This window comes from Miniopterus schreibersii (assembly GCF_964146895.1).
Source record: "Miniopterus schreibersii genome assembly, chromosome: 6".
Taxonomy (NCBI): domain Eukaryota; kingdom Metazoa; phylum Chordata; class Mammalia; order Chiroptera; family Miniopteridae; genus Miniopterus; species Miniopterus schreibersii.
In genome coordinates, this window is record NC_138107.1 from 36,191,920 (window position 1) to 36,264,008 (window position 72,089).

The window sequence follows — 72,089 nt, forward strand, 5'->3', positions numbered from 1 at the left end:
ATGCTCTCAAGTCCGTTCATGTTGTTGCAAATGGCAAGATTACCTCATTTTTTATGGCTGAATAATATTCTGTTATAGATACACATATGTGTGCGTACACACACACACTCACACACACACACACAGCTGCTTTATCCATTCATCTGTTGATGGACACTTAGGTTGTTTCCATGTCCAGGCTATTGTAAATAATGCTGCTATGAATGTAGGGGGCAGATATCTTTTCAAGTTAGTGTTTTCTTTTCTTTTGGATATATTCCGAGAAGTAGAATTGCTGGATCATATGGTAGTTCTACTTTTAATTTTTGGAGAAGCCTCCATACTCTTTTCCATAGTTCTGTAGCAGTTTATATTCCCACCAACAGTGAACAAGGCTTCCCTTTTCTCTACCTCCATGCTGGCATTTATCTCTTGTCTTTTTTATGACTGCCATTCTAACAGCATGAGGTGGTACCTCATTGTGGTTTCAATTTGCATTTCCCTAAACATTAATGATGTTGAACATCTTCTCGTGGATCTGTTGGCCATTCATATATCTTCTTTAGGAAAATGTCTATTTAGGTCCTTTGCCCGTTTTTAATTAGATTACTTGGAGGGTGAGTGATTTTTTGTTCTATATATATTTTGGATATTAAGCCCTAATTAGATAAACGGTTTGCAAATATTTTCTCCCACTTCATAGGTTGTCTTTTCACTTTGTTGATTTGGTGAGAAACCTCCCCATAGTCTTATGGAGATTCCATTGTATGTAACCTCTCTCTTTTCTCTTCTGCTTTTAAAATTCTTGACTTTTGGCAATTCTTCATTACAATGTGTTTCAGTGTACTCCTCCTATTCAGGTTCAGTCTGTATTTGGAGTCCTTTGAGCCTCTTGGATTTGGATGTCTGCTTCTGTCCCCAGGTTCAGGAAGTTTTCAACCATTATTGCTTTAAATATACTTCCTGTTCCTTTCTTTTTATTTTCCTTCCAGAATTCCCATAATGCAAATATCATTTCATTTAATTGTGCCCCATAAGTTCCTTAGACTTTCTTCACTTTTTTTCTTTCTTTTTTCTTTTTTCTCCTCTGACTGGATAATTTCATATTTGCTAACTTCCAGGTCGCCTATTCTTTCTTCTGCATGGTTAAGTCTGGTTTTAAAGCTTTCTATTCAACCTTTCTGTTCACTTATTATATTTTTAGCTCTAGGATTTTTACTCTTTTTTTTTTTTAGTGGTTTTTATTTCTTCATTGAACCCATTTCATTCATGAATTGTTTTACTAATTTTGTTTAGTTTTCTGTCTGTGCTCTTATCGTTCACTAAACTTCTTTAAGAGGATTATTCTGAATTCTTTGTCTGACAGTTCATTGATCTACATTTTTTTAGGATGAGTCATGACCTGGTTTGCTGTGATCCTTGCTTCCTTGCATTGGTACCTACACATTTAAGAGTGGTCTCCTTTTCCAGACTTTGCAGGTTTGCTTTAGCAGAGACAGTTCTTCAGCAGTCAAGTCAGTTTGGGTTTTTGGATGTGTGTGCCGGTAACATCCTTGAGCAGGTGGAGCCTGCTAATAGGGTCTATTTTGGGATGAGGCAACTGATTGAGCTCTGAGTTGGGGAGGTAGATGGTGTGCCACTGGCTGAGAAAAGCCGGGTAGGACTGTTGGCTTAGTCGTCTGCACAAGTGAGGCTGTAGGATGGGTTGCCTGGATTCTCTCATCAGGCTTACTCGATGGTAAGGACTGGGTTCTATACTCAGCAGTAGGTATGGCTATGAAATAGCTCTCCTGTCCTGATGGGGCTGCAAGATGGGACCCAGGGCCTTCGTGGCTCACTGTTTGGGGACTTGAATCAGACAGGAGTGTGCACAGAATATCCTGTTTTGGTGAGGCCACTGGTTTCGCTCTGCAGAGAGGGAAAGCCATGTGCTGTGTTCTTTGTTCAAGTGCCACAGTAAGCAGGGCTGTTGGATGGGCTACATAGATTCCTGTGTGCTCTGGTAGGGTTCCCTGGTCGGGCAGGCTGAGGCTATATTCAGCATAAGTGGGGGCTATGTGTTAGTTTTCCTCCCCCAGGCTCATTGGGAGAAGCAATTCCAAGGCCACTTGGAGAGGCAGTGTGGCCAGCACGTAGCCATTCCTCTTACCCTTCAAATGCAGTCTCTCTCGGTCTCTGTGCTGCAGGTGGGTGCTTCAGCCTCAATCCTGTGCCCTAAGGTCCTTTCAGTGGTCTCTTGTCCATGAATAGTTGGTAATTGTTCTCTTGTGAAGAGGAGCAAAGTCAGAAACAACCCGTGTCTCCATCTTGGTGTGGTCACTCATTTCTTGTCTGCTATTCCTAAACAGCTTGTTTTTATTTTTAAATTTCCCCATTCTCTGGGTTATATTTTCACTTTCTTTTAAAAAAAAAAATGATTTTAGAGAAGGAGAGGAAGGGAGGGGGATAGAGAGAGAAAGAGAGCAATTTGTTGTTCCACTTATTTATCCTTCATTGGTTGCTTGTTGTATGTGCCCTGACCAGGGACTGAACCCACAGCCTTAGCGTGTCTGGACAACACTCTAACCAACTGAGCTACCTGGCCAGGGCCTAATTTGTGAAGAGTTTAATCTGTTTTCCACATTAGTATAAAAGTGACTGTTTCAAATGAAAATCTTATGTCATTTAAAAATCCTCTTTGACTTCTGAATTGCATTATACATAATAAAAGCTCCATAAACTCTTGTTAATGAATGAATAAATGGACGATTAAATGATGGGCAGTGAGTAGATTCAGACACAGTTATTTTGAGACTTACTAGCCATAAAACAATTGTTATAAGAAATGCCAATCAGTTAAAGTCATTTGCTAGCCCTTAACCACCAAAACAACTGTCCGTATCACACCAAACTATTATAAAGTTGTTTTCCTTGTTCATTTTTATATTTTATTTTATTAAATCAACCAGAGACAATGATCATACTTTATATGAAATTTTGGAATTGTTTACACCAATAGATAATAATCATAGAAACCACAATAAAATTCCTACAGTGCTACAGATACAATGGCAGATGTGTTTCTTAGTAGTAATTTAGAATTAAGGATTCTTTCGGCTCCAAATCCATATACATTGCACAACACAAAGGAATGCTCTCCCTAAAATAAAAGTGACTAATTCTCAACCACTAAATTGTTATTCAAAACACATTCTTCGTAAGTGTACCTAAACACATTTCTGTAAAGTTAAAAAGCATCCAGAGATATATAGCATTCATCATGCTATAAATGCGAATGCAATCCTGACCTGTATTTTTATGAAATAGTAAAAATACTACTTGGGCAATCTGAGTTTTGCAGTTAATCAAGAGAATTGTATCTTTAAGAGAATATCCTAGCAACTTCTCTGCAGCTAAGGAAAGACCCAATGACAATATACACCAGTTTAATTATGCTGCTGGTCTCCAACAAACTTTGCAATTAATCAAAAGACAGAGACAAAAATTAAGCCACAGCTGAACATGAGAACTGCTTGTGAAGGAGCTTAAGGGAAGAATTTTGTAACTAAACAAGAACTTTTACTCTGGAACATGTTTGTCAATAAGCAGAGTAACAATGAAACTGGTAAAGGTATGATTGCTGTGGAGGTGTCAGAACCACTATATTAATTACTCTAAGAGATGGCTAGTCCCAGGGCCAAAATTACATTGGGATAATCACAGCTTTATAGATAAAAATTAAAAACTTGCAATCCCGCTACACTTTCAGTGGCTCATCCAAATGTACATTTTCCAGTGGCAATGTATTGTATGGGATCTAAGTCCTGGAGAAATATGATTTTCCTGAGTACACATTTGGAAGTATAGCTAATTTCATCGCCATCACTGTCTCCAACCATTTCTCCTATCCCAAACGACCACCACTATTTTACATGGCCCAATACTTGGCCCCATCTTTATCTTGAACAGATTATATTGAACAGATTACATAGAACAGGTCTGTCCTATTTGAGGTGGAGATTTTTGGTAATATACTCATAAATTAAGTAAGCCAGAGAAAGACAGACGGAGACTTTGTATAGCAAACAACATCCAGACTCATGAAAACATGAGCTACTTTGTTGATAAACACTTTTTCTGGATGTACATAGGAATTCTTGTTTTGCCTTCACAGATGCTAAGGAGTGGACACATGAGAAATTTGAATACTTAGTTCTAACTTTCTTTTATCTCACTTATTCCCTGTATATAGGCTTATCTCTTTTAGATAATTTTAATATTTCTTAAACCTCTCAAACAGAAGCTACTTGCCTGGACCATTAAGTACATGGACACAAACACACATTCTCACACATTGTCTCAAACTTTGGAAAAGCTTAACTTTAAAACAAATTTTTTATTAAATTTTTTGAGGTGACGCCGGTTAATCAAATTATATAGGTTTCACATGTACAGTTCTGTAATAAATACATCATCTATATATTGCATTGTGTATTTACCACCCAAAGTCAGATCTCCTCCCGTCACCATATATTTGACCCCCTTTACCCGTTATTACCTCCCCCACCCACCCCCGTTAGCCACTATATTGTTGTTTGTGTCTATGAGTTTTTGTCTTGTTTGTTCATTTGTTGCTTTCAGTTTCATATCCCACAGTGAGTGAAATCATATGGTTCTTCACGCTTTCTGTCTGCCTTATTTTGCTTCGCATGATATCCTCAGGGTCCATCCATGGTGTTGCAAGTGACAGTGTTTCATCTTTTCTTATGGCTGAGTAGTGTGCCACTGGGCACACGCACCTCACCTTCTTTATCCAGGCCTCCATCGAAGGACACTTCGGTTGTTCCCATGTCTTGGCCACTGTGAATAATGTAAAATCATTGGTGACTGTGGGGTGGGGTGGAGGGGATGCTAGAGGTAGAAGGGGACATAGCGGGGCATAGAGGTGGTGATGGAAAAAATAAAATAATTTAGAAGAAGGAGAGAGAAGACGACTACAGGAAAGAAGAAGACCACTGCAATTTGAAAATGAACTCACAGCATAAATAGGTATAATTGGTGGCAATAAAAAAAGGGAGGGAGTAAATGTCTGAAGGTACACAAGGGAAAGCTTAACTTTTCGGTTTAAGAAGCTTACTGCTATAGTAAAATGCACGCTCACAAAAAACAGCAAATTCAAAACACACTGATTCGTTTTCCTTCAAGAAGTGCTGCAGGGCCGTGTTTTAAAGGTTGGGGATTATGGGTGTGATGAAGGAGTGCCACATGATCTACCCAATTCTTTTGGTGCTGGTTAAAATCTTCTGACATATTAACAGAAAACTGACGGTTACAGACTAAGTTATAGCCATTAAAAAGGCAGTGTTTTTTTCCTGGTGCAGGCAGTGTGCAGCGTGGGGGAGCCCACACGTGACACCTGCAGCTGCGAGCCCAAGCCCCTAGGCGCTGGATTTGAATTCGCAAAACCCCACAGATAGCCATTTCCGTCTATAAAAGAATGTCCCTCTCACCACACCTACCAGTGTTGTCTTAGAGCAGCCGTTCTCAAATTTGAGTAGCACTAGGATCTGGAGGGCTTTGTAAAACAGGCTCCTACCCCAGAAGTTCTGATTCAGGCGGCCTGGAGTGAAGCCTGAAAACTGGCATTTCTAACAAATTCTCACGGGGCTCTTGGGGGGGGGGGGGAGGCACACTTTGAGAACTGCTGCCTAAAGTATAAAGCAAATGTGTCTATTTATTGCCCAGGGAAATTCTATTATTTTCTGCCTAGGACCAAGGAGCGTGTAGTTATTATAAAACTAGACTTCGGAGTTATGGGCCCCATTGATTCTGGCCCCCAGTGATAATGTTTGAGGATTTTCCTGCCTATGTTCTCTGGTTCTATTGATTCTATTTCTCTACTGAAAAATATTTTAGATAAGAACTTAGAGATTTGTGCTGATTATTTGAAGGAGCACCTCTGTAAGTGCTTACGAGAGTAAGTATTACAAGATGTCACTGATATTAGAAGCAAATAATGAAGCTAAATTTAAGATTGGGGGGAAGTTCTTATAAAAGAAAAAAGACTTTAATAAACCTTTGTTTCTAGGTATACCCCAATATTTTCAGTTTCTGTGATCGCCTATGTAGGGTGAATCAGATTCTTTTTATCAGGTTAAAAAAAAATCTGAAATCTAGAATGTCCTGTTACAGATTGTGTTAAAAGAGTACCTAACCAGGATCAGCATCAACTGGTTCAGGAATTTGGAAATTTGATATTCAGGTCAGTTGGAGAGAGAAGAAAGGCAGCCGCCTCCGGCCATGCTATTCAGGGCTCCCCCAGCTCCCCCGGCAGGGAGGCTTCATCCTGAATTCTAATGCGCTGCCTGCAGACCACAGCGGCAGCTCCCGATCTCTATCTGTTACTCCATGGAAACGGCCGCTGAAGCAAAACTATGTGTACAAACTGCTTCTCCCACAGGCTGCTTGTCCGCAGAAGCAGCAAAGGGCCGCCTATGGGAGACTGTAACCTCTGCAGGACCTATCAAGACAAAAGCCATTTCAAAGATGGCAGCTTATAGTGTAAAAATAACACGTTTTGCTTTTAAATTTCCATACTGACCAGCTTCTGTTGTTAAAAAGGTTTGGGGTGTCAATACAGAAATAAAAGAAAATGCTGAATAGGTAATGCTCTCTACGTACATGCCTCACTATTTTTACTTACTCTCTTCTCTCAAGAATACTTCGTCTCGATTAATACTCCTGATGACCTTGTAAAATACGACTAGCCTCATTTCACATTTGTGGAAACTTATGAAATGTTAAATTATTTGCCCAAAGTTGTAACTAGCAAGTGGCAAACTCCAACACAAACTTCCAACCAAAAGCCAGTGTTCTTTTGCCCTACTCTGGTTACCCATTTTTATTTTTGTTTTGTTCTGGATTGAATTAGACTATGTACATTTATATGGATATATAATTTACAAATGAAGCATTTGGTATGGAAAAATATGTATCTGGATGTCTAAGCCTTTGCTATGAACTCTAAGTTTAAAAGTCTTATATATTCATCTTACCTACTGCTGAAATTACCCTATAGTAACAAAATGAACTTCATAGTGCAATCCCGTGGTTTAATCGTACCTTATTACAGAAATGACTTGTTTTTGGACTAAGGTATGTTGAGTAAGTAACTAATGCTTATTCCATTAAGAGCTTTTCAATTTTTTTCCACAGAGCCATTAATTTAAAATACTTTAATTGGAAAATACAATAAGTATGTTTTTTTGTATGTCCAAATTTTCTTCATCAGGAAAAATGCCACAGAAAACCTGATAAGTCAATGAAGGGGGGTAACCTATCACATATTACAATGTATTACCCTCAACTGTAAAATGAGAGTAATAATAAATATCTACTTTAGAAAAAACACAAGAATTAAATGGGCGAAAGTACATACATAAAAACACCAACTGCCATGCCTGGCATTCAACAAATATCACTTCTCTCCACCTTTTCTTGATTACCTTTCCAAAAGATCAAAAATGATAATTTGAGCACTTATGGTTCTAAGTGTTTTTTCATATATCAACTCATTTAATGTATGCAACCACCATGAGGTAGGTACTATCATTAGCCCCATCTTATAGATGGGGAAAGGAGGTACAGAGAGGTTTTGTGACTTATCCAAAAATTCACATACACATTGTGAAAGAGTTGGGATACAAACTGCTACATTATGCAACCAGAAACTCCTGTGTTTTCTGGATTTCGTCACTTTTTGGTGCGAGGCTGTTAACTCTCACCTCCCCTTATGTCACTGAACAGTCTTCAGAAACTTTCAAAAGTTTAGGTTTTCTACTCTTCTGTAGATCAGGACACAAGCTCATCAATTTTACTGCACAGTTAATGCTAAATAAAGTAAGGGAAGTTCTGAGTGCATACCTAAGAGGCACAATATAGCACAGATGTTTTAGGATAGTTAATTTGGAGGTATAGAAGGGGTTTTCCCTTGTATTTTGTGCAAATTATAGTGTATTATGTATACATACCTATTATCTATTTTCTCTTTTTAAAATTATTTTATTTTTTATTTTTAGTATTTATTGTTTTAAATTACAGTTGACATTCAATGTCATATTAGTTTCAGGTGTACAGCATAGTGGTTAGACATTTATATAACTTATGAAGTGATGACCCCAATAAGTCTAGTACCCATCTGATACCTTACAGAGTTATTACAATATCATTGACTATATTCCCATGCTATACTTTAAGCCCCCATGACTTTTTAAACCAGCAGTTTGTATATCTTAATCCCTTCACCTTTTTTACCCAGCCACCCAACCCCCTCCCATCTGGCAACCAGTTTGTTCTCTGTATCTATGAGTGTGTTTCTGTTTGTTTGTTTATTTTTTTAGATCCCACATATAACTGAAAACGTATGGTATTTGTCTTTCTCTGTCTGACTTATTTCGCTTAGCATAATACCCCCTAGGTCCATTCATGTTGTCACAAATGGCAAAATTTCATTCTTTATTATGACTGAGTAATATTCCATTGTATACATGCGCCACATCTTCTTTATTCATTCCTCTATTAATGGACACTGAGGTTGCATCCATATCTTGACTATTGTAACTAATGCTGCAATGAACATAGGGGTATATATATCTTTTTAAATTAGTGTTTTGGATTTCTTTGGATAAATACCCAGAAGTGGAATTGCTGGGTCATATGGTAGTTCTATTTTTTAAAAATTTAGGAATTTCCATATTGTTTTCTATAGTGGCTGCATCAATTTACAATCCCACCAAAGGTGTACTAGGATCCCCTTTTCTCCACATCCTCAACAACACTTGTTTGTTGATTTATTGATGATAGCCGTTCTGACAGGTGTGAGGTGATATCTCATCGTGGTTTTAATTTGAATTTTCCCGATGATTAGTGATGTTGAGCATTTTTTCATGTCAATTGGTCATCCACATGTCTTCTTTGAAGAAATGTCTCCAGGTCCTCTGCCCACTTTTTAAATGGAATTGTTTGTTTTTTGGTGTTAAGTTGTATGAGTTCCTTATATATTTTGGATATCAACCCCTTATTGGATGTACCATTGGTGAATATCTTCTCCCTTTCTGTAGGTTATCTTTTCATTTTGTTGATTGTTTCCTTTCCTGTGCAAAACCTTTTAAATTTGATGTTGTCTCACTTGTTTATTTTTGTTTTTGTTTCCCACGCCTAAGGAGACATAGCCAAAAAAACATTGCTAAGAACAATGTCAAAGAGTTTTCTACCTATATTTTCTTCTAAGATTTTATGGTTTGGGGTATTACATTTAAATCATCAATCAATTTTGAATTTATTTTTGTATATGATGCAAGAAAGTGGTCTGGTTTCATTTTTTGCATGTATCTGTTCACTTTTCCCAGCACCATTTATTGAAGAGATTGTCTTTGCCCCATTGTATATTCTTGCCTTCTTTGTCATAGATTGACCATATAGGCCTGGGTTTATTTCTGGGCTCTCTGTTCTGCTCCCTTGCTCTATATGTCTGTTTTAATATCAGTACCATGCTGTTTTGATTACTATAGTCTTGTAGTATAGTTTGATATCAGGTAGCATAATACCTCCAACTGTGTTCTTCTTTTTTAGGATTCTTCTGGTTATTTGGGGTCTTCTGTAGTTTCATATAAATTTTAGGATTATTTGTTCTAGTCCTGTGAAAAATACCAGGTATTTTTATAGGGATTGCTTGAATATGTAGATTACTTTTGGCAATGATGATATTTTAATGATGTGAACTCTGCTTCTCCATGAGTCTTCCATCTATTTGTATCTGCTTCAGTTTCTTTCTTCAGTGTCTTATACTTTTCCCAGTACAGGTCTTTTAACTCCTTGGTTAAATTTATTCCTAGGCATTTTATTCTTTTTGATGCAACTGTTAATGGGATTGTTTTCTTAGTTTCCCTTTCTGATAGTTTATTATTGGTGTGTAAAAATGCAACTGATTTCTGGATACTTATTTTGTATCCTGCTACTTTACTGAATTCATTTATCTGTTCTAGTTTTTTGGTGGAATCTTTAGGGTTCTCTATATAGAGTATCATGTCATCAGCAAATAATGACAGTTTTACTTTTTCCTTTCCAATTTGGAAGCCTTTCATTTCTTTTCTTGTTGGATTGCTGTGGCTAAGACTTCCAAACCTATGTTGAATAAGGGTGGTGAAAGTGGACATCTTTGTCTTATTCCTGATATTGAAGAAAAAACTTTCAGCTTTTCACTTTGTATGATGTTACCTGTGGGGTTTGTCATATATGCCTTCATTATTGTGAGGTATGTTCCCTCTATTCCACTTTGCTGAGAGTATTTTTTTAATCATAAAAGAGTTTTGGATTTCGTCAAATATTTTTTTTGCATCTATTGGTATGATCACATGATTTTTAAGCTTCATTTTCTTTATGTGGTGTATCAAGCTAATTGATTTGCAGATACTGAACCAACCTGAAATCCTTGGAATAAATCCCAATTGACCGTGGTGTATGATCTTTTAAATTTATTGGTGAATTTGGTTTGCTAATATTTTGAAAATATTTGCATATATGTTCATCAGGAATATTGTCACATACTTTTCTTTTTTTGTAGTGTCTTTGTTTGGTTTGGTAGTAGGGTGATGCTGACCTTATAAAGTACACATGGGAGCCTTCTCTCCTCTTCATTCTTTTTACCAGTTTGAGAAGCATAGGTATTAATCTTTCAATGTTTGGTAAAATTCACCTGTGAAGCCATATAATCCAGGCTTTTGTTTGTTAGAAGTATTTTGATTACTGATTTGATTTTGCTAGTACTTATTGGTCTGTTTGGATTATCTGTTTCTTTCTGATTCAGCCTTGGAAAATCGTATGTTTCTAAGAATTTTTCCATTTTTTCCAGGTTTTCCAATTTTGGGCATATAATTGCTTTTTATTATTTCCTTATAATCTTTTGCATTTCTGTGGTGTCAGCTGTCACTTCTTTTTCATTTCTGATTTTATTTATTCATATTTTTTAATCTTTTCTACTTAAAGAAGTCCCTTTAACATTTCTTGTAACACTAGCTTAGTGGTCATGAACTCCTTTATCTTTTTCTTGTCTGGGAAACTCTCTCCTTCGATTCTAAATGATAGAATTGCTGGGTAGAGTAATCTTGGTTGTATGTCTTTGCTTTTCACCACTTTGAATAATTCATGCCACTTCCTTCTGCCTGCAAATTCTTTCTGTTGAAAAATCTGCTGATAGTCTTATGGGAGCTCCTGTGTATATAACTAACTGCTTTTCTCTTGCTACTTTTAATATTCTTTTTGTCTTTAACCTTTGACATTTTAATTATGGTATGTCCTGGTGTGGGCCTCTTTGGGTTGTTCTTGTTTGGGACTTCACTTCCTGGACTTGTATGTCTGTTTCTTTCACCAGGTTAGAGAAGTTTTCAGTCATTATTTTTTAAAATGTTTTCAATCCTTTGTTCTGTCTCTTCTTCTTCTGGCACCACTCTGATATGTTGGTATGCTTGATGTTGTCGTAGAGGCCCCCTTAAACTATTCTCATTTTTTCAGTTCTTCTCTCTTTTTGCTGTTCAATTGGGTATTTTCTTCTACACTGTCTTCCAGATTGCTGATTCGAGCCTCTGTTTCTCTAATCTGCAGTTGATTCCCTCTGCTGTGTTCATTTCAGTTATGTTCTTCAGTTCTGACGGGTTCTTTTTTACAGTTTCTATCTCTTTGTCAAGGTTCTCACTGAATTCATCTATTCTTTTCCTAAGTTCATTATAAGCATCCATATAACCAGTGTTTTTAACTTTGTCTGGTAGATTGCTGTCTCTGTTTCCTTTAGTTCTTCTCCTTGAGTTTTGTCCTGTTCTTTTATTTGGGACATTACTTTGTCTCCTCGTTTTGGCTGCCACCCTGTGTTTGATTCTATGTATTAGGTAGATATGCTACATCTTCATCTTGGCAAAGTGGCTTTAACTAGTAGGTGTCCTGTGAGGCTCAGTGGTACAATCTCCTTGTTCACTTAAACCAGGTGATTCAGGAATATCCCTCAGGTGGGTTGTGTCCTCCTGCTCTAGTTGAGCCTTGACTGCTGTTGGCACATCAGTGGGTGGGATTGACCCTCAGGCTGAGTGGATGGGACTACAGCAGACAAGCTGTTGTGTGGGAGCTTACCCCACAAAGCAGGGCTCAGTTTAGTGGGGCTATGGTGCCAGTGCAGTCTGCCCTTTGAATATGTCATTTGTGGAGTTGGGTAGTGTGGTCTGCTGTGATCTAAAGCCATCCACTGGGTGTGTTGGTTCTGAAGGCTCTTGAGAGGGGCTTTGGTGCAGGCCAAGGTCAGCTGCCATTTGTTCCTGACTTGAGACTGCCTCGTAGGAGCTACAAAGTTATCTGGTTGGTTGCCTCTTGGGCTTGGCTTGGAGGCACTTGTGAGAAGCTATGTTGCAAACTGAAGCCAGCAGCCACTAGTGCCATGTGTAGGGCCTTTGGTAGGCAGCACAATGTGACTTAAGGCCAGCTGCCTTTTGTGTTGGATTGGTGGCTGCTTAGTTGAAGCTGTGTACCTGGGCAACACTAGCTGCAGCTAATGCCAGGCTTCAGGCCACCTGATGGGACTTACAGTGGCAGTTAAAGCTGGTTGCCCCTTGTGCCAGTCTTGGGGCTGTTTAGCAAGAGGTACAGAGCACATGTCATGGTCAGCTGCTGTTTGTTTAGGGTTTGTGAACCTTTGATTTTAGGAAAGTCTACAGCATGAGTCAAAGCAGGCTACTCGTGTGGAAAAGCTGCTGGAAGTGTTTTGGTAGGGCGTGTAAGTTGAGTAGGGTAGTATTAGTTAATGGAGAGCTCAGATTTGGCACCCACCTGCACCTCCTGGTTAGGTGGGGGGAAGGCTCAAAAAAGCAGCAATGGCATCTGCCAGCACCTCTGTCCCAAGACAGCCACCCTGACCCCTGCCCTTTGGGCCCTCACCGTGAAACCAGTCAATTCAATTCCTCCCTATATGTCCCTGCTGTTCAAGCTGCTCCCCCACATTGGAGCCCAGAGCCAGTGAGGCTGTGAGTAAATCTGTATGCAGGCCCTCAAGAGGGATGCCTGGGACCCCAGCAGCCCTTCCTTTCACTTGGATGCAATCCTTACAGGTTTTCACAGCCAGATGTTATGAGGACTCCTCTTCACAGCACTGGTGCCTTGGGCTGGGGTGGTGGGTGTGGCGCTGGGAACTCTTGCTCCTCAGGGAGTACCTCTGGAGATATTCCTCCTGTTTCTTAATTACCACCCCATGGGTATGGAACCTGACCATTTTGTATCTCTGCCCCTCCTATTATTCGAGTTGTGGCTTCTTTAAAACCTTAGTTATAGGACTTCAGTTAGTCTTCAGGTGGTTCTCAATGATGGTTATTGCATAATTTAGCTGTGTCGTGGGAGGAGGCAGGATAGCATTTACCTACTCCATCATCTTGACCAGAAGTCTGCCTATGCTTTATTTTCAAAATTATGTCCTAAAAGAAACGAGTAATTAGCTATAATAGCTGATGTTTACTGAATGCTTATATCAGACACCCAGACAAACATTAAACTAAGTTTTTCATTTACGACCATTAACAGCTGAGGAACCCAAAGTCACTCAGGGAAGGCAGGTGGACAGGGATGGCTCACCACGTTTTGCATCTACTCTGAGGGCAGAGGACAGGTCTTACTCTCCTGGCATCTACCACAGTGCACCCAGGAAGCACTCATAATGAGTGGATACATGCTTTTTACTAAAAGGAGAGCACTTTCAAATGATATATAATAGGGGACATCCTTGTGAAAGGAGCATTTATTGTGTAGAAAGGAAAAAGCTTTAAAGGCAGATCCCTTCTTGATAATTTATGGTACCTTCTTTGATCCTAAAAAATCCATATTGTTACCCTAATACAAATTTACCATCCCCTTTTCATGAGGCAGATATTCAACTAACACCCAATGAGGGATACCATCTCATATCTGAATATGAGATGGAGAAAAGAAGTTAAAAAACCCAGTAAGTCAGCCATATATTAAGTTTATGATTCATTTAATTCTCCTTACCCCCACCTTTTTTATATTATGAGCAATATATGTCATTATGATAGCTGTTAAGGGTGAAAAGATTAAAACTATAATTATCTGATAAGATTAGCAATAGTGTCTAACCCGATTTAGGGCAAATTCAGCTAAAAATACTGGACAGAGAAAAAAAAAGATGAATAATAAAATAAAAATTAACCGTTTCCATTATATATTTCCTAATTCAAACAAAGAGTCACAGTGTGTTTTTAACTTTTATTAGTAAACATTCTGAGTACAAATAACAACTTAACTTGACATTTAGAAAAAAATGATTTACTCTCTAAGGTTTGCTCATTAAGAAAAACCTGTTCTGTACATTTTAATCTCCAATTTTAATGCTTTACACCATAATGCTTCTAAGTCTATGACTTAATTTTAGGTTTAAATTTAATAATTCTGTCTTGTTGCATCTGGTTAAAGAGCCTAGAAAACATCAGGCTGAGAAAAGTAAGAGAGTAATTAAAATGACCTGAATATAAAACTTCACCAAAAGGCTTTTTAAAAACCTTATAAGACAAAACAACCTAAATATGAGAATACTTTTGGCAGAAAAACTAGCAACTATGAACAAAATTAACATTACATAATATTTTACCAAGAACTGCATTACAATATTGCGGTTTACATATATTAGAATGATCTGTAATACTAAATTCTTATTTGTATCAGATATAAAAAATCTATTAAAATATTAAAAAATATAATTTAGCACTTTTGGGAGATTCAATTCCCAATAAATTCAATGCCCAGGAACACAATTTAAAAGATAGCTGGTACATCTTTTAATTAGAGACCTAACCAGGTAAGTCTTGTCAAATAGTTATGAAATTATATTCAATAATAAGCATTTTATAAGAACCCAAAAGAGTAACACTTGTGACCTCATCAGTATGTGTGCTTGCCATTAGAAATCATATTGAGGGGAAAAATAAAAACAAAACCAGCTCACTTTAGAATAAGTGCCAACCTACATTTTTTTATTCTTCCCCTGATACACTATTTCTACCACTCTCTATTTAAACAGTTAACAGAAAACTCTCCTTGGTTGGTACTGTATTACTGCTACTTAAAGACCAATCATATCCAGCATAATCCAAGGTCATAAAGTCCTTTGCAGAAAAAGTGAGCTACAAAGAGCAGAAAACTAATGCAAATGCATTTCAACAGAAAAATATCCACCCTACACTGCAAGGGAGAAACCCCATTTCTAAAATACCTTTAACCAAGTTTGCTTTAAAATTAGTCCTGTAAGTACAATAGTCCTACACTATCATTGTCTTTTTAGTTTGACAGTAAGTTCAAATCTTAATAGTATATATTAAAATTTCCAAGTTACGTTACTTTGGAAACAAAATTAAACTGAAAATCTTTCTATGTTGGAAGATTCTCAAAGTATAAAAGAACAAGGAGAGGAATTACTGATTACACTGGGAGCCGTGTCAGAAGAATTATCCATGTAAACAAATAAGTGTCTTCTGAATTCAACCAGTATGTTAGCACAGTTGTAGGTAATTTAATGAGACTTGTAATTAAGAAATGAGTAGCACTTAACTCTGGTTCCTTCCAAAGGATAGGAAATCCCAATGTGGTGACTGCTTCCACTTAAAAGTAGCTCAGCCTTGCCCTGTAAGGAAGGGACCTCCACCCTGACCCATTGAAGATCTGGTTCAAAGTAGCACCCATCTGGAGTTACACTTCCCAACACAGAGTTTCTCACCCTTAATTTACGTTCAGTAATCAGCAGGAAGGCTATTTGGGTCATATCCTCATTGAGCTAAGTACAAATAAATAAATAGGGATTAAAAACAGAAAGTGAACTCCACTGGAGTGAAACCTCCCATAGAGCTGATTTAAGAGGTAAAACCTATGTGTAAATAAAGTAACACTAAGTAAGATATATCTCTATTTTTGGTTTCACTCAACAGAGCCTCCTTCATTCTTGGCAAACTAGCTACGTGGTGTGATATACTCTCCCTATTTTTATTTTTACTGTATTTTTCTATTAAAATCATTCTTTAATAAGGACTTTTCAATATTAAAAAGTCTACATGTTGATAATATATACTGTATTAAAATATAATATTTACAATTGGAAAAAAATATATACTCTAGTCAGTCATCTCAGTCCTACATCCTCAATTTCATCTTCTACAGAATCAACTGCTTGTCCTGTGGCTTTTTGGTTTGCCTTTTTTAATCTGTGTCTGCTTGGATTAAAACTTCTTCCTTCACTGAGGAAAAAGTCATCGTCTTCACGTTGTCTACCCCTGCTGCTTCTGTCCCCAGGGCGAACATTTAAAGGGTCAAAGTCTCCTTTGTTGGCAGCCAGAGAATTCTGGCGACTGCTTTTAGAGGAAATGGTGCTACTGGCACCAAATAGCTGTTCCATCAGATTAGCTTTTTTCTCTTTTCTTGTAGTTAAATCTGCATCGTCTTTGCTAAATTTCTCTATACCGTTTCTTTGGAAATCCAAAAGGCAACTTTTTTGGCTAAGTGGACTTGACTTCCTTGAATTTTTTGCAAATGAAGGCACGTAGCTGCCAAATACAAGCTCATTTGGAGAGACTGGGCTTCTGCTACTCCCTGGATTCTGACCATCTCCTTTTGAAGTTGAAAGACTGATGTCTTGCAAGTGATGCCCATTAACTAATCTCTCTGAGGATTCAGAGAACATGTATGTTTTGGGGCTTCTCTTTGGGGAGCGCAGTTTAGATTCCAAATTAGGGAGCAACGGCAGAGGAGGACATTTGAGATTCTGAGAATCTTGTTCTCTGCTGATTTCATTCAGTTTAGCAAGTAGCAGTTCTCTCTTCAGTCTTTCTTCTTCCTCTTCTGCCAATATATCAATATTTTGAATTTGGTACATTTCTACTTGGTATCTTCCAGTTTCCAATGCTGGCTTTTCTTCTCTCTCCAGCATAGATGTCTTTACTTTTTGCTTTTTTGCAGGTTCTTCTCTTTCCCATTCTGTATGAAATCAAATTTTAACATTGAAATTTGTAACAGTCAATATTTTTAAACAGGAAACCAACTCTCATCTTTTACAAAACAGCAGTCTTTATTTAATTTGGGTATTACCAGTATAGTGAAAATGGACACCATAAACTTCATTTCTGTACTTGATATTCTGGGATTTAAAAAGAATATACTTAATGTATATTGCACTTAAGATTCACATTTAAAGAAAAATTTTGTTCTTCAATTTAGAGGTAGGGAAGAGGGTCTCTTTTTTTTTTTTACTGAACTGCACACTGAATGGAAGGTAACAGGAAAAACACTTATTTTAAATTTAAAAGTAAACTGAACCTCTGGATGTCATACAGACATATCACTTACTTAGTATTCTGATGGAAGATGCACTAACCTGAATCTAATTAAGAGAAAGCTTCAGATAAACTACAAATGAGGAACATTCTATTTTTTAAAAAATGGGTCTATATTCATCAGTAATATCAATCTCACAAAGTATTTTTTATAAAGCTAAGAAAATGCTATAAAGGACAATACTATGTCAGCTTACAAAACTAATATAGACAGCAGACTAGACAAATGGGTTGTATCAAAGTCAAATTTACTGAGGTTGAAAACTATACTGTCCTTATTTTGGAGAAATGTACCCGAAAGTATTTTAGGGTATATGCATGAAGTATACAACTTAAACATTTCTTTGGCTATTATTGCTGCTTTGCTATAATTCTGAAATTATTTCCAAATAAAAAAAATATTAACATATGTAAGAACACTATGCATTTGGTAATTTTAGTAAATGGCATACATTCTCAGTGATGTCAGAGATCATTCCATATCAACTCCAATAAAAATATCAGTTGAAAAGTTACAGTCTATTCCTTTTCCTGGTACCTAGACAGAATTGAACATAACACCTTAATTTTCTATTCTACAGTTTAACATGCAAAAGCATCTCCCTTTGTGGATTAGCCGATAGTGATGTAAATATAGCTTCTATGCAACTGTTATATTGTTACTTAAATTAGTGAATGTACTTGTGTGTGTGTGGGGGGGGTGTATTTAAAACAATTAGTCATGATTTTATGTTCCATTAACTTTAAGGGGGAAAAGGATTTCTCTGTAAGTAGCTACTATATAACTAATAAAATACAGTCAAAGTATTAGTCTCACCTATACCTTTAAGACATTTTTTCCAGATGAAAATGAATTTATTCCTGAATTTCCATGTGAGTTGGTTCACTAAACTTCCACACTAATGGTTGAACATGTTAAAGATTTACTTTACATTTTAAAACCAAAGAAAAATTATAGGAATAGATTCAGGACCTTACAATTCATTGATTTTAATGCTTGGGCTCATCTACATACTAGAGATTCAAGGTCAAGCCAATAAAGAGGGCTGTACTTCAGTTATATCTTAATCTTTAGTTAATACACGAAGAATTTTTCCCCTCGTCTGAATTTTCTGAGCTAACTTGGTCCTTTTTCCCTAACCCCAAAGAGCTACTGAAATAGTTTTCATTTTTTCTTTCCTTAGTAACTTCATTCAAATGTCTGTGGTTCCTGAAAGAACGTCCTCTACCACTGCATCAGTCTTTTCTCGCTCTGAATATCCAATTCACTCTTCAGCTGGAAGGTATTAGGGGGTGTGGACTCATCACTTGCTTAAACTCTTACCATCATCTTCCAGCTTCTCAGTCTCTTGTTTTATAACATGGATTCCATGAGCTTTAACAAAATTTTCTTCTCTTTCCACAACTGGGGTTAGAATCCCTGCTTCTTCATGCTCATCTCTCCCATGAGATTTCAGGTCCTAGTACACATTAAAAAAAAAGCAAGTTGACATGAAAAAAAAGGAGTTACTTAAATATTGTAGATCTCTCATTAAGTTAAGCATGATACCAACTGAGAAATTAAAGCAAATTTTCAAATAATAGATCAGTAAGTCAGAAGTTAATGCCCTTTGAAAGATGTTCAAAAGCACACAGGTTTATTTCTTACTTTAGTTAAAATTTTAAAGAAGCATTTATAAGCTATATCAAAACCATATAATAGAAGTAAAGTCAATATCCTGGCTTTGTACATTTCACAACACAATCTGATTAATTCCATTAACCAGAAAGGCTATTAACCAACTATAAAGGCCAATTGAGATGATGTTGAACTATAATACAGGAAGAGACAATTACACTCAATATTTCAAGTTCATATAAGAATTTGAGTCTCACCTATACCATTAGGCCCAAAGCCTTCAATTAATTTTGTAATATTTAAATCAAAAATATAAACTTAAATTCCTAGTTTCTTATGGTCCCTTTCACGTGTGTAATTTTTCTTAATAAAAGTAAAATATTATTAGTAGACTTGTATAATAGAACACTGTCCCCTAGTATCCATTTCCCCCTTTTTCCTTTTAGTTAGAAATACCTTGAGTTTTAGCAGACCATAGGCTGCTTAACTGGAGACAACATTGACTAGCCTCCCTTACAGCTAGACAGGACCAGCAGGGTATGGGTGGAAATACATATACAACTTCTGATATTTATAAAAGCAAAAGCTGCTTGCCCTTCACTTTCTCATAGGGGTGGTGAGCCAGTTCCAAGCATAGAGAAGAGGACTATGCTTTTGCGTGTTTTTATTTTATTTTAACCATTTAAAAATAAATAAATATATCTTTATTGATTTCAGAGAGAGGAAGGGAGAGGATGAGACAGAGCTAGCTAGAAACATAGATGATGAGAGTGTCATCATTGATGGGCTGCCTCCTGCATGCCCCCGACTAAGGATTGAGGCTGCGACCCGGGCATGTGCCCTGACCAGGAATCAAACCTCGATCTCCTGGATCATAGGTTGATGCTCAACTGCTGAGCCACGCCAGCTGGACAAGAGGACTATACAGTGGTCCCTCAGTTTTCTAATGTAATCCATTCCAGAAGACCGAGTTCTGAAACGTTCAAAAACCGAGGGATCAACAGCCGACAGCTAGGCCTCGGGATCTTGCCCTCAGTGGGAGCTGTGTGGCACATTGGACTCCCGAGGTACCATTTCCTTCCGGTTTATGGCGTTCCTAAACCGAAACGTTTGTCCACAGAGATGTTCGAAAACCGAGGTGCCACTGTACCCTTTAAGATGGAAGAGCAGTAAGACAGAGGATGACTACCATGGAATAAAGCTGTCTACTTATTCTGGACTACCTACTGACCAGAAAAAGAAACTAATATTTTGTGTGAGCCACTGTATTCTGGGTCTCTTTCTAAAAGCAGCTTGACCTGTTCTTTACATAGCTCCCATTTGCTGAGGGCCCTTTAAAGTGGCAGGATCAGTATTAAGAACTTCATAAATTTCAAACTTCATGATTAGTTATTACCACACCCCTAAAAGGTAATGCACTCCCATTTTATACATTAGGAAATTGAAACTCCAAGAAGTCACACAACTAAAATGTCAGAACCACAATTTAACTGAAAAGCAGTGTTAATTCTAAGGCTATATTCTCTTCACTATATCAAGCTGCTGTTCCTCCTGCTGAAACATATATTATCTTAAAGTTAAGAATTACTCTGCTATTCCATATTTTATCCTTTAAAAAAGAAAAATTATCATGATCTCTAATCTCAATTATAGTGCAAATGTAGGAAGAAACACAGCAGATACAGCTAACTTGTCTAAATTGTAAAAAACATAAAAAGCCAGAATACACACAGGAACCAAATCAGTCCATCCTTTCTGTTTTGTACAAGAAGAGATCTTAGAGTCATGGGGAAACTTACAAGGCACAAAAATATAGGATTATTAAAATATGATGGTTCTCTGGTATATATTTCCTTTGGATTTTAAACTGAACACTGAAGAGAAAAACCTCTTACAGAAAAGGACCTTCCAGTATTCAGAACATAACTTAAATGAAGGTCCAACATACACACACACACACACACAGAATGCCACTAATTTGGATTCCACCACAATTACTTTGCTTGGCTTTCATCTAACTTGTAAAATGCTCTTACATAGAAGGTCCCCCAAATTAAATGTAGTCAAATTCTAAGAAGTCATTTGAAAGCTACTACACTTTGCTTTTAAATATAAAAGCAAGGAGGATTTTTAGAGACCACTGTGGTACACACAAGGTAAGAAACTTAGAAAGTAAATTTTTCTTCCCTTCTACCTCCTACACAGAAGGTAAATCTACCTCCCTGAAGCATGTGAAAGACGCAACGTGAACTAAGAGTCAATTCAAAGGAATTTAATAAAAATATACAGATGTTATCTGTCTCTCTGAAAGGCTAGTTGCATAGTTACAGATGTAGTATTAGCGTCACTGCTGAAATTTTAAAATGTTTGCTACTGTGTTGCAGGAATAACTTCACACGTAGAGTTTGGCACCTGATCATATTGCTAAACTCACCAAAGACAGACGTTCAGGCTCCCATTTGTTTTCATAACACATAACTGTTTGTGGTGTAATAGGAAATTCTTCTATGTTGAAGTCTTCACTGGTTTGTACTCCTTTTGTACACTGGTATGTATTATCAGTCTGGCAAGCAGCTATCATGAAAATTATAAAAGAGTTTTTCTAATTGTATTAAACATTGCTAAGATATATGGAATTCAGCTGGTATATATATTTATTATCTAAATGAGATAATGCATATTTTGCTCAGCTCCATGAGTACTCACATTAATATTTCTGTTTCTAGGATTTACTGGCAATTACGTTATAATCTGAGGACAATTCTGACAGGTAAATCCTATTAAGCTTCTACAAAGTTTATGCTTTTAATTTTTTTGTAACTTACAGAAGAGGGAAATTATACTTTTGTTTTTTTAAAAAAAAGATATTGTACAACAATACCAAAGTGAGTATTTATGAGTGAAATAAAATAGCTGGACTTAGCTTTAAAATACTCTGGGAAGAAAGTAAAAAAAATAGATAAAATAAAATTAGTAAAATGTACAACTGTTAAAGCTAGGTGACATATAAACAAAGGTTCTAGGTAGGTTCATTACAGTATAATATAGTATCTAGTTTGGGGTATGCTTATAAAGCAAAACTTTTTATAAATTATGTCAAATATAACTTGTGAACTCAAGAAAAACTTGAGAAAGTTGAAAAACTATTTAATATTAAATATTAAGTTAGTCAGTAGCTTAAAGGAAACAAATTTATTTCAATGAAGTTCTTTCCCCTTTGCCTTCCTTCTATTTCAGAATTTATTTTGCTATTAGTAATAGCTGCCACGTGTTTCCAACAACAATAGCTACTATACCATTTTTTCTTGATGTATGTTCTTTTTCTTTCTTTGGAGAAGACTTTGGTAGACGATTAGAATATATGTTTTTTATATCCAGTTCTCTCTCCTTTTCCTGAAAACAAACCCAATAATTAAGGACACAGAGTCTCAAACAAAACAAAAATCACCACCTTGTCAATTGGTACTTTACTTAACAAACTCGAATACCTAGTTCAGTTTCCCTTTTTAAGAATGTCTCTAGGGCATTTAGGTTAGGGTAGAACAATGATTCTCCCTACAAAGTTCAATATATAGGGTGTCCCAAAAAATGTATACACACACTTTGAATAATGATAAAGGCAATGTTTATTAAAATACACTTCATTTTCAAAATTGAGCTATCAGCTGTTAAAGTGTGTATACATTTTGGGAGGACACTCTGTATAATGGCAGTCAAAAAAATGAGAGAAAATAAGGCAAAATTCATTTTCTACCTACTCCTACCTGATAGAGCTAGTATTTCCTAAACTGTCTTCCAGGCTTAGCAACAGAGACAAAGAATTTAGTTAGCATCTCTCAAATGTGACTTATAAATTATTAATGAGTTAAAAATTAGAGCTTTTTTAAAAAAACAACAACACTCTTGACACAGGTGTTTTGGGACTATAGCCTTCTCTCATAATTTGATTAACAAAGTAAAAATTCTATACAAGGTAATATATAAACATTAAATTTTGCACAAAATTTCAACCCATCAATGAGCTCAGGAAAGAATTAAAAGAACACCTGTTTTAACAAAATTAACTAATTTGAATGCTTCCTATAGACACTGAAAATTAAGAGCATTATTTAAAATAACTTAAAAAATAATCAAGCATGTGGTTACCTGAGGAAGAACACTGGATTATTCAACCATGTGAGAGAAAAACACTATTTCCAATAACTTTCATCCAGGATTTTATAACTTATTTCAGTTATATCATTCCTATTAGTGTATTCAATGTTTCATTTTTAACATGTGTTATAGTGATGATATTAACAAACTTTTTCTTTATATGTGCAAAAGATGATATTGGAATTTCATAAATGATATTGTACCATTTACAAATATGAAAAGTAACAGTGTTGTAAAATATTGAGTTTTCATCTGATAGTATAGAGAGAAATAAAGTGTTTACCTTTAATTTGTAATACAGTTGTTGTATCTCCTTTTGAAGCACTTTATTTTCATCATGAGCATCATATGCCCTTTTCCTTTCAGCAAGCAACTGTCGTTGGAAGCTGTTATTACTCAGTTCAAGGTTTTTTGATAGTTCCTATGATATGTGTACAAATAAACAAAAATAATTCAACTGTAAAACACTGCACTTAGCATCAAAGTGACTTTTTTTTCCTAGTACTGTACAAGACATACAAACCAAGCTGGGATTAGTATTCGTAAACAAAATAAACTGTGAAACAGGCTGACCAACAATTTAATACTCAGCTATTAATTTCTTAAGCATTTGTCTGACACGTACATGAACAGTCATTTAAGTTAGGAGCAAAAGACAGCTAAAGGATGTGACGAGAAACATGGGCTTTTGAGAATCATTGTTTGGGCAAATAGATATGAAACAGCACTATTCAAGGTGCAGAGATTACCTTATAAAATATTTCTAAATAAAAACAATAGACATTTCCATGGCCTTCAACATGTTCCATGAAATTTATGAAAGAATTTATGTTAAAATATTTTCTTTTAGGTAATGTCAGCATCGTGGTGGCTTGAGTCATTCCTTTTTTTCTCCCCTTTGACTTAAAACTAATGGGACATTCATAATGGAACAAAAGCACCTCTCTGCACAGCACACCAAGATACTCAAGAGATTTGTCCGCCTGTACATCCAAAAATGGGTGGACTGGGTCTCAGAAAAGGCTGCAGAGGAGGTAAAGGGAGAAGGCAGTGAGTGGAAGGTCTACCCTGCTGTGCATGCTGCAGGAACCCATTGCTCTATCTGAGAAGAGACCACAGTCACTTTGTGGAGGAAACAGAAAGGGAAGAAGGCAGACAGAGATGAAGGAATAGGTTTCCTTCTGGATGCTCCAGGATACTGGCAAAAGATCCACCCACAGACCATCCCCCTACCTGGGCACACCAAAACCACACACCTCCCCTCTAGCTTTTTTTTAAAATAAAAGAAAGCCTCCTAATTACGACCTGTTGAACTGTTAGAATCAAAGTGATCAAAGGTGTTCACTACATCAAATGCAGCAGCAGAGAGACTTTTCATCAGATACAATGAAAAATTATGGTAACAATATCACAAAAGGAAAATGACAATTTTCTAGCAACCAAACCCCCAAATATGGAAAACTGTGATCTCACTGATAAAGAATCCAAAATAATTGTTATGAAGAAATCCAATGATTTCAGGATAAAATTAATGGATAGAAGTCCTTTACCAAAGACACTGAAATTCTAAAGGAACCAAACAAATTCTGGAGCGGAAGAACTGAATAAACTATGAAGGATGCATTACAAAGCGCAAGAAACAAAGCAAGTCAGATGGGACAGAGAAGTAAGGTTTTTAAAAGTGAAGAAACCCCACAGGAATTGTCAGACTGCATTAAAAGAGCCAACATAAGATCAACAGGTAAACCAAAAGAAGAGAGGGAAAACAGAGTAGAGACTTATTTAAAGACATAATAGCTGAGAAATTCCCAAACCCGAGAAAGGAATTGTACATTCAAGTCCATGAAGCTAATAAAACAGCATATTATCTCAACACAAAAAGACTTTCTCCAAGTCACATTATATTAAAACTATCAAAAGTCAATGAAAATGTATTTTAAAGGCAGCCGTTGGGAGGAAAAGACTCCCTACTAACCTACAAGAGAATGCACGTTAGGCGATTGCTAGCAGAAACTCTCTAGGTGAGGAGAGAGTGAAAGGACATATTCAAAATATTGAAAGACTAAAACTGCCAGCCAAGAATACTCTATCTAGCAAAGTTACCCTTCAGATATGAAGGAGAAATAAGGTTTTTCCAAACAACAGCTGTGAGGATTCACCACCACTAGACCTACCTTACAAGAAATGTTGAAAGGAGCTCTTCAGGTTGAAATGAAAAAACAAAAGTACACAGAACTTTGATTAAGGTGACAGTCAGAATTATAAAACTAACTTTTTTAGAATAGTAATATTAAACAATTATAGCATAAAGTTTAAAGGAAAAGGACATTAAAAATAACTACAGCTACAACTTGGTAACAAAATCACAGCATAAAAAGAATTTGTGACATCAAAAATATAAGAGGGGGAGGGTAAAAAGATGGAACATTTACAAGTGAATAAAAATAAATTGCTATCAGCAGACAAAGGACTGTTTTATCTTTGGGATGTTTTAGGTAAACCTCATGGTAACCACAAAGCAAATATCTAGACCAGAGATATGAAACATAAAAAAAGGGAGGAGACTGAACAAATTCACCATGGAAAACCACCAAACTTACAAAGGTAGACAGAAATAGATGGAAAAAGAAACAATGGAAAGACAATATAACCAGAAGGAAAAAGGTAAAATGGTGGTAGTAAATTCTTACATATCAATAATCAACTTAAAAGTAAGTGTATTGAACTCACCAATCGAAAGGTACAGAGGGGGTGGATGGGTAAAAAAAAGACCCTACTAGATGCTGCCAACAGGAGACTTATGCAGACTCAAGTGAAAGAATGGAGATTCAAAGTGAAAGGATGGAATATGATATTCCAAGCAAATGGAAATCAAAAGACGGCAGGGACAGCCATCCTTCTATCAGACAAAACAGATTTCAAACCAAAAAGGGTAACAAGAGGCAAAGAAGATCATTACATAATGATAAAGGGGTCAAAACATCAAGAAGATGTAACAATCAATCATAAATATATGTGCTCCAAATGCCCAAGCACTGAAATATATTAAGCGAATACTAATGAATCTTAATAGAGAAAAAGACAATACAATAATACTAGGGGACTTTAATGCCTCACTATCAGCAATGGAAAGACTGGCCAGGCAGAAAATCAGTAAGTAAATGTTGGAATTGGACCACACTTTAGAACTGGACTTAAAAGATATAACATTCCATTCAACAGCGGCAGAATACACATTCTTCTCAGCAGGCATCATTCCAGACTTTTTCCTTACCTTTGCTTTCCAAACTACATGTCAATTCTAAGCCCTAACTCAGGGCTTCCATTTGATACACATTTATAGCAGGTAGTATCTAATATAGGTTCCCTGTGTAACAGTGATGGGGTAGTACCCTTTTCCTCTCTCATTTCAAGAAAAAATTTTTTTTTCTTTTAAAGATCTGCTGTATTCTCAGACTAGTAACTCAACATTCTTCCACCTATGCTTCATATCAGTTTTCATTTTGGGGAGTAGGGGCACACCTGCCCAAAAGATGTCTTTGAGAAATGTTCAAAGTGAAAACAAAGTATTGTTCATGTGGCAATTTTCATACAATGGCCCCAAAATGTCAGTTTTATACACTACAACTATTATAGTATTTTCAATTTAGAGAAACAATCAGATAATCAAACAGTGTATTTCCCCCAAATGACTATGATCCACAGAATTAAACATTCATCCATTAACATGTGGCCCTTAATCTTTTGCATCTTTCTCTTAAATGTTAAAGTTTTCCCAATCTCTTAACTGAGAAAGAAAATACTAAAAAGATAGTCTTCATTTCCAAGCAAATGATGAACTGCAATAAGCAATCTTAATAGAGCACATTAAATGTCCAATGAAAAATAATACAAAAGAGCACAATTAGAAGCTGTAGAAATTTTACCTTAATTCTTCTCTCAGTATCATCTAATTTTAACTCTGCTGCGACTAGTTTCTTTGCCAAATCATCTCGTTCAGGTAGGTGTCTAGCTTCAGAGATCTTTTTCAGTTTTTGTAAGGAAAATTTTGTCCTATAGAGTTCACATTCTGTATCTTTCATCTTTTTCTCAGTTGTCCGTTCTTTCTCTTGAGATTTTCTTAAGCGTTCTTTGAGTGCTGTAATCTCATTGTTATGACGAGCAATAAGCTGTGAGATTTCATTTTCTGTATCTTCAAACTTATTCAGGGCTTTCTCCTGTCTGTATTGAAGCCTTTTCAAAGCCTTATTTTCTTTTAGCTGCTCAGCTAACTTGACCTGGAGTTCAGTTACTTCGTTCTGCAAGTCATTGATTTTTAGCAGTCTTGTAGAAAGAACCCGTTTTGTAACGAGATCAGTATCTTTCCGAGGTGGCTCCCTACTGAGGCTCTGGGAGCGACATCCCACTCGGACTCCCTTTCTGTTTGGTGAACGCTTAGGACTTCGTTTCCTAGAGGCTAAAAAAGAAACAGTAATAATGGAAAGTGAAAGCTGTACCAAATGTATTATTTTTCATTCTAACAAGTGGACCCATAACAGTTATTCTGTTCCTTAAAATATGGTTTTATAATATTTAAATATCAGACTTTATTTAGAGCTCTTAATATAATGTTTCTATTAATAAAAGCTTGGAATCTTTTTAAAAAGGCCAAGAATATTTTGATCCATCAAAATGACATAACAATAGTTTATAAGGAATTATTTTACATTGCTTTAAAAGGTGGCAGTATCAGGACTTACCATTTGTAACTTTATGATAAAATGGCAAGTCAGAATTCGAACATGGGCATCATCAGCATTAGCATGATACCCAATAAACACTGGACAAACACATTGTGACATTCAAGTCACCTGTGCCAAGATATTTGACATGTGGAAATGTAAGTTTTTTTCTAAATTAATTATAACTCTTTTTCTTTCTTTGGTGAAACAGGATGACAACATGTTGTACAGTGAGAAGATTTACCACTTAATAACTCCTTGGTCAATTCAACTAAACCTTTGCAGGTCTATTTCCCCACCCACAGAATGAGGATAATACCACCTACATAATTATGCTGTTTTGAAGATTAAATGAAGTATGCTTGTAAAACAAAGTTCTCCACAAATATTCTCTGTCAGTAATAAGAACTTAATCCCATTTATTAGTGATTGAAAATGAAAAACACTTCAGCAGTACCGATGTGATTCTAAATGCTTTCTCAGGGGCTTTCTTTCGTGTGATGTTCATATCAAAAACATCTGACATAATTTGAGAACAAGATAAAAACCAAATACTACATCCTAAAAATATAAGCATTTGAAATCCTTAAAGTGTACATATTAATCTCAATATTTCACAAAAATCTGGAATGTTATTTTTACTAAAAATTCATTAAACTTAGGCCTCCATATAGAGAACACCTGCTCTTTAAAAGAGGCTTCTGGATGTCTGCCACAGTTAAGAATAATGAACTTTAATCTCCAAGGTGAGTATTTTTTTCAAGAAGGAAATGCATTCCAGAGTAAAAAAAAAACCAAAAAAAACCCACACAAAACTAGGAAATCCAACCTATCTCACCAGCCATAAATACCCTGATTCCATTATGCAAACAAGCAAAGATTTAACCAATAGTATTTACAATTTAACATTATAATCTTCTTTTTAATGAAACTTTATAAAGAAGGTGTTCTGAATGTATACTGATTTGGGATTCCAACTCTAATAATGCTTGAATATATCAAAGGAAGTGGTAATAAAAAGGAGGGAAAACCTACTTGTAACTTCCAAACTATACTATCCAATATTGTAGTAATTAGCTACATTGACTACTGAGAAATTTGAAGTAGGGGTGGTACAAACTGAAATACGCCATAGCCATGAAATGCACCCTGAAATTAAAACACCTCTGCCTTAGAAAAGAATGGAGAATATTTCACACACAATGTTTCATATTAACGATATTTAAAATTGATATTTTGGATATGTTGGGTTAAATAAAATATATTAAAATTAAGTTCACCTTTTTAATGTGGGTTACTAAAAAGATATGTGTGACTTGAATTTTATTTCCATTGAACAGCAATACTTCAATCCTAAATTGGAGAGTCCATCATTTCAATTTTCTTTCTTTTCCAACATACAGAGTTAAGAAAGTTTTGGTATCTATATTGCTATTATGGAATATGTACTCAGCTCTTGGAAGGACAGAAACTTTATATATAAAAATGGTTATACATAAAGATGAACATTAATCATTCCAAATCTCTGATTTTTATGTATAAAGTTATACTGCTCAGCAAACAAGATTTCCTATCAATAGAAATCTGTTTTATTTCAAAGTTGAGGCCTATATAAGAATCAGCATAAAAATGTTCTACTACTATTTTAATTCAGGTATTCAGTCAGACAGAAAGGGCTCCCAAAAGCAGCTTTTTGACATCTTAAAAATCTGAACACTTGCTTTTAGTATATTTTATTTGCATGACTACAAACTGATTAACAAAAGTATACTTAACCTGAACTCAAAAATATTTACCAGATTTCATCTACCTTCTTAATTTTCATTTTTAAAACTATCAAGATGAAATGTAGTGTTAATAAAATATGACTGACTGCCATGGATATCATTCTTCATCTGCCCCTTAACTCACCACCAAAAAGAGGGTGAGCCCGGATGGCATGGCTCATAGGTTGAGCATCGACCTATGACCCAGGAGATTGAGGTTCGATTCCCAGTCAGGACACATGCCGGGGTTATGGATTTGATCCCCAGTGGGGGGCATACAGGAGGCAGCCAATCAATGACTCTCTCATCATTGATGTTTCTGTCTCTCTCCCTTCCTCTCTTTGAAATCAATAAAGATATATTTAAAAAGAAAAAAAAAAGTGAGAAAATAATGCTTTTTTCCTTCTTTCAGGATTAAAAAAATATATATAACATTTAAAAAACATGTAATAAAGATAAACTATGTCTACCAAAAACTCAATGTTTATTTTACTGATAAAGAAATAGAGTGTGCAATATAGAAACATGCATAACCTAAACTATTAAATTTTATCATTATTTATAACTTCTCATAGAGCACAATTTTATTTTTTTAGATAATATGAAAAGGAAAAAGAAATAATTGCTATCAAATATGCAAATCCACAAATTCAAGTGTTCAAGATACTGTTTTAATCATATTTGTTCTTTCCTTAGTTTAGTCTACACTGGTGATTGCAACTTAAATCAAGGGAAATTAACTTAGTGTTTAAAGGAAGGTATCAATTTAGTCCTGTTGCTTGATCTAAGGTAGACAAATTACCACAGATTCTAATTCAGAAGACAATGCAAAGCAGCAAACTGTACAAGTCAGAGTGAAGACAATGACTGAAATTTTTACAGGTGATGTCAGACCTCATCACATTTCGTGAAATAGGTTTCTACAGTTTTTCACAGCTTTTTCTCAATTATCTTCTCAAATAAGATAAGGCCTAAGAAGTTCTGACTCATTAATTGGGTGGCCTCCAAAGCTGCTCTTGGGAAGGAGTGAAAAATCAAAGTATTCCTACCAATAATTCCCTAGGTATGTAAATTATTTCTTGGGAATAAATATGCATTTTCCAAAGTTCAACCCTAAGATCTATCTGTTCTTAATTACATAGAGCAAAAGTCTAATATCAGATTATGCTCTCAACCACAAAATCAAAACAAGAGGCTCACACTGAGACAGGTTGGAGGAAGAGACCGAAATCCTGCACCATTGTACTGCAAAAAGTGTGTGTGGGGGGGGGGGGGGGGAGGTCGGAAGGAAGGGTACCAGATTGTTAAAAAGTATGAACGTCCCTGGGAAGCTAGATCAGGGGTCCATGAAAGGGTTGCTTTCAAAAAGAACATATTCTTGTAGATTTTTAAAAAGCAAACACTATTTTTCAAAGTAAGAACTTATACAGGCAATTTTAATTATACCCCTGCTTAAATCTTTTCAATGGTTAACTATTTCCCCACAGAAACAATCACTGTATTAGCACAGGATTCAAGGTGTTTCATGACCTGGCCTATTTCGCTTTTCAGATTTCAATTTCGCCACTCCATGCCTCACAATCTAAACTCTCATCATCCTAAGCTACTGCTGTTATAGTTGTGCCGCATTTATTAACACATAGTATAACCACCTCATTAAACTTAGCTCATTTTCAATGGTGTACTTATAGTCCTTACATGTTTTGTTACTAAGTACACATGAGGGTTTTTTTGACCAGGGATTTCTTAAGACAAAGAAGTTTCTAGAATATTACCTAGTCAAATGTATACTAGTACCAGTTCCAGATTAGTAATACTTTAATAATTAGAAATAATTTTTCTTATTGATCTTGTTTCCATTATGACACAGTTTAATAGAAAACAGACTGGTGATCTCAAGTCCCAAATTCTATTTCTGGGTTTAATCTGAACTTTTGCAGTCAGCACTGCATTACCCCTAAGGGAAGTAATGTTATTCTAAACGAAATGCCCCTTAACCACTGAATATAAATGCCTTTCACTACTTTTCAAAAATTAAGACAAAGAAAGATATAAACATTTGATTGTTTTGCTTTTACAGTACTCCCAAAACTGCAAAATAAGTACTTATTTAGAAAGAAAACAAAATGAGGAGCCTTAACTATGGTTCTTTCTTCTGTATATAGTATGACTTTGAATATAACAAAGGCTAATATGCAGTGCCATGAGCAACATTTATATAAATTTATAAAAATATATTCAATTCAAAATGTAAATCAGTCCATTTCCATGCATACACTAATATACAGTACATACAAACAGAAGAGTTTCATTCATTCACGCTTTCCTTAAGAATTCAAAATGAGTCTTCTAGGTCTAAGTGCTTACCTTGGTGATGCACTTGGCTATCTGAAATTTGTTTTTTAGCATTTTTTTCCTTAATACTTGTAGGTAAGGAGGGATTGACCAGCGATGACCGGCCAGAAGAATGTGGTGTAGTTTCAAAATCAGATGAACAATAACAGTAATGCTGTTTGTCTGCCTTACTTTCTTGGTCAGTATCTGGACTTCTTTCTCTTTCCCCCATGGTTTTGAAAGAAGTCACTATTCACATAATTTCACAGATTCTTTTTTCCAGAAAAATCCAGACAAGCCTGAAGAGCTTAAGTCTTTAGATCCTGGTGAAAATATTTGTGTTTATACAATCTGTTTTCTCTGTGTATCTGTAGTCCACAATTCACATTAGCAACCAGAAGAAACACTTTTTCCCCTACAATTAAGGAAGGGGGAAGGAAACTCATCACATTTCATGAAATAGATTTCTACAGTTAACTACAATGAAAGATACTAAAAGCAAAATAACATACTACTTACAGTTTTTAAAAGAAGCTATAATTTAATTCATCTATATTTTCACACATAGCTATTTACAGTATTTGGAGAAAAGACAGACTGTCATAGCCGAGAGAGAGAACATGTAAAGTGCCTGACATAATTGTTTCTGAATGAATGTTTACTGTATTTGACCCCTTTGAATATTAAAATTTATAATACAAATGCTGATTTTTAACAGGTGAATAATGATCAAATAACCAGTTTTTATCTCTTTTGGGGGTGGGGTGGTAAGGAACAAGCCTGCTAATAAGAACAAGGAAAAATATTTAAGACTACATAAAAATGTAAAACTAAAGTATGTATGTAAATGTTAATCAAATTAAAACACTTAATGAAAAACATCTGCAACATGACAGAAAAATGGTTACCATCCTTAACACATAAATAAATACCTCATACCACCCACTAGAAAAATAGGCGGCCAAAAGTTAAATGGGCAAATACATGTTAAGATCCATAGCAGGCAATACAAATGATAGGCACATAAAAATACTCAACCTCAAACACCATTTTAAGCCTATCAAATTATCAAAGATTTTTCAAAACAACACTCCATGCTGCCAGAATGGCTATCAAGAAAAGAGCCACAGCCCCACAGGGCATGGCTCAGCGGTTGAGCATCGACCTATGATCCGAGAGGTCGGGGTTCAATTCCCGGTCAGGGCACATGCCTATCCCCGGTGGGAGAATTGCAGGAGGCAGCCGATGGATGACTCTCATCATTGATGTTTCTATCTCTCTCTCTCCCTTCCTCTCTCTGAAATCAATAAAGATATATTAAAAAAAAAAAAAAAAAAGCCACAGAATTTTTGGAAAAAATGTTGGCAAGATGGATTGAACTTTAATTATGCTTTTAATCTTTGATCCAATAATTCTATTCCCGGATACCAAGATGATAACCCTAAAAATAGGGGAAAAGTTATGTGCAAGTGTTTAATGAAGTACATTTGAAAAAAAAGAAGGCCCTGGCCAGGTTTTTCAGTTGGTTGGAGCATCATCCTATGCACCAAAAGGTTGTGGGTTCGATTCCCAGTCGGGACAAGTACAGGAGGTAATCAATTGATGTTTCTCTCTCACACTGATGTTTTTCTCTCTCCCTCCCTTCCTCTCTCTCTCTCTCTCTCTCTCAAATCAATAAAAACATATCCTCAGGTAAGGATTAAAAAAAAAAAAAAAAAAAAAAGCAACCTAATGTCTAACCATTGTGGAATAATTAAGAGCAATAGTGTAAAAATCAATACAGCATAATATCATGCAGCTGTTAGAAATGTTTACAAAATGTGTTAACAACGAAAAGGTTTATACTCTCGTGGTAAAGAAAAATTCAAATGGGCATATACAATGGGATCTCAACTACACACATTCATTGAAAAAACACTGAACATAGTGAGTATACGATCTTAACTCAGGAACTGAAAAAAATTTGCTAAGCAAAGGGTACGTATCACCAAAATATTGTCTGTCTGGGCAACATGAATTTTAGGTGATTTCATCTCTCAATATATTTTTATTTTTTAATAAAATGAAATCAGATTATTTTTATAATTAGAATATTTTTATTAGGAGAAACAAAAATCACATAGATGAAATTAGTGTTGAAAGTATAGTGGTTCTAGTAACATATGAAATAAGGCGTACACTAAACAGCACTACTACTGTTCACTGCAGCACCACTGCAGTGGTTAAGACCTAAAACAATCAGAATGACCATCCCTGAGGAACTGCTACATACACCTACACACCCAGACCATCAAGTGGTCCTAGAAAGCTTCAAAGGAATGAGAGCTATCTCTGATATTCTCTGCAGTCTGGGGTGATCTTTGGGATATATTAATAAAAAGGTGGAGAAAAGTATGTATATTTCCATTTATCAAAGAGGGTTATAAATATATACACCTAATTTTTTATATTTTTAACAATAGAATAAGTTAAACACCTAATTTTAAAAAGGGAGGGGTTTCTAGGGCAGGGCTGTCCAACAGAACTTCAGCAAGAATGGAAACATTCTATAATCTGTGCTGACCAATATAGAAGATGGCCACATGTAGCTATTCAACACTTAAAATGTGGCAAGTGAGACTGAGAAACAAATTTTTAATTACTTGAATTTTAATTAATTTAAAAGCCACATTTACTGCTGGCTAGCTGATTAAACAAACAGCTTTGGGGGAACAGAGGAAGCAAAGTTTAGGGCAGGGATAGGAGCTAGACTTGTAGACTTATATATGGAAATTATAATTTTTAAAAATTAGATTTTAAAAAAGCAATTCCTATAAAGAAAATGAAATAAATCAATCTAACTAGATATACAGTTTGTGGCAAAACCACACACATTAGCCAGTTCAAATGATTTTAAAATAATGATTTGATTTTATATCCCTAATTAGATATATCCTACCAACAAAAAAAAGTGCATTTTTTTCAACATAGGAAGAAACAAATATAAGCTAATAAGGGCTTTTAAAACTCTGTAGTCCAAAATTTGAATCAGGAGTGTAATTATGAATTTATGATGGATTTTATACTAAGAAAAACTATTTCCTTGCTCTGTTCATTGAAAAATCCTAAAACAAGAGACAAATTGCAAAGAATATTCCTAGCACCCAGATGTGTCAAGATACTACTTCCCTTTAAAAGGAAATAATGCTCCCAGTAAAATATCTTATTCCACATCTGAGGGAGAAAGTATATAAGATAAATCTACAGATCCAGAAATGGGGTTATACCAGAAAGGAAGCTATCAGACACTAGACAGTGTCAAAAGGGCTCAGGAGCCAACTTGAAGGAGCTCATCCTAGCAAAAGATGGAACAAATTCACCATCAATACGAATTATATCAGCAAAGGATTAAAACACATCAGATATGTTTAAATCCGTGCTCATATAATACTTTTAAAAACTAATTAGTATTTAGTGCCTGACAATCAATCTCATTCTTTGTTACAATTAGTTATTGGATCTGAAATCAGCTATTCTGACAAACACTAATATTTAAAAAAATATGTAAATTGGCCTGCAGTCATGAAAGAAAATATTTACACATTTAAAAATTGTCTAGAAAAAAAGGATGGACTAGAGCAATTAAATGACTCCACCAGTTATTGGCTATGTAAATCTGGAGAAGTCACCCAACTTCTCAATCTAAATTTGAATTTCAATTTTCTCATTTATAAAACAGGAATAACATAGTAACTTTAGAGAATTGTTGTAATGATTCAATGAGATAATTCAATCACTATCACACAATAAGCACTCAATAAATATCAACAATTATATTTACAATTCAAATATACGAAATGCTCAGTAAATTCTGATTCATGTTCCTTGTCAGTTTTAATTCCAATAATATATTTAAAAGTTGATTTATAGATGAAGGTTATTTCATTTATATGTATATAACAGAAGTAGCTCAATCATCTAAGTCAGAGGTGCCACTTAAGTTTTCATTGCAAAGGGTAGGAATCCACAAAACATTACCTGCCACTCGTCTCATGCATCAGCACTCTTCCCACCCCAAATATATGCATGTAGTTTTAAAAAATAAATAAATAAAGGAAATGTTGCCTGGCCAGTGTGGTTCAGTTGGCTCAGCGTCATCCAAAAAGGTCGCCAGTTTGATTCCTGATCAGGGCACATGCCCGGGTTTTGGGCTCCATCCCCAGTAGGGGGAGTGCAGGAGGCAGCCCACTGATGTTTCTCTCTCATTGATGTTTCTATCTCTCTCTCACTCTCCTTTCCTCTCTAAAATATCAATAAAAACATTTTTTAAAGAAAGGAAATATCCACTACCCCAAAATCCAAGTCCTGATCCCTGGGAAAACTATTTTAATGGCTTCTACTTTTATGCTTATAAATTTCTTGAATTAGCAATTTTAGACTATGAAAGATGAAGATTTAATTAACACCTCATTTTAAATGGTGAAAATATGCAACTACAGGTTGGTTATGCAGGATTTTCTCCTTAGAATTACTAATTGTCCTTTTTTTTCCCTAATTGAAAGCAAAATGCATCCCTCTTATCATCACCGATATCTACAGTTTAAGTCATCACCAGTTTAAGTCATTCTATCTACAACCTAAATTCCATTCCATTCTTCCCCTTACAGTATTTTTCATGGAGACCAGAGATTTCCTATTCTAACTTAATCCAAGTACTTTCTAGACCTGTTGCACAGCTGTCATCCTGGAATTACTTTTACTGTACTCAGGAGTTAACCCACCATTTCTAGTAGCCTACACCATCATCTTTATTAGTTTTCATTATCATTTTACTAGTTCATATCCTCAAATACCTTCTCCAGAAAGAGTATTCGGGTTAAGAGGTAAATGTTCCGAGTCCTGGCATACCTGAGAATGCTTTTGCTTTGTCCTCATACTTGATAGTTTTCAGAGGTTCTGAATTCTAAGTCATTTTCTCTCAGAACTCTGGAGGCACTGTTCCACTCTTCTAAACCCTCAGAGGTGCTTATGAGATGTGGTAGTCATTCTTTTAATCAGCATTTTTTTTTTGAGCTCTCACTATGTAACAATAATGAGAACAAAAAAATGCCTGCCCTTATGGAGTTTACACTGTAGTTATGCTCATCTGTTTCTCATTCCTTTATAAGTTATCTTTTTTCCTCCTTCAGGAGCTTTTAGGCTTTTCCCTCCTAGTATACTGAAATTTCACAATGATGTGCCTAGAGATAGGTCTTTTTCACTGATTGCCCTTTTCTCTCCCTCTTCCTTTTAATCTGGAAACTTGTATCTTTAAGTACCAGAAATGTTATGTTACCTTTTTGATAACTGTTTACTCTTTTTGAAACTTCCACTGGTTAAATAACAGACACACCCTTTTTCTTTCTGTACTATTTTCAAAGAGATTTACTCAATTTACCATCTAAATCATCCAAGTTATTTTTTTTAATTTGTGCAAACATTTTAATTTCCAAGAACTCTCTCTTGCTCTGATTTTTAAAAATTATTCTGTTCTTGCTTTACAGAGGCAATACATTTTCATTCCTCTGAAAAAACTAAAGAGGCATTTTAAGGTCTCTTCTGATCCAGAAATTGTTTCACATGGTGACATTTTTTTTCTGTTTGCCTTAGGAATTTTATTTATATATATTGCTGTTTTTATTTCTTTGAAATTAAGTTTTGGTTGTCCACTGATACTTGAAAGAAGAAAAAGGAAGAATGAATGGAAACCAGGTACAAGTGAGTAGAGTTTCCTGACAGGCACACTTTGCTTGAGGATGAACAGCAGCAAATCAGTCATTATAAAGGTGGCTCCCTAAAAATTAGAATGAGGAGGGATTATCTTGCCACAAATGTCCACCAGGGCAACTCTTTTTCTTTTTGTGCTTCTTGTGTTTGTTTTTTATTTCCAGAAGAAATCACCTCTGTATTTATGATGGGGAAGGGAGGGAGAGGTGTAGGATGGAGTATTACCCTGCCTGTCACTGTACATGGGCTTGGGTGGGAAAGAAGGCAAAACTACTTCATATGTAGTTTTTCAGTTATTCTTCGTTTCCATTTTCAATCATCTTTTTTCTCTGACTTTAAATCCCAAGATTCCCTCAGATTCTTTTGAGATTCTGTTGGATACATCAGAATCTCTCTCTGCTGCAGTTCCCTCTTGAATATTTTAGGACACAATTTTCTCTGTTCTAATCGGTTTCATCTATCACTGTTTTTTGCCTCTTTCAGAAATGTGTTGTACTTGGCTCATCTACTGAGAATCCTCTATCACTCCTTCATTGCTATACGTTTGTTCTTTTTTTCTTTAATATTATTTTAGTGTTGTCTCCAAAGAGAGAGAAAACAAATGCATATGGTCAGATCTACATCATTAACAGCAAATATGTCATTTTAAAGCCAATTATTTCTAACAATTTTTCTCACCCTTTTATGACAACTTGACATAAGCAATCATTTTTTCAAAGCCCATGAAACTACTATTCATGTACCCATTAGTTCAACAAAAAATTACTGATGATGCAGGTGCCATTTGAGACAACGAGGAAACCAAGATGAGCAAGCACACACTATGAATTCCTCTAGGGTAGGGGTGGGGAACATCCGGCCCGTGGGCTATATCATTTGGTCTGTCCCTGCCAAAGCAACCACAGGCGGGACTCGAAATTCAGTAAATCTAGGAGCTTTTTTCATAGCTAATTTTTAAGTTGATCATTTTGTATGGTCCTTGAATGTCATAAATATCCAAATGGCCCTTAGCAGAAAAAAGGCTCTCCACCCCTGCTCTAGGGCTCTTCCATCAAAGAGAAACAATTTAGAAACAGTCACAATAAATTACGGATGTATCCTTTATATATTCCCTAAAAATATTACATGCTAATTATATGAGAACACTTTCTTAATAGTGACAACAAATTCAAGAATAGCTCCAGGAACACTAGAGAATACTTTACCTGTGCCAAACTTCTGATTATTTAGGATCTACTTAAAAGTAAAATAGGGGCCTGGCCAGGTGTGGCTCAGCAGTTGGGCATCGACCTAGGATCCAGGATATGGCAGTTTGATTTCCAGCAGGGGCACATGCCCGTGTTGCGGGCTCAGTCCCCAGTCGGGGCTGTGCAGGAGGCAGCTGATCAATGACTCTCTCATCATTGATGTTTCTATCTCTCTCTTTCCCTCTTCCTTTCTCTCTCTGAAATCAATAAAGATATATTTTTTAAAAATAAAAATAAGCCAGGTATTTCTAACTTACATATACTTGTATCACCTGTACTCTTCATGAAAACAAACTAGTAGTATTCCTTAGAAAATATAGCAACCCAAAGATCTAAGCCTTCCTAGAGAATAAAAACTTAAACACTTGTGAAAGGTCACTTTTAAAAACTTGATCCTTAGTCCTTATAAAAACATCATGGCCTGGCTGACAATGATGTCAGAAAAACAGTTTAAACAAGCAAATGGGCAAACAAAAGTTAGCAAGTTAAAAAAAAAAAAGACATGAAATATTAGACCAAAAAATAAGAAATAAAGATGAGGTAAGGCAACTATTAGGATGATAACTATTAATTCTTATAAAGCATAAAAAACAAAGTACGACAGCTTAATAAGATTACATAACAATTTAGCACTGAAAGGAACCCTTGGGAATCCCTTCTTTCTTTAACTAGATTAAGGAAACTGAGGTCCACAAAAACAAGTGACTTACCCAAGATCACAATTTATCTAAGATCTCAGAGCTAAGTTAGTAAAACCTGAAATGGAGTACAAGTCTCCTGAATCTTAACTGAGTGACCTACTCAGTATTTCACTATCAGCAATCAGATGAGAACTACCTCACCTGTGAAGCACCTCCATGGGCATCTATCCCACACTGTTGCCCTCTCCTTGCTAAAACTGAAGAAGCATTTCTGCTCCTTTTTAGAGCTAAACCTTTCATCTGTCTTCTTCCCCACACCTTCTCTCCATCTCAAAATTTGTCTATCAACAAAGAGGCTCTAACAGAGCCGCTGCTTGAGTCCATGTCCGATTGCATTTACAACCCAATTTCTCTACTGCAATTTTACAATAAAAAATTTTAAGACTCATTTATAATCTAGAGCATCTTTACTTCCTTTCCAACCATGTCCTTCTGAATCTATACTAGTAAAGTTTTCATCCCCACTGAAATAGCTTTTGTCAAAACAGGCCATGATGTTCATCTTGGCTAAATCTAATAGCCAATTTTCTGTCCTATTAGTACCCTGACCTCACAGCAGCATTTCACACAACTAATCATTCCTCTCTTCCTAAAAACTCTTTTCTTACCTACCTTCAATAGCCATCCATTTATTACTACCTCACCAGCTGTCTCCTCTCAATCTCCTTTTTTAAATCTTCCTCCTATTCCTGATCTCTAAATGTTGGGATACACAAGGCACCACATACTGGTTCTCTATACTCTCTCCTTAGGTGGTGTCGTCTAGACTTCTTTTACCCTGATATCCAGATTCATATACCCACCTTCCTATCTGACAACTCCATCTAAAAGTCATTTCACACTTACATGACCAAAACTGAAATCATGATCCATCTCCCTTCTGCCCCCAGTCTTTCCTATTTTTCTGATCTCATTAAATGGCACCTCCATTACTGAATTACTCGTGTTGCAAATCTAAGGATCATTCTGGATTCCTCCATAAGCTCACATCCCACATCCAAACCATTTGTAAAACCAGGTGGTTTTATCTCCAAATATATTCCAAACTTGATGATTTCTTACCATCCCCACTGCTGCTAACCTAGTCCAAGCCACCATCTTTTTCTCACTTGAACTTCTGCAACAGTCTCCTAGTTGATATTCTGCTTTCATCCTTGTTTCCCCAGTCAGAAAAAGCTACCTGACACAGAGATCAACTGGCATTGCTCTCCTGCTTAACACCCTTCAAGGGCTTCCTACAGCCATCATATTCCTGAACCAAACCTGAAAACTCCTGCAAGATCTAGCCCTTCTTGCCTACTTCTTCATCCTTATTTCATGCAACTCTTCCCTGCATCTGCTTTTTCAGCCAAAGTGGCCTCCTTTTGTGCCTCAAAGATGCCAAGCTTGTTGCCAACTCAGAGACTACTTACTTGCTGCACCCTTTATCTAGAAGGCCCTTTCCTTAGAACTTTACAAAGACGGGTCCTCCTCTTTATCCTGTTCATAGCACAAATGCCACTTGCTCAAAAATGGCTCCCATGACAGTTCTATTAAAGTGAGCCCAGTTACTCTATGTTATTACTATTTTATTTTTTCACAGACCTTGTTACTTTTGGAAATAATCTTACATTTATTGTCTCTCCCACTAAATATAAGAACCATGAGAACAGAAATCTTTTCTGTCTAGTTTACCATGGCAATCATAACACCATTTATTAATTTTTTGAGGAATAAAAGATTATTCTGCAATGCTATTCCAAACAGAGTATTAACAGTTTCATTGTATAAAATTTGCCTTTCTGTTTTAAAGGAAATGTTAAATCTTCCCTCTTTCAAATAATTGCATAAGGCTTACTTAAATCTCTAAAATTCCTAAGAGAAAAGTTAGCAAATCAAAAGGTTTTGCTCAGAACCATTATCATAGTAAAGTTGGAATATTATTACTGGGTTAATTTGAAATAATTGAGATGACCGCCCTGGCTGGTATGGCTCAGCTGTTAGGGCATCATCGCTTGCACGGGGGTGGGTTACTGCTGGGTGCAATCCTGGTCGGTGATTGGGATACACATGCCCAGGTTGTGGGAGCTTGGTCCCAGTGGGGAGGGTGTGGGGTGATCGACTGGCTCTCACATTGTTCCTCTCTCTCTCCCCTTCTCTCTAAAAATCAAAAAATCTTTAAAATAAATAAATAAATGAGATGGCCTAATAGGGCTTCAGACTAAATTTCACTTGTAGTCACAACAATAATTTCTATTTGACTAATATAAACTACTCACAATATACTAAATAAAATTATTTTTATCTTAAAAGAAAAAAGTTATGAAGATTAATAGAACGTTGAAGATTTATATTCCATATATAGTTCTTCAGCTAACTAATTCTTTGTGACTGAGAATGGATCAGTTAACAGTTGTTCATTTGTTTCCGCTACCTGTATAGGGGTACTATATAAAAACAAACAAGTAAAACTGTAAGTCTTGCCCACTTCTAACCCCTAAGAATTGTTTATTTTCTAAAACTGGCCAAGAGTGCTATCATGGCAATGCTAGGAAACTTATCAAATCTAACACTAGACATTTTTCATCCAAAGACAAACTTTCTTCCTAAAAAAAAGCCCCAAATAGTATATGTCACACAAAACCGGTCAGAAAAAAGATTAAGTTCTTTCAGTACCAGAACGCCTCCTTTATGTACAGTTTCAAATGACGCTGAATGTAAATCTAAATTATAGAATCCAATGTATATGGAATATCATAATGATCCTATGATTTCTGCGACTTTAAGACAGGTTTCAAGGAAATAAAACTGTATAAAATAACTGTTCCTGTCATTTCCCTGTGTTCGGCTTCTCTGTATAAAACACTGCTGCCTGGTTACCTCTGCTGCTGGTAAGAGCTCACACAACAGGCAGCTAGATGAGTATAACAAAAATAAAGAGATTAAAAAATATAAATAAGGAGATCTCTCCCCCCCAAAAGAAAAATAACCTAAGATGAGATAAAGGTAAAAACAATATTGCTGCACTACAATTACAACTGCGTCTCTCCTACAAAGGAGAAAAATGATTAAGAAACAAACCAACTAAATTTTTCCATTCCTCTGCTTATATGTTCCAGGATATTCCTAAGGCATTTCCTTATCCTACATTTATTTACATGACACCTACTCTTGCTTTAAAAATCAAACTATGCTTAGATTTTAAGTATGGTTTCCTAGATACACGGTCAGATCACAGTAAATGCTAGACTTAAAATTTAAGACATAATCAGTTTCTAAAGCATCTTAACTACAGTACGTATTCCTAAAGCTTAGTCAGTCAAATGAAAACATCACAGAATATTCATTCATGCATTGGGTTTTTACTGAACACATACTAAGTGTCAGGCACTGAACTATGGATGGAGCTGGAGATACAAGAATGGTAATTCAGACAACTCCCAGCCAAGAAGAGAAAGGTCACACAAGAGTGTATATACTTATGATAAAGAGACGTAAAGGAGGCCAAGTAACTCAAAACTAAGATTAGAGGACAGAAGGAAGTTTAGAAAAGTTTACAGAGGCAATAATGCCTAAATGAAAACTTTAGGTACTAGCAGAGATTAAGCACAAATATGATTTGGGTTATATTTTTGTGTTTTAGGAAGGTGGGATAGATGAGGTTAGTAAAAGAAGGCAGCTGGTGAGGGAAGACCTTATTTCAGTAAGAGGAAGCAGCATGTGCAAAAGTAAAAGGCATAAAGCTGTTGGCTTCTAAGTAATCAAGGCCACTCCTGAATACATCGAGGTAGAAATGCAGCTTCATCTCTGGGCTCCTTGGGGGGTCACTGCCTCCTGGGTTACTCACCACACCTGGGGAAGCCTTTTCTTCAGCCATGCCAGAGAGATTTCGGTTTCTAAGTACCAATGTTCTCACGTTTCCCAGGCTCGTTAGTTTTCACAATAGATGTAGTGAGGTCGGAAAGAGGGTGAGGACTGTGGAAACAGAGAAGGGCACACTGTGGGGCATGGAGCCCACAGCACCATCAGCTGCAGCAGAGGGACTCACGCAGCTGCAATGAGTTCCACAGGTGCAGTAGCCCTTCTGATGGTACTTGCAGATGGTGGATGGCTTGCTGCTTGCCAAGTCATGTGAGAACAGGCATTGGTTTCCTTCCCGACACACACCATGGCATATAATTAAACTGCAAATAGTTTACAACTGTGCTGTCCAATATAGTGGCTTCTGAGCACTTGAAATGTAGCTAGTCAGTTAGATATGCTATAAGTGTAAAATACACAAGGGACTTTGAAAACTCAGTACAAAAAAAGGAACATAAAGTATCTTTAATAATCTCTTTTATATTTGTTATATGTTGAAGTAACATTTTGGATATTTTGGGTTAGATAAAATATATTAAAATTAATTTCACCTGTGTGCATTTTCTTGCGTGGCAACTGAAAAAATGTTAAATCATGTATATGGTTTCTGTTATATTTCTATTGGACAATGCTGGTTTAGAATGACTGCACTGGCTGGGAAGTCATGGTAAAGTAATAAGTGGAAGAAACCATTACAAGAAGGATCTTTATGTCATATTAAGAAGCTGGTTGGAAACAAAGGATCTTCAGTAGGAATAAAATGATCAGATTTACAAAGATCCATCTCCAACCTAAGAATTAGAGGGCAAATAGGCTGAAAGACGACGAGCTGGTCTTGAAATTAAGTGGCAAGTAATAGTGGTCTGAATTAAGGTAGGGTAACGAGAGATATAGAATGCAGAATTGATTCAGATATGTTTATCAAGTAAAGAAAACTGGACTTGTTAATGGAGTATATGTGGAGTATAAGAAGAGAGCAGAACCTAAGTGAATTCCAAAGTTTGGGGCTTCCAAAATTGGCTAACTATGGTGCCATTCAATAGGACAGGCTTGATGGTGATGGTTTCACTATCTGGTATACCGAGTTTAGAATTAGAATGGCTGTGGGAAATCTATGTGGAAATACCAAAAGTTACCTGCACAAATATGGGGCTAATTCAAGAGTTCCCAGAGACAGAGAAGAAAAAAAAGAGTATATTAATAAAATCTAGATGGTGGGAGCCAACACTACCAAAAGTGTGAGGATGAACTCAGCCAAGAAAAGAACACACAATGAAGAGAAGGCAGAAGACTGAATTATGAGGAAACACAATAATTAAACGGTGGGTAGAGGAAGAGGATCCCACTAAGGAGATGAAGAACGATAAGGCAGGAGAAGAGCCAGGAGAAAGGGTAGCATCTTTATCATAATGGACTTTTACTGTGTCTTACAAAAGTACAGTTCCATGACTGCTTAAAAGAAATGTGACTCTGACAAAAGAAAAACCTCTTTTCAAAAGTCACCAATTACTTTTTGATATTTGAAATAACAACTTGCCAACTTAGAGAATCAAAACAAACTATTATTTCCTATTATGTATTTGGATAGCATGAGACGAAATCTCAAAGTGAAATATTTATAATACTAATAAAATTCAAATGTGGAACTACAACTTTAAAAAATATAGATTTAAACCATGCAAAAAAAAGAAAGAGAAAATAAAGGATCTGTAGAACCATAGCTTTTTGCAGTTTTACTGTTTTCCAAATACATGTGGCGCCCTCCCACTCAGCCCAAATCATTTAGATGATGACTTTTGATACCAAAGAGATATCTAATCCATTTCTAACCTGAATCTGAAGGTAAAGAATAGCCATAAACAGTATGTGCCCAAGTCTATTTTCCTAGGGATAGGAACCAAAACTTTCTTCAGACTTTCAGAGGGGACTCCAAGAAGAAAAAGATTAAGAAAATCGCCAGTCAGTGCAGCCCCCATCGAATAGCTCGCACAAACCAAATTCCAGTAACGAATCCACCTTAACAAAACCAATTTTCTTCATTTACCCAAGTACAGGTATGAACATCTCAATAAAATTAATCCTCACAATAGCTACTATTTCCATTCCCAAATGGGAAAAAAAAAACACAAAAAAGAAATACGACGCAATTTGTTAATAGCCAGTAATTTGTTACCAACCGATGTTAGTAATTTGTCCAAGGCTATCAAGTGAAATGAGAGGGATTCAAACGCAGGTAAACTGGAGCCACGCTCTTCGTCACCGTCCAGCCCTGTCCCTTGGCCCTGCCCCTGTGAAGCACCCACGCCGGCGCACCGAGGCCGGGAAGGCACACTTTCGCCAACCCCTTTTCCCTCCTCTCATCCCATCCCTGAAAGAACTGTAAAACTTTCTTTTCCACTCTTCAGAACCTTTCCACTCTAACCACAGTCTCACTCTCGCATTCATTTATTACCCCAGAGTTACCCAAAGCTGCACAGCCTCCCGCCCTCCGTCCCCACGGGCCTCAGGGTTTTCAAATCCCGCCCGGCGCCTTCTCCACACCCAACGCAGCTCCCCGCGTCCCTCCTAGAGAACAAAACAGCCCTCCCCCAGCTCCTCCTCCCCACTGGCCAATCCCGCACCTGTGGTGAACCTCCCCGCCTCCCCGCGCTTTCCCAGCTGCGGCCAGTTCATCAATTTTCCTAAGACTTTCCTCTCCCGCCGCCGCGTCCCTAAACCCTCCTGCATCCCTAATCCTTCCATCCTTCCCGCTCCAACACCTCCACTCGCACACTCCCACTCGGGAACGCCGCACCGCCCGCTCCCCACGCTGCCGTCCCACCTCGTACCCCGCAACTCCCCACGGCCTCCCCGCCCCCGCAGCCCACCCTCCGCCCGCCGCGGCCTCGTCGCGGCCGACGCGGCGTCTCACCTCCCCGCCTTCTCTCTGGGCACCAACTCCCGCCGGGGCCGCTGCCTGAGGCCGCCCGACAGTGGCCTGCCGGCCCCTGCGGAAGCCGGGGACGCTGCGGGGCGGCGCCGAGGGAACCGGGGTGCGGGAAATTTGAACACTGGCTCGAGTAGGGGCGGGACGGTAGCTCCGGGGCGGCCGCGGCGTGGCGACTTGGGCTCCAAGGTAACGGAGGCGGAGGCCCAGGTTCCACTGCGGGAGGGCCGCAGCCAATGGCGCTCGCGCCGAGCTCCCATTGGCCTCTGTTGCCAGGGGGCCCATTCTATTGGCGCCGGTGGAACTGGAGGGGGGGCGCTGAGAGCGGGAGAAGGCGGCCATTGGCTAACCGCTCCGGCTGCCGTGGCCGCCGCGCGCGGGGCGGTCTTTCGTGCCGAGCTCCGCGGGGCGCGCCTGCGGCCCTTTAAACGGGGTGGAGGCAGGCGCCGCGGCCGCGACCAGGCCCCGCGCGGTGGGAGCGGGTTGGCGCGCGCGGAGGCCGCAGGGGATTCGTGAGACTGCGCAACTGCAAACAGCAGTCCCCTTTGGAAATCGACTGGAAGGAATTATAAACACACAGCCCCGGCCGGTGTGCTCAGTGGTTAGAGCGCTGGCGCGCGCAGCGGGACGGGTCGCGGGTTCGATTCCCTGTCCAGGGCAGGAACCTGGGTTCCCCCCCCCCCCCCAGTCGGTGCCCGTGTGGGAGGCAACTAGTAGCTGTGTCTCTCCCGCCTTCCCCCCGTGGATGTTTCCCTTCCCCTCTCTGTAAAGCAATGGAAAAAATATCCTCAGGCGGGGATAAAAAAAAAATTTTTTTTTAAAAATACCTAGCTCGTTTCTGCTCGGCCTTGGCCCTGAAATTGCTGATTTTCAGGACGATGTGGAGTTAGTGCATTAATGCTCCTGCCTTCTGCCTCGAGATCACGGGAAAGTGGCTTGAAAGTGATTTTTAGGTTTTGGAACGGGTTTGAGATGGAATGACAGTCGAAACATTTGCACACATTTTTTAAAAGGAAACGTCCATAGTGCATGTCAATAACCCACCAAGAGCTGTTGTAGGGAATATTTTCCCCTTTAAACAATGACAATGCATTAAAAACAAACAAAAAAAAGCCAATGCGTTAAACGGCATTAATTGATGGTAGGAGTTAGGGAAGGTAAAAAGAAAATCAGCTCTTCGGTGAAGGTTATGTTGAGCCTCTCTGAACCCTCTGGTCATGAAGATGGTTTAACACGGTATTCCTCTTTACCGCCAGTGTTAATTTCTCCAGAACTGGGTTTTACCTCCGTCTGCAGAGAATCTAATTCATCCAGACAAGCAAAAGCGTTCTAATCAGTCTTCTGACCATGAATAATGGGAATTCCGTTTCCTGCTTGACTTCGTTTTCCCAACTTTGCACTATTTAAAAGCTTTTATTTTATCCTGTCAATATATTTTACTTTAGCTTTCAGACAAATCCACCTAAACAATACCATAATTAAATGCCAGTTTCGGTAGAAGACAGCAGTCATCTGTTAGTTAAAAACAAATGAGTCATCCCTAAAACTGCACTGAAATACTTTTCATCCATTTGTTTAAATCTGCTAAAGCTCGTCAGAATAGCTCACTGGTTATTGACCCCGTAAGAAATAGTTTAATAAATGCATCAATGGGTTACAACTTGTTATAAAGAGTCAAGAAACATGCTGTATTTAGGTGAAAAAACAAACGTATGTTCCCAGAGTCAAATGGGGGTTAACACTCAAGGACAGCTGAGAAGGAGACTAATTTATTCACTCACAGTGCGCTAGGCAGTATAATCTCATTCCAACTTCACTCATGACAGACACTGTTACTCATCACTATACCTGCGTGAACAGATTCAGAGGTTAAAAAATCTATGACAAGATACTAAAGTAGTAAGTGGCAGGGCCAAGCTTCAAGCCTACCTCCCGCTCAATTCCAGGTTTCACATTTAATGCCTTTAATATGTTTCATCTACAGGTTAATAGAGTTGCTGAAAAGCAAGAAAATATTTTAAAGGTCTGGAGTCTCCAAAACATTGTCTAATTGTATGCAGCACATTTTCAAGATCTTTTCAAGGTGCAGTTTTATTCACTCTATCATGTTTGAAATAACGTTCAGATGTTCATTTAATACCATTCTTAAAAAACAAAAAACAGTACTGTCACAATTTTATATATTTTACCTAGATATGTGATAAGTATTATAACATTTTTTAAATCTAACTTCCTAGTTGTCCATATTGTTAGAAAATTTTAAATTTAATAATAAATTCCAGGTAAATAGTAGGTTGTCAGCATATAATAACTTTTAAACAGTATCTAATATTTGAGGTGCTTAAAAGAAACTGAATGGCTGAGGAAAAAGTTGGGCATAAAGAACAATAAAATTGAAGACACAAAGTTGTCTGCTCTTATAAAAACAAATTTAGTCCAATTGTTATTATTTGCCTTTGCAGTACAGAAAGCTGATACTTTTGGATTATTGTTCTGTTTAAAAACTTAATCTTTTTTGATCATTTGATAGAATTTATGAGTTAATTATTTTGTTGGTGGAGAAAGAAATAAAACTATTGAGATGTATACTAGTATTTTTCTTTCATAATTAGTGAATTATTAATAGTATCTCAATTTTATGAGTTTATTGGAATTTTAAGGGCTTTTGCTTTTGTTTTGCATAAAAAGAACTAAACCAAGAGTTGGTTTGAGCAAGTTTTTAATACATGCTTTCAGATTTTGTTACTCTACAATTACATCTTTAAGTAAATCGACCTACAGATCAAACGCTATCTCAGTGAGAAAGCTTTGACAGAAACCATAATTCTGTTTGTATTCACATTGTTAAATTTGAAAGGGAGAATGTCAATACAATTTTCTTAGTAGACAACTGCCTGTTCTCAACTGAAAATAATTCACAGGAGATTCTGTTAAGATTAGTGATTATATTTCTAATTGACAATAAATATGCTAGGTAAAGAAAAAAAGTGTTTTTTCTACTTTGGCGTTCTAGCATAATAAAATAGCCATCATTTCTCCAGTGAAAACACGAAAATGGCATAGCAGAACTGCAATGGGAGATTTCTAAGTTAGAAACCTTTGCTCATTGATTAAATACATATTGAGTACTTATTAGGTGACCTCAGGGAATACAGATAAAAAATGAAGTTCTTGTCTTCTAGCTGTTCACTGTCTAATGAACAATAAAGATGAGTTTCCCTGATTGCAGGTACTGTGTAAAAAGGGTGATTATAAAGGTATACCAATGGTGCAAAGGGGGCTTGGAGGAGGGATTCAACTCAGCTCAGTGGCCCAGATATGCTTCCCAAAGGAAGTAACGCTTCAATTAGAGTTCATGTTACATGAAAGAGAACCGGAAGTGGGAAGATATATAAGATAGAAACAAATCAGTATATATCCAGTCATTAGCCCAGTGAACTGTTACTTGATGTTTGTGTTACTGAATGTTTGTGTCTCCCAAAATTCATATGCTGAAATCTAATCCCCAATGTGATGGTATTAGGAGATGGGGCCTTTGCTGGGTGGCAGTAATTAGGTCATGAGGGTAAAGCCCTCATGAATGGGGTCAATGTCCTTATAAGAGGCCAGAAAGCAAGCGCTCTGCTCTCTGCTGTGTGAGGCTACAGTAAGAAGAAAGCCGTCTGCAAACCTGAAGTGGGTCCCTTACCAGACACTAGACGTGCCAGCTTCTTGATCTTGGACTTGCCAGCTTCCAAAACTCTGAGAAATAAATTTATGTTGTTTAAGCCACCTAGTCTATAGCATTTTTTGTTACAGCAGCCCTCAGTTCTCTTGCCTTATAACACAAACACAAGAGGGAGCTGGCCTGGGATGGATTTGAATAATGGTCGCCGTGCTATAGTCAGACACTATCTTCTCTGACAGCTCTCGATTAAATAGCTGTGCTTGACTCTTATCCCCTTGGAAAAGTCCTTTCCCAGGAGGATTCTGAGGTCTATGACTCAAGCTGAGATCCTCACTGTATATAACTAGCATCTACAATCTGTACGGCTCAGTACTGGGACTAATGAGTTGATGGACTCAGTGCACACACAGAATATAAATGAGAAGACTGAATAAATGTGCTCATTATAAGGTTTGTAGCCTACATTATTATTTTACACACCCTCCAACACACACACACAAAAGCCATATAAACATCAGCAAAAGAAAAACTCTGTAACAGTTTTAGCACCTTCCAGGGAGCAAGTAACACAATAGGTGACCAAGTATTAAAATGCCTTAGAGTATGACCTTATATTGCTGTAGCACTTTCCAGAGCACTTTCACAGGGCTACCTCATTTGATTTTAAAAACAACCCTGAGAAATAGGAAAAGCAGATATTTTCCACTCTTAATAGGTGAGGAGACTGACCCTGAGGTTAAATCAGATTTGTCTAATGGGAATATAATATCAACCACATGTTTAATTTTAAATTGTCTAGTCATCACATTAAAAAGGTTTAAAAAGAAATTAAATTTTACAATATATTTTGTTTAACATAATATATCTGAAATATTATCATTTCAACATGTAATCAATATTTAGAAATTATCAATGGGCCCTAGCTGGTTTGGCTCAGTGGTTAGAGGGTTTGGCCTGTGAACTAAAGGGTCGCTCCTGGGTTCAGTTCTGACCAAGGGCATGTACCTTGGTTGCAGGCTCGATCCCCAGCCCCAGTCAGGGCGAGTGCAGGAGGCATCCAATTGATGTGCCTCTCTCACATCAATGTTTCTCTCTCTCTCTCTCCCTCTCTCCCTTCCACTCTCTTTGAAAAGCAATGGAAAAAATATCCTCGGGTGAGGGTTAAAAAAAAAATTATCAATGAGATATTTCACATTTTTTTCTGTATTAACACTTTGAACTTGGTATATATTTTACAGTTACAACACATCTCAATTCAGACCAGCCACATTTCAAGTACTCAATAGTCACATGTGAGTTGTGGCTATCCTATCTGACAATCTAGGGTTGGATGATTTATCCAGAGGCATATTATAGGAAGCAGTGGTTGTAGGAAGCAGTGGTCACAGGTAGCCAAGCTTCTGAAAAAGGAAATAATGCTCTGAAAACCTAGAGACCTAAATTCCAGATATGACTCTGCCTCTTGCTGGTTGTGGGACAAAGCATTTTACTTGATAAAACTTGGTTTCTGGTTGGTTAAACAAAGCAAATGGTAAATCAGGGGTATTTGCCTACTTTCCCACCCTACCCCAGGGAAGTGTTTCCACAAATGAAATCTTACAGGGAAGCTTAATGTTTAAAACATAGGGAGTGTGTTTAAAACGTAAGAGCTGCTTCTCCGTTGAAGGGGGCATGGCAGTGGGGAGGGGAGGGTCACAAGTGGATTACAACCTGTTTAGTGTACACACGTGTTTATGCACACACACACAGAGGCATATTTTGAGGGGGCTCTGATGAGCCCTTTGGGCATATTAAAAAACCCTTGAAGGAAATTGTCTCTAAGATTCTTCTCGTTTTAAAAATGTCTTTGATTCTGTGGGTACAATTCTACCCAGGCATGGTTGACTCTCTCAACTGGTGTTTAGTTTAAGCTTTAATCAAGAGAGAGAAAGTACCATTGTAAGTCCGGTATTGTCCACAGGTATCAATATATTGATGTTTGACTCACATTTTTAGTTTCATGGATCATAAACTTTTATAAATAAAAGGGGGTCTTTAAGATCAATTATTCAAGTGGTTTTCTGATTTTTTCCCCTTAGTCACAGAGTCTTCTCTCCAAACAGTATCTTACACAGGAATCTAAAATATTCCTTGAGTCAGGATGGCCCTGCAAAGTTGAAGTGGATGTGAGGAGGTAGAACCCTAAGAACTGAGAATCTCCCAAATACCCCCTTCAAGAGCAGCCCCCCAAGAGTCCTCTCTCAAACCACCAAGATAAACCAATGCACAATTTTAACAAAGTTTAAGCCCGGCTCCAACCCTTTAATCCGAGTCAGGTGCTGAAGGTCCCACCACTAGTTGGTGTCAGAGCTGGCCCAGAACCCAGTCACTGAAGCCACTGAAGAGCTCACTGGTACTGGCTCACAAGGGCCAATTGTTACCCTTTCAAAAATTCTGCAAGCCAGTTGACATCATGCTGGATGATCAGGCATGGTGAAACTATTTATACCGCAGAAACCAGCAAATGCTACAAATCTGGGCTTTCCCTATAGAGCCTGTTGTTAATTCTTTACCAGGCCACCTCTGAACCCAAGGTTCCTACATCTGGGTCTTTATACACTACTCAGCAGCCTGACAATAAATGCACTGCCCTTTGATAGAAAACAAAATTTTAAGTTAATACAAAATTTAAAATAGAGTAAAAATTGTATCTGATTATGAAGAAGAACTACCTTAAAATAGCAATTTTTCTCAGTATTTACTGCTTTCTATTGTCCTGTGGATACTGGTTTCTTTGATTCTTTCAAGCTGTTACCAGGTTTTAACTACTTTGGGGATTGATTTTCAATGTTAGAGCCAGGCAGGTCAAAGCTCTAGGACATTAGTTAAAATTAAAACCTAACCATAAAATAAGGAGGACCTAAAAGAAACCATTGAAACTGCCATTTGAGTAGCCAGCGATCCGATGATATACCTTCTCTCTCAGCCTCCCTCTGGCTCTATTTCTGTCTGCGAAGGCATTAAAAGGTCGAGGTAAACAACTGCGGGTCTCCAAGCTTCTCCATTGGCCTCGTGCCTCCTCCTATTTAATTCTCCCAACTGAACTTCTGATTCATCGTCTTAACAATGACCCTTTCGCTCTGCCTCCCCTCCCCCCTCCCTTCCCCTCTGGTCCTTTGTGGTGCGCGCTCTCCCCCAGGCCTGCTGGGGCCTGCTTGTGATGTCAGACGCTTGCACTTCAGCTGTCCTTTTGTAGCCATGGTGATGGATGAAAAATAAGCTGCTTTGCAGTGATTTGAACTTTAATCCATTCAAATGATGCATGCTTTATTACTCAGGTGACTTTTCCCCCAGTACTTTCTGTTCAGTGAAATCTGGAATTATTAAAAAGGAAGTAAAATGCTGTTCCTTTTCCTCTTTCCTTTTTTTTTTTTTAAACCATTAATGCCTGGGTAACTTCAAATAATCTTCTTTGAATTCAGCATCTGAAAATTTGTTCTTGGTAGTTAAATCAATAGGAAACTAATTTCAGAAATATGGTTCCAAAGGAAAACAAATTATAAAAGATATTTAAATTTCCTTCTCACTACAGCTATGTAAGTAACTTGTGTTAGGCTAAGTAAAGCATGGAGGAACCATGTAACACAAGGGAAAACATGACAAAAACGATGAAAGTAGTGTTGCCTACTTAACACTAGTGGTACATGAAATTATTTTAGTGGTCTATAGACAGAGTATTAAATAACTGGCTTCCAATCTTTCTAAATTCAGGAAAGAAAACATCTCAGCCTGGTGGTAGTCTTTAGCACCTTGCTAATGCTTGCTATTCTTTTTTTTTTTTTTTTTAACAAAAGCAGATTTTTGGTATAAAAAACTGCATGCAATAGTATCTAGCTAAAATGTAATAACTATGTTTCAATTCTCTCAACTGTGAAAGAATTTATAAATGACACTGACTTACCATTTATAAATGACACCGACTTTCCAGTGATGTAATGTTTCCTTATATTAAAAAGTGATGTAATTAATATTATAAGTGATTCAAACAAATAGCAAAGATCATAAAGGTAATAGTCATGGGAAACCCAGTACTCCACAAGGTGCTACAGTCAGCAGCAAAGATCCTGCACCTCTTTTGGGGGCCTGGGGTGGTGTGAGGGACATACTGTAATTACATATTTTCTTAACTATATATATAGTTCTTAACATATATATATATATGTTTTTATGGATTTCAGAGAGAGGAAGGGAGTGAGAGAGACAGAAACATCAATGATGAGAGTCACTGATGGGCTGCCTCCTGCACGCCCCCTACTGGGGATTGAGCCCACAACCCCAGCAAGTGCCCTGACTGGGAATCAAACAGTGACCTCCTGGTTCATAGGTCAATGCTCAGCTACTGAGCCATGCTGGCCAGGCAGAATGTCCTTTCTGAAAATTGAGAGGCAAAGCAGGACCTGTGGCAAGTCCAGGCTTTGGCTGAATACCAGGAACCATGCAATTCACTGTTGGATCCTGAGACAACAAGGAGGGATCTGGCTGTGTAGACTCAGGCAAGAACTCCAACTGCAGGAAGCATGAGTCCACTTGTCTTGTTTGATCTCACTGAACTCTCTTTCTTCTTCTCAAGGGCATAGGGGCCAGTTGCTGCTCTTAGTGACAGAACAAGAGTAAGCCTGAGGTCATGGCATCTGCCAGGTAGCAGGGTAGGGAGAACAGGGTAGTAATTTCATACGCCTCAGTCCAGTCTATAACAGCAAAATTATAACTGAGAACAAAAGCCACGTAGACTCTAACACTATCACATTATGCAAGACATTTAGAAAAACCACAATAGTTGGATGATGTAAGAAGACTTTTTTTTTCAGGAAATATAAATTAAACAATACAAATAGTGGGTAAAAATTATTAAACTTGAAATGTCTCTAGCCTTTCCCTTTTCCACTTTTGCTAAGTGGAATGTGATGTGGGATTATTCTTGTTGCCCCAGAATTGTGGCAACTGAACTAAGTCAAGATCACTCTCTAAGGAGCCATAAGTAATTAATTAGGACTCAAAACCTTCTAACAGGGCTTATTAAAAAGTGTACAACCAACCTTACCGCTATCAACCACACCCTAGGAAACTCTTCCCTTTGCCTTCACCTCACCAGAGGAAAGACTTAGTGTATGGGACTAAAGGGAGGAAATCCAGGAGAATAATTCATAGAGATTCATAAGGTGCCTTGAAGAAAGGGAGGCTGGCATCTCACTCCCTGACTGGTGCCTGCTGAGTTGCAGCCCCTTTGTAACACTGTGCTGCCACCGGAATAAGGCACTTGAAGCAGTTCTTGGGAGAGTTTCCACTGTTCATGGGGCATCCACAGAGACTAATGTCGATTTCTAGTCCAAAAACTTCTGAAGGTGGGGGTAGAAAAACCACTGTAAATAAGGCTTAAATGTATCACATACCTAGAAGATGAGGACTCCTGCCCCCAATCTGGTTTGCCATGACCTTAAAAAATATGGCAAGGACATCTGTGGTTTTATGATTCCATGCGAAGGAGTGGGGAGTCAGAGGAGAAGCAGAAGAGCATGGGGCTGTCCAGGAGGCTGCTGGCTGGTAGACGCAAAACCCAAAGAAGAAGCTGGGAGGGTGAAGTGCCAGTCGACCTGAGGGAAGTCTACCCTATTCCTGAGGGAAGTCTACTGCAACAGAGGGGCCTGGGTAAATCTAAGCACTGTACTAAGAAAACCACACTCCACTTGCTTGGAAACCATCTCCTCTAGGACGCTGGCGTCAGACATGCACATGTTAAACCAGAGTGAGGCCAATGAGGCCTCCTCGCCTCCGACCCCTCTCCACCATGGCCGGCTGCACTGCCTCCCTTATTTCTACTGCATGGGGGAAGGAAAAGCAACAGAATCAGAAATGAGACTAAAGTTTTAAAACTACACTATACTTCAAACCCGAAAGTAACCAGAATGTTCTGGTATCTGTCCAAGATATTAATCTGGCATTCAGTAGAGTACAGCTGAAAATAACAATTGGCAAAATAAACACTATTTTTATTAATAATCCACTGAGCTGAAACAGCTTAATTATTACACAGAGCCAAACTGTATACGTAATTTTATATTGTGATTTTTCACTTAATAACAATTTTCTCTTCTTAAAAAATCTTCATAAATACCATTTATAATAGTTTCTTATTTCCATTTTACAGATATGTCATAATCTATTTAACCATTACTCTATCGTAGGACACTGGTGTTTTTCTCAAATTTTAAGAATTGAGTTATAATATTTATTTGTTCCTTTAATGTGGCTATTAGTATTAGTATTATCAAATAGCCACTGATCTACAGACGAAGGGACTCTGACTTCCTAGTGACTCATTACGAGACAGTCGGGTGTTGATAAACCGCCAGCAATTTTAACAACGTGTTTACTAAGCCAGCAGGGTCACTCATTTTATCCCTTCTAGTGTTCGCCAGGTGTGTGGAGCTGACAGCTAGAGTCCTATAGGATGTAAATAACGCATCCCTGCCTTCTAGAATATGAGCACCACAAGGAGGGGGGTTGTTTCTGTTTCACTCTCTTCTATACGCCTGGCACTTTGATTCATTCACATTGGACAGCTATGGTTGTGTTTGGCTGTTGTCATGTTTTTATTTGACAATCTAAGGGAAAAGAGGTCAGTACCCCTGACTAAATAGTCAGGTATTGCATTTTTAAAAATTCTTGCAGCACACAGGTTGAAAATCATTGATCTAATGGAAGAAACAAAGGAGGCAGGGCCTAGAACAGAAGACAGAGACAAAGGAGAAAAAAGAACTTCAGGTCCCCGGAATCTGAATAAATATTGGTGTGATCTTATAGCTTTGTTTTTATTAAGATCTAAATTAATTAATCCAATTAGTAAGATATCAGGCTTATAATAAGATGGCTGAAACCAAACAATGGCCATATGGAGGGAATTATTCCTGGTGTCTCGAAGTGGTGAACTGCACACACGCCCGACCCCCTGCCTCCCAAAGCCCCAGTGAAACAACAGAAAAGCTATAAATTAAATGAAAAAATATATATTCAAAGGTTGAAAACAGCATGAATGGATGGGAGTATGGAATGGATATCACAGTTGAGGAAATCATTAAGGAAAATTCTGGAAGATAGAAATAGAATCAGACTGAAGGAGCAAATAGAAGAATGAAAAGCTACAACCTAGAACTTCATGGGTGAGAGGACTCCTTTCTTCATGGGTGAGAGTACAAGTTCAGAGACAACATTAGCAAAAGTCAGTTCGGGTACAGTGTAATTAACTAAAGAAATGCTGAGGTCCTCCCCACTTCCCTTTCCTCCTTTCCCCAGGGTTTGCATTTCTGAACTCAGTCTATAAGCACAGCACACAACAGCCACTTGAAGCCATGAGACAATATCAACATTATAAACGTCATCAACTAAAAAAATATAACAAAAATCAGGAAGGAGGAAGGTGGAGGAACATCTGTGTCCTAATTTCCTCACCTTTTATAACAAGTTGATGAATACTGTCTAATACTAATAAGTCAATAAACAGTAATGAAACATATTGGAGGCCAGAGAGTAACTACCATAGACAAACAAACAAAAATCCCTTAAAATCTTTCAGTGGCTACAGATGAAAATTTTAAATTTGTATCTCTGGGGAGTGAGACTTGGCATGGGGTGGTGGTGCAGGGGTGGGTGGCAAGGACTCTTAGACATGTTTGTATAATTTTAAAAGCTTCCTGAGTTTTGATATTGCTTTAATAATTTCAAGTGCTTAGTAAGAAGAAAATTCAAAGAAATACACTAAAATGTTGATAGTGGTTGTTTTTAAATAAGAACTACAGATAACTTCTGTTTTAGTTTTCTACAATTCTCCATTTCCCAAGTTTCCTATTTTCATTACTTCCATAGCAGAAAAAAAAAACAACCCATTAAGAAAATGTTGTCACCATGAGTTTTCTATAAAGTATTTCACATATAATATTTAGCTGAAGAGGGGAGAATCAAAGAGGCCAACAGGGAAGGCTGGACTTCGTAGCTACTGCTAACAGGATGACGCAAAAGTTGGGACTGAAGAGAGAAAGTTGGCACCAATTTCACAGAGGAATAAATTTTGAATGTACACTGGGATGGAAGGTTTGACCAACCATGGAGTTTACTGAGTCACTCCCTGATTTTCCCCCACTGTGAATCTCTGCTTATCTAGGTTTTTCTGTATGAAGAGACCTGCATATCCACCCCCCACCCTTACTTATCACAACCGGATAAAAATCTGACCACCAGCAGAGATCACAAATGAGCCCTTCCCCGTTAGGACATACTGTACCTGGAGCTGCTTGCTTCCCGGTTTTGTACTCACCGGTCATGTCCACCACAGGCCAGACATGATCTTCCAGAGTTAGCTTCACGATCTCCTCACTGCTGTCCCCACTTGGTCAAGGAGTCAGAGCCATGCAGGCTGTTGAGTTCTGCTACAGGATGGTCACTACATACGGTGTGGTTAGGGCAGAATATTATCAGAAAGTAACTGGTTACTATTAGAGGTTCCTCTACACAGCAGCCTCAATTATTAGTGCCTCCAGAAAACCTGTCTTACTTGTACTTCAATGTCATGACGATGGCATCTGTTTCTACGCATTTCTTTTAATACTTTTTCAGCCAATGTCCCAGAAGAGCATATTCTTCCATGCAATATTCAGCAAGGGTTTTCTATGAAAATCGGTGGTCATGGATATAGTGCTAATTGAACATCAAAAGGGTAGCATGCCAGCCTACCGCAGGCAAAGGGCCCCTTTAGAAATATCCGTCACTTCAAGACGCCTGATGAAGACCATTTGAGAATTTTTGTACAATGTTTCCAAAATTTGAAGAACTGTTACTTTTAGAAGGACCTTTTTGACCGATCTCTCTGGTGGGCTTTTTCCACTGCAGACTATAAAGACATCTTAAACTATGTATATGCTCTTTGGAATTCCAAAGTCTTATCCCCAAATTCTTTACAATACAGTGGAGCAGTAGAAGCTATTGAAATCTTAAGGGAGCTGTGGCTGCCTTAACAGTGGGCTAAATAAAAGTCAGCTAGGATATTTCTCGGCAAAGGTCTTGCTTCTCAAAGTGGGATCCACAAATAAGCAGTGTCAGCAATTGCTGTGAATTACTCAGAGACTCAGGCCCTACCCGAGACCTACAGAATAGGAATATTTATTCTAGGTGATTTGTATGCCCCGTCAAGTCTGAAAAGGACTCCCTTAGGGAAATCCAAGGTCACAATGGGAAAGTTCTCAGGTATCAAAACAGAGGCACTAGCTCAGCTGGCGTGGCTCAGTGGTTGAGCATTGACCTATGAACCAGGAGGTCACGGTTTGATTCCCGGTCAGGGCACATGTGTGGGTTGTGGGCTCAGTCTCCAGTAGGGGCAGTGCCAATCAATGACTCTCATCATGGATGTTTTTATCTCTCTCTTCCTTTCCCTTCCTCTCTCTGAAATCAATAAAAACACATTTAAAAAACAAAAACAACCACAACAAAAACCAGGCACTACATCTTATGAACTTCATAACGAACGTCTGAGCATGCTATAATGGTTATTTGATATTCAAGGTAGGTTAGATGCTTCTCATAATGAGAGCAGTATTTCCAATTGCAGTTATTCTAAACACAGTTATTCGAAGCATAAGATGCTATGCCCTAGGGTTTGGAATCGACACCTTCATTGCTTTGGTGATTCAGACATTTCTTTTTCTTTTTAAATTTTTAAAAAAATTTATCTTTATTGTTAAAAGTATTACAGGTGTCCTTTCCCCCACCCCATTCCTTGCCCCAGGATTCTATCTCCCAAAGAGTATTCGGTTTTTGGTACAGATGCTGCTTTTCAGTCATTGGAGAAAAGAGAGTTGACAGCTAATAGGAGTCAAAGAATAAAGTTCTAGTTTTACCACCTATTTGCCATGGCCTCTGAGTTTGTATCTGCCGGTCCCAATGTGACACTGATAAAAAATGCAGAACATTAGTGAAGATGGTGTTTGTATGTTTTATTACACATGGAAATACTGGATTCTGATGAACCTCTTCAAAATCACAACAAAGCCTCAGTTTTAGATGAGATATACACAAGTGCAGATGAACTGGGTACAGAAGAAAGAGTCCATCGTCTAAATGGAAATGGTCCCTGCTTGTGGCCCCAGTGGAGGAGGGACCGAAAAATTCAGTGTGCGTTTTGAATTTGTTGTTTTTTTTAAAAAATTTTTCATCACTTGAACGAACATGAAAACATGATGTATCACAAGAAGGGTGACTCTTGCAGCCATAATGGACAGAACCAACCAAACGCCAAAGATCTTGGGTGACTTAATCTGGGAAGACGGAGCCATTTTCCTTCCTCTTCCATTAAGTATCTTCCATAATGTACAGTTTTTCTAGAAAATTCTATGGTCTGGTCCCATTTTATAAGGACTCTTCTTCATTCTGAAGAAATGTTACAGCTGTTTATAAGCTATTATATGTCATCGTCCATTTCTTAACGGTCATTTTAAAATTCTGTGGCCGGCTGAGCTGTGTTGAGAAACTGCAGTTCATGAGTACAATTCTCAAAAGCCTTTGGAGAGCCAGTGACTTGGCTTTACTTATTTTTCCTGCTGTGACCACAGTAGGTGTATTAATACTTTGTCATTATGATGCTTGTCTAATGTATTAAAAAATTAAGTAGGTCTTTCTAAAATGTCTAGAAGTTTTCTATTTAAGAAATTCCGGGGGTGGAAACGAGGCATACATTCTAAATCATGAAGTTTGTGCTAAGGACAAAACATATGCATAAATATTAATAGAGCTTTCTAATCATCTTTTGACAAATTCTACTGACAGTCCTTTGGGAGTTCCTGTTTTGGAGCAGTCTTTGAAATTCAATAGGGGATTTATTGAGGAGTCAGCAACAGGGAATAAAGAATGTTGGTTTGAAATTTGTAATTCAAATGTACTTTTCTCTAAATCCTAAAATCCAGTCACTAGGTATGTAACTAAAAATATAAAATTTAGTAGCTTTCATATTGCAGAGTAGTGCAATTAAGAGCACAGACTTGGAAGTCAGAGGCCAGACAGACTTGGGTCTATCACTCAGAAGTTACAAATTGAACACGTTACTCAAACTCTCCAAGGTTTAGATTTTTTTCAAATCTGTAAAATGGAAACCATCATGTCCACTTCCTCTGATTATTTTGAAAATTAAATAAGATAATTGTTTAGTAAACCCCAAGGCTAATAAATGTAGGTATTATTATATTATTATTACATAGGGTGGGGCAAACATAGGTTTACAGTTGTATGGAAAATTATATAATACTTAAGAAAAATACAAGAACAAACTCTGTGTTTCATGTCCTCACAATTGTAAATCTACTTTTGCCCCATCCTTTATACCTGGCAATATCTAACTAAACAATAAAAGAAATAAACATTATTATATAGATAAACATTGTTATTACAGATATTGTTATTATATATCTATCAATATGTGGCATGGTAATGTAAACAGCAAGATATTTCACAACAGGCATATTCTGTGACCTACATAAAGAAAAATCTAAAAATATACCATGTCTCTGGAAAGAAAAACTAAATAATTTAAAGATGTCAAATAATTCCAAATTGATTTACAGGCTCACTGACATCCAAAGGCCATTTCTTTAAATTTTTCAAAATGATCTTAGAATATATTTAGATAAACAGTCAAAGAAAGTTGAAAAAATAATAATTATGAGGAGAGTTATAACATGTCCAAATATTAAAATATTACAGTGCTATGAAAATTAAAATATACGATAAAGAAAAGTTCTCAAATCAATAACAACAACAAAAAGTAAATAAGTAAAGCCGAGTCAATGATTCTAGGACAAGTCATGAGTGTAGAGATATTTGTTTAACCTTTACTCATGCCATTTCATCAACTACATACCAAATGAATTTAAGCATTAAGTGTACAGCCTGGCCAGCATGGCTCAAGGGTGAGCGCCTACCTAGGATCCAGGAGATCACGGTTCGATTCCGAGTCAGGGCGCATGCCCAAGTTTCGGGCTCCGATCCTCAGCAGGGGGCGTGCAGGAGGCGGCAGATCAATCACTCTCATCACTGAAGTTTCTCTCTCTCTCCCTCTCCCTCTCCCTCTCCCTCTCCCTCTCCCTCTCCCTCTCCCTCTCCCTCTCCCTCTCCCTTTCTTTCTCTGAAATCAATAAAGATTAAAAAAAATTAAGTGTAGAAATTCAAGATATAAAAAGTAAGTATAAAATTAATTATCAAATTTCTGCAAGGAGGAAACTTCCTAAAATCACAAATGGTGAAAGAAGTCTCCACTAAATACATGAACAAAGGATATGAATAGCTAATTGGCCAAAGATATATTAATACATGTTCACAAATATGGAAAAGTCTAATGTCATTATAAGTCTTTCTAAAAATTCCAAAGTAAAATTATTAGATCTAAGTAGATTTTGCTTTTATCTCTCCACTTATTTCCTATTTCAAGAATAAAAATACTGAATGCTGGTAAGGAAGTAATAAAAACATGCACTCTCATACTATTGGGAGGTATAAACTGGTTTAAACCTTTTTGTTAGTAATATATCAAAAATCTTAAAGAAACTGTATCCCTTAACCAAATAATTTGACTTTTAGGATTAGTCTCCTTGAAGGAATTCCTAAATACAAAAATTGTAAAGTGCAAACATGCACTTATAGCATCACAAAATTATTTTTGAAAGAAAATTGAAGATATCATAAATAGTAATGTGGTTAAATATAGTATGGTTTATGGTTAAATTTTGAAAATGTTCATAAAGTTTATAAAGGTAAGAGGAAATAAATATAATAAGAAACAAAGTTGAATATAAAAGTATAATAAGTGTGCAAAAGTATTAACTCTTTGTCTTTGGATGGCAGAGCTAAGGGAGTTTTTTGTATTTTTTTAGTATATGTTCTAATTTTTCTGCCATGAGCATTTTTAACATTTATGATTAGGTAAAGATAAAGTACTTTTGAAAACTACAAAGTAATATATTTGCTTTTACAACAATGCTTTCTGGTTATGTGAATATACAAAATAACAGTTGTCAATTTATATTTATCCCCTGACCATATGCATAATTACAGACTCCTAGGTGTCCATGTAGAATAATAAACTTTGATGAAAAACATGAAATTTTTTTAGTTTTAATCTGCAGATATAAGCAGTATTTGCAATTTATATTTTTTGTAATTTCAAAATTAATGATAAATAAGGTGATTTGGAAAAGAAAAAATACAGAATTACAATTAGGTCAAAATTTAATTTTTATTAAAATTAATACTTAGCTATACTTTTTTTTCCTTTTAAGTTATGATCATTTTAGTGGTTTATGACAAAAAATTTTAAATGTATGACTATGAAGGAGATATTGAATTTTCCAAATTAGTATTAAAATATAAAAGATTAAAATTCCTATTGAGCAGCAAAAAGCATCCAGCATATGTTTTCAGGACATCTGCAACATAAAAAAAAAATGTGAGGAACTATTAATAGATAAATGAGTGAACTGGAGCATTCCACTGGGACTGTTCCGAGACTGTAGCCTTCCAAGGGTAATTATGCTCCGAATATTTACATTTGGACTAAATGGGTACTGGAGGAAAGCGCTTTGTAATTAGTAGGGGATAAGCTTTCTAGGACACAGCCTTGCTTCAGCCAGCAAACATTAGATGTCCAGAGAATGTCTCTCTTCTAAGCAAAGCTTAATATTTTATGAGACAATTATTCATGTATGTGTCTCGTTTGCCAGGCAAAACTTTTTCCAGAGTGCTTCCAGGAGAAAAGTTACCCTGATTGCAGAGAGTTTGGAATTAATCAGGCTGAAATGGACAGACTATTATGTATATTAGTTTATTATTTTGAACCTAACTCATTTAGGATTTAGGATTATTCAAATCTGACTGAGCTCTTGCTTTCCTTGGAATTGTCAAGGAAGAAAATGTTTACAATGCAAATTAATATCTTAAATGAGAATCTCCTAAAAGAGAAAACTAATTTAAACATGTCAGCATCTTGTTTTGTGAGGTCAAATGAGTTTCACTTGTATGAGCAATACATGCAAGGAAAGGAGGGACATAGCCAGGGGAATCAACAACAGGGGAGAGGATGTGTGCCGTCTGCTGCTGGATCCCCTCTAGACGGCTCAGCAGTGGAGATGGATGGACTGTAGAATCAGCAGTTCGGGCACAGGTCATCCATACACAGGAGGGTCAACCACTGTCAGATAAGTAGCCAATGCCTTAGGGTGTTGCATACATTAGGATAGCACTAGGCCCTGGCCTCAAAACCAGCATTCCATAGCTGCACAAATACATCAGATAAATGTAATTTTTAGAATCCTTTTTGAAAGGATTTCATTTAAGGATATTTAAAGCACAGAATCCATTCATTAAATAGATTCCTATATTTACTTTAAAAAATGAAATCTCTAAATAAGTTCTCAGTAAACAAGTAAAATCCCTAATTGATCTTCTCACCGATGGCAAAACAGCTGGTGCTCAGCAAATGTTCCTGATAAGAAACTGAGGTGAATCTGTAAGGTGCATTCTTGGCACTTTAGGTATTTTCTCGATTTAACTTTTTATTATGACAATGTTCAAACATATGCAAAAATAGAGCTACTAGTATAATGAATCTCCATGTATCTATCTCTGAAAACAATTAGCAATATGGGGTGGGCAAAAGCAGGCTTACACAGTCAGAGAAAGACAAGTATCACATGATCTCACTCATATGTAGAACATAATAAATAAAATAAAATGATGAACAAAATAGATCCAGAGACATAGAAGCATGGAACAGACTGAGCAATCTCAGAGGGAACGCGGGGGTGGGGGGGTCGTCAGGGAGAGATGAATCAAAGAATTTCTATGCATAAATGCATAACCCATGGACACAGACAATAGTGTGGGGAAGGCCTGGGGGTAGGGTGGATGCAGGGTGGAGGGGATCAATGGGGGGGGGGAGATGTCTGTAATACGTTCAACAATAAAGATAATTGTTTTTTAAAAAGTAGGCTTACAGTTGTGACAATCTTTTGAGTTAATAAAGCTACTATAATAGTCATAACTTGCATGTCTTTTTCCCTACGAACAACTGTAAACGTACCTTGCGCACTCCTATATCTTTGTGGTATGGACTTTGAGTAGAATTACTACTGAAGGGTAATACTGTAGGATGCGTCTGTCTTTTCTACCATATTATCTGGAATACCAATCATAGTCATGAGGCATATATAAATAAATTAATGAACAAGTTTCAAATTAACAGAAAATAAACAGATTTAGTCCCAAAAGCTATAACAGGTGAAAAGAGCTAAGGCAGCTGCTAGAAGAATATTGCACTCTAACTGGTAGACGAATTTGATGTAAAAACTGGTAAAATGCAAGTGTGAAATGGAACAGATTACAATCCAACCACATATCCACCAGGAAAAGAAAAAAAATCAACATTGTATGAACTTTCCAAAGAATATCAAAGAAGCTATTTTGGATGTGTAAAAAAGAAGGGCAAATCAGGAAAGAAGCTTGATGGGGACAGTAACAGTGACGAAAGAATCAGAAACAGACAGGGATGGCTGCGGTCAATGAGAAAAGACAGGTACATACAAGGAAATGAAACAGTAAGAGCTCTGCCCAGTGACAGGGCCCTGGAAGAAAATGTAAGGGTAACAGGTATACCTAGTGCCCATATCTTGGTCTCTACTGTTATTCCACGCAGAAAGGAGCCAGAGCTTCCAGGAGGAATGGGGATTCCAGGGTTGGCATGTGGCTACCATATTGGATAGCACAGGTTTAGTGTGTCCTTGTTTTACTGACTGGTAAATTGGGACCCACGGAAGTTACGTAGCTTTTCTAACGTCATTCAGTTGTTCAGAGGCAAAACCCAAAATTAAAATCCACATCTGATTACTAGCAAATTGTCTGCACTATGTTATATTACTTATGTGTGTATATTTATATTAATAAAATATTTATTTTATGTAATATTTTATTTTGTTTATATTATTATATTTATTCCTAAAGAAAAATACAAACATTCAAAATGAATGCTATACTATAAGCTCCATGAGAGCAATAATAATTTTCCTGACTCACTGACATTTTCTCGGTGCCTAGTAAATTGATGACATATATTAGGTGCTTATAAAATACTTGTTGAATGAATAAATGCAGGGACAAATAGTTACATGTTGTCAAAATCATCAGCTATGTGATTATTTTAACCAGGCTATAAGCTACACGAAGGCTGGTACTATATCTTATTCACTGTCCTATCTGAAGCACCCAGAGCTTGGCTGATATCAAATATTTTCATAACTTTTTGAAACAGTTATGAAATGGGGATTTATTTGTACAGCAAACATTATTTTGATCAGAGGCAGCACGATGTAGTAGAAAGAGCACTAGACCAAGATGAGTGGTCGGAATTAGGGTCTCAACTCTGCATTTAACTGGCTTTGTAGGTTTGGGTAAGTTCCTTCAGCATTCTGGGTATTGATAAAATGAAATATTGAACCATATTTCCAATCTCAAATTCAAATTTAATTCTAAAATCAATCTCTCTAGATCCTTGCCAAAAATAATAAAATAATTTTGAAAGACTCCAGATACAACAGCTTAGTAATTCACTTATCTTCAAATGTATGACATTCTTCTTCTGCAAACTGTCATATCAGATAGGTCATGAGAGAGCCAAGACAAAAGTTGGGTTACAACTGCTCTGAACATCAGTTTTCATCATCTAGATCACAGAGGTAACATGCTGAAAAAAGATGCCTTGATAATGGCATAAAATAGATCTGGTAGCAAGTTTTTCTAGCTCCTACAGTTAAATGTGAAGTGTATCTACATGCATATGTTTCTTTCACTTTCAGAACACTGAAATATGGTGAGTTGTGTGATGTCACTTAAGAATAGAGTAGGATGTGTAACAGGACAAGTCAACTATTATCACTGGCAAAACCATTTTCTGCATAAAACTGACCATCACCAACAAATTTGACTTATACATTGTCTCTCCTCTACCCAGCTATGCAAAAATCCATCATAGCCAACAAAGTTTATTTTTTTCAAGGAATTTCACTAGTATGCTGACTGTTTTCATGTACTGCCCACCACTCCCACCACTCCCAATCTGAATTGTCTTGAATGAAAATAATATTAATGATTCATTATTTTTTGGTGGCGAGTGAACTCTTGCAATTTTACCATATTCAGAAAGTGAAGACACTTAGAAGTCTGAAAGGCAATTTGGGTCAATTATATGAATGACGGTTTTTTTACTCTTCATGATTTTTAAGATACCTTCTTCAGGCATAAGCAAATTGGTTGGAATTCAAATTTGACATTAAAATATAATCTAAATTCTCCCTTTTGCGGCCATCGCTAAAGCGCTAGCGGCCAAGATGAAGTTCAATCTCTTTGTGATTTTGAACTGGATTAAGAACCATAAATGGCATTTCAATGCACCTTCTCACACTCACAGGAAGAGTATGTCATCTTCTCTTTCCGAAGAGCTGAGACAGAAGTACAAGGTTCGATCCATGACCATCCAAAAGGATTATGAAGTTCAGTTGTGCAAGGAACTACAAAGGGCAGCAAGTGGCAAAGTGGGCCAGGTCTACAGGAAGAAATATGCCATTTACATTAAACAAGTGCAGCCCGAGAAAGATAATGGTACAACTATTCATGTGGGCACGCCCCCCAGCAAGGTGGTTATCGCTGGACGAAAGCTGGACAAAGACCACAAAAAGATCCTTGAACGTAAAGCTGAATCCCACCCAGTAGGAAAGGAAAAAGGCAAATACAAGGGAGAAACAGTTGAGAAGATGCAGGAATAAAGTATTCTTCAATACAACTTTCATTAAAAACTGTTAAAATGGAAAAATATATAATCTAAGTTCTTAATTTGAAGTTTGAAATATGCAAGGTTGGATGGTAGCCGTATGAAGAAAGGGCAAAAACACATGTTTTCAGAATAGATTATCACGTTTATTCTTCCATGGCTCTCAAGATAATGTTCCCTCTTCTTGAAATGAAAGTTCCCTCCCACTTGACTATCTGTAAAATCCCGTGTGTCCTTTAAAACCAGGCTCAGGCAACACGACCTGTGACAGATTGTTTTCAAAATTTCCTTTCGTATACCCATGCCATGACCATGGACAGTCAACTCCCACACTGACTTTTTGCTTGGCCAAGTGACTTGCCTGGCCAATGAGAAAGTAGCAAATGTGACACAAACAGAGACTTGAAAAGTCATTACAGGTTGAAACCTATTTTCCCTTGTTGGTCTCAGAACTCAGCAATCAGAAGCCTAGGCTAGCCTGCTACAGGTTGCAGACATGTGACCCAGCTGCCCCTGTTGCTCCAGCCACCACCATCTGCGTGAGTGAGGCCAGCTGAGTGCATCCAGGTGGGACCATCCAGCCATGTCCAGCCCAAAGTGCTCATCTACAGATTTGTGAGCTAATAAATGATTATGCCCTTAGGGGACTATATTTTGGAGTGGCTTTTTATAAGCAAAACTTGATATAAAAATTTGTTTCCATAAGTGGGGCGTTGCTATAACAAATATCTCAACTTATATCTAGACAAATATCTAAACTTCATTGATAACTGTGTGACAGTGGCTTGGGGACTGGGCAGCAAGGGGAAGCTGGAAGAGCTGTGCCCGAGGCTGCTGGTGAAGTCTGGAGCAGTGCGGCCAGAAAGCTTAGCGCAGACGGGAAAAGGTGAGCGAACTGGCAGTGAAGGCTGGGACCGCACGCGACCTGCTACAGCGGGCTGAAGAAACGGCCACTCATGCTGCACAGTAGTGAAACAACTGTTAAATCTGTCACCTGTGGTACTTCGGAAGCTAGGAAGTAAACCTTATAAACTTGTGGAAACTGACTAAAGAGATATCGGGAGTCAACTGGTTTCTGCTAGCCGAGTGCTAGAAAACACTGAGAGAGAGAGACGGGCTAAAGAAGAAACTGTTCAGTTTGCAGACAGACTTTAGAAGACAACGGCCTTTAGGCCCGGCAGGAGAAACTTTAAGACAATAAAACTATACTATATGTTATTCCATTTTTAGCTCTTTCAATTCAACATGAACTTGTACTTTCCCTGAATTTGCATATTTTGCATCTTTTACTAATTCTGCTGTGAAGTTTTCTTAGAAAATGCTAATCTCTGAGGCTAAGGATGAGGCGACCTCAAAAAAAATATATCAAAGCTAAGATATCTGCACAAGGACACAGCAAGTAGCAAAGCCAGGATTTGATCTTGAGCTATCTGAATTCAAGATCCGTGCTCATTCCTTCTTCCTGGTTTCTAAACGCCTTCAACAAGGAGAGCCTTCCAATTTATGAGTTACTTTACTTAAAGTAAAATGTACACTATATTTTCATTTGTAACTGATTCCCCAGAAATACATGAGTTTTACAAACCTGAATCCTTTTAATATTCAAGATGGGTGACAGAATGATACATTATGTATGAAGGGCTAGAAGACGCTTTCCCACTTTTGTAATTATAATAGAGAGGAAATTATTGTGCCCCAGCGGTGTGTGCAGTTGACGGTGAACTCCCTTTGATATCTGACCCGTAAAGCTCTCCTGGTATATCTCCTGCTGCTTCTGACTTAGTATCTTCCATTTTTTCTGGGTGAGCTTTCTCTCTCTTTTTATTCAGGAAATTCCCACTTAGATTAATGAAAGAGAATTTTCTCTGGCAGAGAACATGGAAGAAATGGATTTTCAACAACAAGGATGCAAACCTGCTAGGAAGGGAGAGATGCATTCAGCTAAGATAATTGCTCTTTTTTCCTCCCTCCACAAAGGAAAGAAAACTCTATTTTTAGAATGACTTATATGTTATTTTTCTTGGAATCATAGAACACAGATGATAAATTTCTTTAAGTCCTTTATTCTCTGAATTTCCTCATAATTTCCGTTCTTCGGGGATTTAGAAAAGAGAAAATTCTCCAGCTCTTTACAATGTGAATACAGTAACAATCAGGCTTCCTACAATGACCTTTTTGTGTGGCAGTAGAAATTTTAAGGATATAAAACCGCTATATTTTTTCAATTTTTAGTTTTTTTAAAATTCAACATTGGCTTGTACTTTTCTTGAGTTTGAAAATTATGTGTTTACTTCTGCCACGGTATTTGATTTAAAAATGAATGTGCATTAACTATAGTTGCTCTGTCATTTATCAGATATCTTACATATCATAGAAGACAGAGCACACCTCATAGTTTATCATGTTACTTGGCATCATTATAATGTACAGTTTCTCAATAGAGGCACTATCTGTTAATAGTTGGGGCAGAAAAATAATTCCTTGTGTGAGATTGTCCTGAGCCTGGTGTTAGCTTTTCATCTCTGGTCCCAACACAGGAAATGTCTCTAGGACGCCAGAGTCATTGTGATAAGTAAAGAAGCCAATGCACATTTACAATTTCCCTTTTGGAGTATGGTACTGTCTCTAATCGAATGAGAGTCACTGGTATAATGCAAACTTGAGAACTCCGCAGCTCTCTCATTGCGCCTTCTAACTCTCTCCCAACAGTCATGGGCGCCCCCAAGGAGCCCCCGCAGGTGCTCAGGGAACAGCCTCTCCTCCCTTCTTCCCGCTTCAGCTTTCTGCAGAGATGTCCAGCGCGTCATCGTTGGCGCTTTTCCTATTACAGCTCTTTCCAGGTAAACACTGGTACAACTTATTTCTCAGAACTTAAATGTTTCCTCCACATTCCCTCGCTTAGTATCAAGTGAGACAAGTAGTGGAAGAGGGAGAGGAATCAGTAGTGTAATCACACTTCATGATCCCAGGTGAGGAAACCTGGGTCACCTTTGACTCTTCCTGTTATTTCTTATTAGATAGTAACTATCGTGTTCATAATTCCTATTTAGTGACCTTAATATGGTACTAATTGCATCGATCCTTTTATAAATATTTTAATTCACCGAATTACATTCTTTTCACATTGCCATGACCCTTTTCTTGTACCTTTATTGCTTTAAACCTGGATTAATCAACTTTCTCCGAGGCGCAGCTTTTCCTTGATTCACTCTGCCCCCTAACCTATCAAACAAGTTTTCTACTGGACCACCATGTATGCTTTTTGTACCTATTTGATCAAACATTCCTTGATGTCACTAATTTTACAAATATTTATCGGATGTCTGTTATGGACCAGACCTTGTCCTTCCTTTCCTTCTTATTGAAAAAAAACCCCACAAAACAACAACAACAACCACCCTCCCTCTTTATATGAAATTTGTCCTGATTATTTCAATCCACGTTGTTCTCTCCTTTCTGTTTATTCCATACTAGCTCGTGGTCAGAACTACAAACTTTGAAATTTCATTGATAGTCAGTTGTTTCCACAATAAATTATAAATGCTTGGAAGACCTAAACCATATTTTACACCATTTATATATTTTCTGTATTAGCTAGAACAAGGCTGGGCACATTATAATTGCCTTTAAATAAATACTTGTTCACTGGTTTTTATTAAAAGCTTAGATTCTCCCAAGATAGACCTTATTCAAAAATGAGCTAGCTGGGACAGAATATTTAAGATCTCCATTCACTGATGTTGGCTGGTTTCCTACAGGCTGAGATGTTTCATTTTACAAACAAAATGAAATTTCACTAATTAAATTTTTAGGAATAATGTTACTGAGTTAACTCATTCCTTGATCACTCAGCACTCCTTTAAAATGATTTAACATTTATTTGTGCAGACTTAGTTATGTTATAGAAAAACTATAATTAAAGAAAGTAAACCAGCATGACATGTTTATTAAATTGTTTTTGTGGGACCTGGTAAGCAAATTGTAAAATTTATACAAAATAGCAAAAGATCAAGAATAGCCAAAGAGAAAAAAAAAGCCAATACACTACTGAAGAAAACACGTGCATGTGAGGATGGAAAGACTTTGCCCACCGTATTTTCAAGA

General features: G+C 37.2%; 1 protein-coding gene and 1 pseudogene across 2 annotated transcripts; one reads left to right on the top strand and one right to left on the bottom strand.

Annotated features, from left to right (window-relative positions):
* Positions 1-14,256: 14,256 nt before the first annotated feature.
* LCA5 (lebercilin LCA5) lies at positions 14,257-46,631 on the bottom strand. The gene is made up of 8 exons (XM_081139924.1): positions 46,417-46,631; positions 32,006-32,387; positions 27,078-27,607; positions 23,435-23,572; positions 22,293-22,389; positions 21,431-21,570; positions 18,703-18,838; positions 14,257-17,022 (listed from the first exon to the last, which is right to left on the bottom strand). The coding sequence occupies exons 2-8, from the start codon at positions 32,202-32,204 to the stop codon at positions 16,172-16,174; spliced, it is 2,091 nt and encodes a 696-aa protein (XP_080996050.1). The 5' UTR covers positions 32,205-32,387; positions 46,417-46,631; the 3' UTR covers positions 14,257-16,171.
* Positions 46,632-67,545: 20,914 nt separating this feature from the next.
* LOC308558729 (large ribosomal subunit protein uL24 pseudogene) lies at positions 67,546-67,980 on the top strand (annotated as a pseudogene). The gene has a single exon. The product of its transcript is annotated as a large ribosomal subunit protein uL24 pseudogene (transcript).
* The last annotated feature ends 4,109 nt before the right edge of the window (positions 67,981-72,089 follow it).

Bases quoted from the DNA above. Each gene is read 5' to 3' on its own strand.
- LCA5 (XM_081139924.1), bottom strand. From the start codon at position 32,204: ATGGGGGAAAGAGAAAGAAGTCCAGATACTGACCAAGAAAGTAAGGCA. The intron at 27,608-32,005 runs GTAAGCACTTAG...TTTCTTTTTTAG, and splicing joins TAGCCAAGTGCATCACCAAG to CCTCTAGGAAACGAAGTCCT. The intron at 23,573-27,077 runs GTAAAATTTCTA...CACATATCATAG, and splicing joins ATACTGAGAGAAGAATTAAG to GAACTATCAAAAAACCTTGA.